Source organism: Mustela putorius, unplaced genomic scaffold (assembly GCF_011764305.1).
Source record: "Mustela putorius furo isolate JIRA1106 unplaced genomic scaffold, ASM1176430v1.1 tig00003869_pilon_pilon_pilon, whole genome shotgun sequence".
NCBI classification, from domain to species: Eukaryota; Metazoa; Chordata; class Mammalia; order Carnivora; family Mustelidae; genus Mustela; species Mustela putorius.
Genome location: NW_025422021.1, coordinates 10,741,618 through 10,813,706, shown reverse-complemented (window position 1 = coordinate 10,813,706; position 72,089 = coordinate 10,741,618). Strand labels below are relative to the sequence as shown.

The following is a 72,089-nucleotide window of genomic DNA, read 5'->3' as shown; positions in this document are numbered from 1 at the left end:
GCTTTATGACACAACCATTTTATTTAATGGTCTCCAAAAGCACCCCATAAAATGCTTCATGAGTCCTTTCTTGGGGCCATTGTAGCAAGATCTACTAGACTTTCAAAATTACCATGGCCAAAGTCTCCTGTACTTCTGGTGGACTCCAGGTGGGAAATACTGCCTGTAGAAACTCCATGAGCTGAGTGGATGAAATGACAGACTGATAAGGATGGGTAGAAAGTCCAAGTAGACCCACAGGGATACTGCCCCGCTGTCCCTCTCTCAGGAAACTTCCTTCCTCACACTTTTCCAGACTTAGGCCGCTGACAGCTGGATCAGTTCTAGTCCACCATCTGCCTGGCCTCAGTTGTTGGTGCAGAAGTAGATCTGTGATCCCCAGAGGACTCTCTAGAGTCTTTCTATGATGGCTAGAACTTGTTGAACTAGCAAGCCCTGAGGTTGCCAGGGACCCTCTTCCCATGGCCTGACAAAGCCTACGGGCAACCTGAGGACCGAGAGGTCCTATAGAACAGAATGGGAGAGAGGGCTGCCTGGGTGGCTCAGTGGGTTAAGCCTCTGCCTACAGCTCAGGTCATGATCTCAGTGTCCTGGGATCAAGCCTCTGCTCAGCAGGGAGCCTGCTTCCCGCCTGCCCCCGCACCCCCCCCCCACTTTTCACCCCCCCCCCCACCTACCTCTCTGTCAACTCATGATCTCTGTCAAATAAATAAATAAAATCTTAAAAAAAAAAAAAAAAAAGAACAGAGTCGGGGAGAAAGAGAAAGTACCTTGATAATATAGTTTGGCCTCCTGGATGTAACTGTGCCCAAAGAAGCCAATACATGTCTTTTTTTTTTTTTTTTTTTCCCTTAAACTAATTTGAGTGTGTTTCCTTTCACATGCCATTACCAGAATTCGAGCCAACAATCCCATTCATTTTAACAGAGGAGGAGTCCAAGAGGTTAACTGACTTACCCAAGTCCACTCATCTAGTTAGTAATGTGGCTAGTTGGAAAGCAGACTTTAAAAGACTGTGACATGAACCATCTCTTCTTGTTGGGTCAGAGAAGAATGCCCTGTTGAAAGCTATTTGGATGCTGATTCTGTCATCAGCTCTTCCAGTTGCATGCCAACCAGCTCTCCTATGTCATCTGAAAATTTGATAAGTAGCCAGGAAATGTCTAAGCCACTATTAATATTCTTAAAACAATATCCCAACTGCAGAAACCTTTCTCCAGAATGACACTCGCCCATTGATGAATCTTTTTTTTTTTTAGACATTTATTTGAGAGAAAGAGAGAGAACACAAGAGGGTACAAACAGGGGGTAGGAGCAGAGGGAGAGAAACCCAAGTGGATTCTGCACTGAGTGGGGAGCCCAACACGGGGGCTTGATCCCACAACCCTGAGACTGTGACCTGGGCTGAAACCAAGAGTTGGATGGATGCTCAACCGACTGAGCCACGCAGGTGCCCCAATCTTCTTTTCATATAGTTGTTCAGTTGCTTACTCGTGCACCTCACTACTGTTATGCAGTCTACACTCTTGCTACTCAAAGTGCGGCATGGGGGCTAGTGCAACACTGGGGAGCTCATTGAAAGGCAGATTCTCAGGCCCCACTCCAGATCTACAGAAACCAGAATCTGCATTTTAACAAGACGCTCAGGGGAATCACTGCATAATAATATTTGAGAAGTATAGATCTTGGCTCTGTACCTTAACACAGACACACACAAACACACACACAGTTTTGCCACATATAGTAGTCCCCACTTACCTGAGAATTGGCTTTTTGTAGTTTCAGTTACTGGCAGTCAACTATGGTCCAGAAGCAGAGGACCCTCCTAATGACATATTGTCAGGTCAACAACAACCTAACGCTACATCACAAAGCCTACATCATTCATTCACTTCACTTCATCTCATCACACAGGCATTTTGTCAGCTCTCATCATCACAAGGGTGAGTACCGTACAGGAAGATATTTTGAGAAGGAGAGAGCCCCACATGCACATAACTTGTATTATGGTATATTGTTATAATTGTTCTATTTAATTATTAGATATGTTAACCTTCTATTGCACCTATTTATAAATTACTTTTTATCATAGGTGTGGATGTATAGGAAAAAACATAGCATATATAGGATTTAGGACTATCCACAGTATTGGGTGTCCCTGGGAGCCTTGGAACATTGCCCTGTGGATAAGGAGGACTACTGTACCTTTCTTTAATGAATTTATTCATTACCTGTCCCTTATTTAGAAGTTAGGTACTGCTGTTGAAATAAGGAATACAGTTAGTTTGATGTGTCTCTTGTTGAACCTGTGCAAGCTCATATGGATTGCTATTCATAAACTGTATTTTAATTAAAAGAAATATTGCCTGGGCTTAATGCCAAGTTGTCAGAAACACAGATGAGAGCACTTTTTGGGGGGCAGGGGACTTTTTTGAAAATTGGAATCCTATTTGCCCATCTCAAGTCTTTCCAAAACCACCCCAAATATTCTTCCAACATCTTCTTCACAGTTCCTTAAAGATGATGGAAGGAGTTCAGCGATTTCATTTGCAAGTGTTTTTAGCACTCTGGAGCTCATCAGGGTTAGGTCACTTGAACTAATTTAGAGCATCTGGGTCACTGGATTTCAACCCTAGCTGCACCTTAGAGTCACCTGAATCATCAGAAGCACGGGCTCAACACTAGCAGAGCATGGGTCCCTTCACAGGCGGACCCAATCAGCATCTCGGGGGAGGAGCATGGCAGGGTGTTGCTTCAGGTGATTGTAGTGTGCCTGCAGACTCAAGAGCCATCAAATTCCCAGGGCCCACAGAATCAGAATCTCTGTGGTTCTGGGATCAGAGAGTTGGATCAGGGATCAAGAGTTGGAAGGCCCTGAGATGATACTCAGATGCAGCCGGCACACAGAACCACTGAGCTCGGTAAACCCATAAACTCTTCTCCCCTCTTTGAGCTCATTTCCTCGTGTCAGAACTTGTCCCATCCTTCTTTTCCCTGACTGAAGGGAATTCTCCCTGACAAAGAAATTCAGAAAAAAAAGAAGTTCCTGAGGCCTTTCACGGAGTTTTACAGTTTTGTCTTGGCTTTTCTTTCTTTCCCCCTCACTACAGTTTGAAATCTTTTTTTTTTTTTTAAAGATTTATTTATGAGAGAGTGTGTGCGTGTGTGTGTGCACCTGCACCAGTTGGGGGAGAAGCAGAAGGAGGGAATCTCAAGCAGACCCCCTGCTGAGCTCAGAGCTGACTAAGGGACTTGATCCCACAACCCTGAGATCATGACCTGAGGGGAAACCAAGATTCGAAAGCTCAACCAACTGAGCCACCCAGGTGCCCAACAACAGAAATCTTGACTGACCAGCTTGTCCCTTAAAAAAAAAAAAAAATTGTCCAGTCCTCATGAAGCCTACTAGTTTTCAAATCTAGAAACATTGATGGAGTAAGCACTTTACAGTCCACCATCTTAGTGCAATATCCTTTCCAGACTTTCCTCCACCCAGTGCTCTGCCCCCTCCCACCACCGCCCCGGCCTGCAGGACAGGTGTGGTTGACACCATTAGGCAGATGAAGAAACCGAGGCTCAGAAAAACTAAGTGACTTATTCAGAACTATATAGCCATGACAGAACTGTGATTTGAATCCAGGTCTCTTTGGCTCCATAGATCATACTCTTTTTAATATGGCATAGTTCCTCTCAAGTTTTTTTCTGAAAATTTTGAGAATTTTATTTTTAATTAAAATCTTGAATTTACAAAGAGTTGCTTTGTTTGGCATGTTTTCCGGTATACTAAATTCTTACCACAAATCAACAACACCAGGCATGGGATATCTGTCACGGATTCCTAGATGAGCTATATTAGCATGACTTGTAGAAAGGGATTAGTCTAACCCTTTATAGTCACAATATTGGATCTTGATATCTTCAAATGTGTGCATTGAGTTTTTGAGCCTTGGAGGTATAGTGCTTATAGACCACTGTTTTTCCAAAATATTTTCTAGCTTGTTAAATAGTATTTTTTAAAATGCTACAGTTCCTGGGGTTCCTGAGTGGCTCATTTGGTTTAGAGTCTGCCTTCTGCTCAGGTCATGATCTCTTGAGTCCTGCAATCCAGTCCAGTATCGGGCTCCCTGCTGGCAGAAGTCTGCTTCTCTCTCTCACTCTCCCTCTGTGAGCTCTCTCTCTCTCTCTCTCTCTCAAATAAAATCTTTTTTAAAAATGCTATAATTCCTTGCCATCCTCTCCCCCAAAATAGAAATCTAAATAAATCCACCATATCTTACCTGTTAACTAAAGTCTTCTCTTCTTTCCAAGATTCAGTTATAATACACACCATAGAAATGATCCCTGAAAGTATAGTCTTAGATTTAGGCATAATACAGCTAATTGGTCTCCATTTCCAAAGAAGATAAAACATAGAATGGGTTTGAGTTATATTTGAGGCACTTAGATTAAATATAAGGGAGTTGTTTATAATGTGAAGTATGGGGGAAAGGCAGTTACCTGTCCATCTCTAAGAGTCTTGATCAGTAAAGTCAGGACCTGGAAGTGGAGAGAGGAGGAATCACATGCTGCTTCTTCAGACATTTAATTTGCTCTGGCAGGTCGGGGCTGTTTGAGATGCATTAGGATAAGTTGGAGGAATCCTGGCCTGGAATCTAGAGAGAGGCCAAGGGAGATCATTCAGTCTAAGATAATCCTGGTTATAATAGTTTAGGACTACATTAAGGTGCCAGACATGGGAACTGAGGGAAATGTCTGCCCTTTAAAAGTTAAAATGCTGGGGCGCCTGGGTGGCTTAGTGGGTTAAAGCCTCTGCCTTCAGCTCAGGTCATGATCTCAGGGTCCTGGAATCGAGCCCCATGTCGGGCTCTCTGCTCAGCGGGAAGCCTGCTTCCCTTCCTCTCTCTCCCTCTGCCTACTTGTGATCTCTGTCAAATAAATAAAATCTTAAAAAAAAAAAAAAAGTTAAAATGCCAGAGAAATGCATTCTGGATCAGAGCACGTGGGATCACAGTCACCTCAAGCAGACAGTGCCTCCCAGTGTGGTGAGGCTCGTTAGAACCTGTTGTCATGTCACTTCTGCTGTTCACCCTTTCGCTTCCTGGAATGGGTCGAAATGGCTGGAACCTTCAGTTATATTGAATCATGAGAGATGGCTTTGAGAATAGAAGCCGCTTTGGTGAATATACCAAATAAAAAATAGCAGGCTGAGTCTCTGAGGACACAGAAAGCGGCTCTAACACCACACCTAGGGGGTCCACTTCCAGACCAGAAACTTCTCCAGGTTAGCCTGATGTTCCACATCCTTCTGTGGTATAGAGCCCAACCTAATCCAAGCTAATGGAAGTGGGGTTTGCATTTTGATAAGCTCTTGAGCCGTCCTAGCCCAGGACCCCCTGGAAAACAAAGAGAAATGACCAATTCAAGGAAAAGGTACCTAAGACCAGTTTAGGAAAAATATATAGCTGCTTGAGGGTGTTACCAAACAGAAAACACTCTGCTAACCAACTCAAAGGTGATAATATGGCCTTGGCCTGACAGGAAGAGAATGATTTTAAGTCTTACTGGATTTTGGTCCAAGTCGCTTGAGGAAGCCTAAGGGAGGCTGGGCGAAGGGACCAGGGGAGCAAGCACTGTCAAAGAACTCCATTGCACGCAGGCTAACTGCCTCCTCAGACGTAAAGATGTGGGAATTAATCCAGAGTGTTAGCCAGATCCCAAAACTGAGGAGGTGAGGCCTCTCAGTGTCACCTCAAGAACTAACCCTGTGGCAAGGGCAGCACACACGAGTAAGAATCTCTAATTACTTTTTTTTTTTAATTGATCTCAGCTGGTCTGGTCATACGGTACAACCTACCCTGAATGGAGACCCTGTGTTAGTCTTTCTCTGGCTGTGGGGCTTGCTTTATTATTCCCACCATGCAGCTGATCACCTCAGAGCCTTCCTCATGAAAGATGTCATTCACACCTTGAGAAACAAGCTCTTTACCGTGTAGCACTTTCTGGAGAGGATTACACCAACCAAATGGGAAATTACAGCTTGTCAGGCAGATGGGTGGAACATTTTTCATGCTCTGAAAGTTTTCTTTCAGCTGTTCAGCCGGCCGTGCTCTGGGCCATTTTCAAGTTCTACTGAGCGCCAGTGACTGGCTGTGCCCACAGACTGGGCTGCCATTCACCTCAAGTCCCCTTCAGAAGGACCTTGTTGCTTTAGGAAGCACAATGAACTGCCGTTCTGGGTTCTGATTCTGACTCTGTCCCTCACTCAGAAGTGGCCTGGGGGGATACCTTTGGGCAAGTCAGTTAATCTCCCAGGGCTTCAGTCCACTTATTGGTAAAATAAGGGGTTAAAGTATTTTTTAAGAACGCTTTCAGCTTTAAATGTTGAAATTTTTTTTAACAGATTTGATTATTCATTTGAGAGAGAGCAGGAGCAGGGGGAAAAGGCAGAGGGAGAAGCAGATTTCCCATTGAGCTGGGAGCCTGACATGGGGCTTGATTCCAGGACCTGGAGATCATGACCTGAGCCGAAGGCAGATGCTCAACCATCTGAGCCTCCCAGGTGCCCCAAAATGTTATAACTTTTGTGGGTTTTCTTACTGGGAATAGAAAAATGAAAACCTCCCTTTTGTTTTTTGACTGCACATGAACAATTACTTTTTATTGCTGAAATAACACACTTACTTTGCCAAAAAGCACAAATGCATATAGGAAGAAAGGTTAAAATGTAAATTGTCTATATTCTCACTGCTGTTACTATCTTGTACATATCCCTACAGACTTAAAGCATAAGCATGATAGAAATATTTTTGCAAAAAATATCACATCCAATCAACTGTCCTGTGGTCTGCTTTTTCACTGAACACCATATTCAAACCTTCCTGTGTCAAACACACACACACACACCTACACACACATCATGTTAATGATCACACACAATGGAGTTCAATTTCTTTCATCAAGCTCCTGCATTGCTATTATAATTAGTGCTATATTGAACATCCCTGTATATACAGTTGACCCTGACCAATGTAGGAGTTAGGGGCACCAATTCCTTGTTCAATCAAAAATCCACATATATCATTTTTGGCTCCCCCCAAAGCTAATTACTAATAGTCTCCTGTTGACTGGAAATCTTATTGATAATGTAAATAGTTAACATTTATATTATGTGCATTAGACACTGTATTCTTACAGTAAGCTAGAGGGAAGGAAATATTATTGGGAAAATCATTAGGAAGAGAAAGTACATTTACAGCATTGTATTGTGTTTATAAAAAAAAATACACATGTAAGTGGATCCATGCGTTTCAACCCGGTGTTATTCAAGGGTCAACTGTACATCTTGTCTAATTTCATTTTCCTTTGGAAAATTCCTAGAAGTGAAATTCCTGAGTTTGACACTATCCTTCTTTTAAGAGTTTTATACATACTGCAAATCGTCCTCCAGTGAGTTGAATGAATTTATTTTCCCCCAACAATAAGAATGCCTTTCCCCATCCTCTCTCTCATTCCTTTGACTTTTTGTCTTTCCAACAGGTATATATGAATCTTTTTAATTTCACATTCTTTGGCAACAAGTGGGATTTGTTCTTTTTGTTTCTTTTTCCTAGAGCTCTGTGTATTTTCCCTAGAAAGCTGTCCGTCTATGTCCCGTGTCCATTTTCTCTGTTGGGACTGTCCCTGGGCTCTCTTGTATAGGCATAGTTGCTGCCATCTTCATATAACAGATGGGTGACAGGTGAAGGGGCAAAGAGAGAGGGAGTCCCCAAGGAAGTCCTCTCGGAGTTCCTGAAGCTGGCGGACAAGCCCATGTGCTCCCACATGCCCACCCTGCACCCCCAGCCCCTAGGTAACATGCTGCAGACACAGAGAGGAGGGAATTCTAGAAATTGTACCCCTAAGAATGAGGGGGGAATTGAGGCAGCCCTCAGGTGACTACTTGCACCTTGCTTGTCGCAGTAGGGCCAGGACACAGGGAGATCTGGAACAGTCCAGGAGCCAAGACGTAGAAAAAGCAACTGGAAGACAGTAAGTGATAGCATGAAGTGGGAGAGATACACAAAACATCCAGCTGCATTCAGTATCCCCCACATATTTATGCTTTAGTTATTTGACATATATTTATTATTTACTATGAGCCAGAAACGGTGCTTGCCAAAATAAATAAATATACTACAATAATATTGCTACTTCTATCATGATTTGGTTTTTGCTTCTTCAAAAGGACTCCATTTTTCAACATTCAGCAGACTAGGAGGTATTTTTTTTTTCTTTTTTTGAAGACTTTATTTATTTACTTTATTTATTTGACAGAGACTCAGCGAGAGGGAACACAAGTAGGGGAAGTGAGAGAGCAAGAAGCAGCCTCCCTGCCAAGCAGGGAGGCCCTCACGGCGCTCCATCCCAGGACCCTGGGATCATGACCTGAACCAAAGACAGGCGCCTAACTGACTGAACCACCCAGGTGCCCCGATTAGGGGGTATTTCATTTAAAAGAGCATGCACAGTCAGAACACTAAATGGGATAGGATCTGAAAGGATGAGCTGGAGTACTTCTCCAAATGATATGTTGTTTTTATAGAATCACGTGACTAAACAGGACCTGGCATTGACAAGAGGATTTGCAACAATGCCCTAAATGGTTTCCTTGGCTCTGGAGAGAGTGATAGAACATTATGGCCAGCCAACTCACCACATGGGAATGTGTTTTCGCAAAAGGCAAACAATCAAGAGATTGTTTTGAGTAGTGATAGAAGTAGTAGAACCAGCAGTGGTAGTGGAACATCTATCAGTTTTTACAAAAATGTATATTATAACATTTTAATGTTATATGTTAATATGTGTTATATATATTATATATATAAATGTTATATATATTATATATATTATATACAATACTATATATATAAATGTTATAATAACATTTTAATGTTATATGTTAATATGTGTTATATATTATATATATAAATGTTATATATATTATATATAATACTATATATATAAAATGTTATAATATACATTTTTGTAAAAACTGATAGATGTTCATATATATATATATGAATATACACACACACACACACACATATGTTCTATAACATCTGTATAACATATATATGAATGTGAATGTGAAAATCTCCAGACTTATTGACATGGGAGAAGTGAAAGTTTCCTAGTAAGCTGGACCCCGTGCCAGCCAGCCATTCACTACAGCTGACTCAGAGAAGATTTCAGACTCAGTAGAATTCAGTTGCTGTTCCTTGCCCATCCCCAAATATTGCTTTCTGGGGCCATCAAAAATCAGTAATTCAGTCATGTGGATTATCTCAAAGGTAAGAGATAGCACAATAAATAAGTTGCTCCTCCTTTGTTTTCTGTGTCTTCCTATTTGTGAGGCAATCTTTACTTTTCACCTTGGGCATATCACCTACTTGCCCAATCAGTTTTTCCTTTCTGTGAATTTTGTTCCATAGAACCAGAGGCTAAATACCCCAACTCACAGCTTCCAGGTAAGGGGTTGGGGGTAAGAGGGCAGAGTTTGCAGTATCTCTAGCAATCTTCCAAATAGTAGCCATCCAGGAACATACAGACCTGTGTTTCAGCAGTTCAGGAAAATTCATTCTGAGGAGAGAAAACTCATTTGCTGGTGGCAGTGATTCAAGCTGCTAACTTCACAGAGAATATTGCCAGAGCCAAATTCTTTCCCAGTTATGGAGGTCAGAGGGGAGGCAACTGTGCTTATAGGGCAAAGCTCTTTTATGGATACCCTTGGCTTTCTGCTTTCTTCTTTACAGTTGATTAACACCTAATGGCCATTTCTTTAAAAAAGAAAAATTCAATTCCTTGGCTTAATTAGCTTTCCTAACACAATACTCACCACAGCCTGCCAGTGTCCAGACAATGACAAGACTTCGTAATCCTTGATTTCAATTCAAGGTAATTCATTGTCGTAGCTCACTGAATTCCAAATGTTGTCTCATGGCTTTTGTGGTCAAAATAAGGCCTGAACTTAACCCTTGACCGGCCTGCAGGAGGACTTTCACACTGAGTTCGTGTATCCATTATAGGTGCTCTTTGGAGAGCCTGAAACTTTCTTTGGTTTGACATTTTGCTTCAACTTCATGGTCACAGTCTTAAGGTCAGTCTTCCCTTCCCCTCTTTAGTGCATTTGCTGATCGTTTTGTTACTGTTAATCTTAACATACCATGGAGTACTTCTTTCTGCCTCATTCTTTGAACAATCAATAAACAAGCGTTTCTTGAAAATCCAGAAAGTGTGGTTTACGTCATACATTTTCTATCTGCAAATTTAGTAATCGTATTTGTTTTTATTCTTTTATAACAACTTTTCAGTATTACATGGTAGAGGCGATTAAGTATAATGGTTAAGTGCGTGAATGCTAAGCCAAATTGCCTGAGCTATCTGGTTCTGACATTTCCCAGCTGTGTGATCCTGGGCAAGTTAAGCAATGACGCCATGCCTCAGCTTCCTCCTATGTAATATCAGGAGAATAACGGTATCTACTTTTGGGCTTGTTGAAGAGTGAATTAGTTAAGTAAAGTAAAGCAGTTAAAACAGTGGTTGGGCTGGTAGTAACTCCTCATATTAGAGGCTATCACTACTGAAAGATCAGTATTATTTCACTGAGGAATGAGATTGAGAAGAATCTACAGTTAACTGTCCTATCAACTGTTTTTCACCTGTGACCTGTTTTGTGCAAGGCATGTGGGTAATGAAGCCACAGAGGTGAGTCCTACATAAACTTTACTCTCGACTTGATTGGGAATTTTGCAGACATCACAATCGTGTGAGGATTTGCTGCATGACCAAGTCTTGAAGCATTCCATATTAAAAAAAAAAAAATTATGACTGGTAAGTCTAAAAGAGCACTTTCATTAAACATAAAATAAAATTCTAAGTGGTAAGAAAGCATGGGCCATAGTTCAGTTGGCAGTCTTTTGTTTCTTCATGGTACATAAAACAATGGTTCATTGTATAATTAAAATTTTCTTAGATTTGTTGAAATGTACATCTTAAAGCTCAAGAAGGAAGATCATGAAATAGCTACCTTGGCATTCTCCACAACATTCAAAATGTTCAGTTTTTGGCAAAACCAGTTTCTACCTACATTTATATTTAATTTTTAAACTCCTCTCATTGTTTAAACTTAAATACATTTCTTTTGAAAGATAAAGTATACACTTGTGAAATGAAGGTTTTACAGCGCTCGTTGAATGGCTTAAATATGAATTACAATTAATCTGTAACCACTAAGCTAAAAAAACATGTTTGACCATTTACCATCTAAAATCATCTTACTGAGGCACCTGACTGGCTCAGTTGGTAGAATGTGTGAATCTTGATCTCAGAGTTGTGAATTCAAGCCTCACGGAGGGTGTAAAAATTACTTAAAATCTTGAGAGATGCCTGGGTGGCTCAGTTGTTTAAGCATCTGCCTTCGGCTCATGATCCCAGGGTCCTGGGATTGAGCCCCACATTGGGCTCCCTGCTTGGCAGAGAACCTGCTTCTCTCTCTCCCTCTGCCAGTAGCTCCCCCTGCTTGTGTGTTCTCTCTCTTCTCTCTGTCAAATAAAGAAATAAAAATCTTAAAATAAATAAATAAATAAAATCTTTAAAAATAAAATCATCTTACAATAGAATGCAGACGTGCAGAATTCCGTGGGGAACCCCGCTTTTAGGTGAGGTTCCATCATCTACTGAAATCCATCACTTCTTTCCAGCCACTAAGCCATTGCCACAATTTCCAGACTCCTCATTTGCATTTGCTTTCAAGAAATTCACACTGCGGGGCTCAATGGATTAAGCCTCTGCCTTTGGCTCAGGTCATGATCCCAGAGTCCTGGGATCCAGCCCACATCGGGCTCCCTGGGTGGGAAGACCATTTCTCCCTCTTCCTCTGCTGCTCCCCCTGCTTGTGTTCCCTCTCTCGCTTTGTCTCATTCTCTGTCAAATAAGTAAATAAAGTCCTTAAAAAGAAAAAGAAAGAATGAAGAAAGAAGGAAATTCACACTGAAAAATCCTTCCCAAACTGAAATCAGAGAGCTATCATCAACTTAGAGTTTGACTTCTCAGCACCCATTAATTTCCATGTTTATTTTTGTTACTCAGGGATATAAAGTTTGATGCCCTACTTTGGCCCACCCTCTAAGGTTGTTGGACATTTTGTCATGAGTTCTTACCAACATTTTGATACAATAATTGTGGAGCTTTGGGAGAGGGATCTGCTTTTAGCCTAGGGAAATCATTTTCAAGATCAGTACTTGTCCTTCATTTACTTTCAATGTGTAAACCCAGTCATATGTCTTCTTTGACTCAATAGAGCACCACTTCCACATATGGGCAGGACTCTTGTATCAACAAGATGAGGAAATTCTGTTTATCAGCAAGTGACACTTTACCCCACTTTGCACTTCCCACTAATTATGGTTGTTAAGTTTTCAGGGTCCTATCACAAAGAGCAGTTCATTAACTTTAATTATTTTGGAAATTCATTGGCTCCAATATAGAGTGAAGCTGGCAGATCCCAGAGGGCTAGAGTTGCAGAAATTAATTAACAAAGAGTGGAAGCTCTTATTAGCCGACGCTTTTTGCTATCTTCCTTTCTTTTCTTTTTCATTTAACCACTTCAGAATGGGTCTCAGACCCTTCAGACTAGAGGCAGAGGAAAAGTTAGAGCTGAGTGTTCAAGACACAAGAAATTGAAGTCGTGGGCCTTAGCCAGGAACAGAGTGCTTGGCTTGTTTCACATTATATTTCAGCTACATCATTGTCAGGTCTGGATTTAGAAAACCCACAGATCCACTGGTTCCCAAATCACATCCTACTGGTGTCTATGTTCAGTTGATTCCAGACAGAAGCTGACATTTAGAAACTTGACAGGAATCCCTCTGCATGGTATCCTGTTTAAATTAGACTTCAGGGGCCCATGGAAGTCCTTTGCTCTGCAAAGGTATGGCCCTTTATGGGTAGTCTTTAAACATCAAACCAGTAAGACTCTATTGCTGTAGAGTCTGCTACGAAGTTCATGTCTGTTCCTATTTCTCTTGTAAAAAGTACCCTCCTGATGTGGAAGAGTAGTGCACTCCAGCATTGCTAGAGGCAGTATAAATTGGTACAACCTTTCTTTCTTTAGAGTCTTTCTGGAAAGCAAAATAGCCATAACCATAAGATGTCATCAGATGCACAAATAATTTGACCAAAATTTCCACAACTGTTTTGTTCAAGGTACTATTAAAAAACGTGGGCAAACACTTCTCAACAGAGACGTTCATTGCACCATTAATTATAGTAGTGAAATATTAGAGAAACCTAAGCATCCCAACCGCTTTAATAATATGCAGCTGGCAGAAGTGACATCATCGGGTATATGATGCAGAAAAATGTTTATCTTATATTACAAAGTTAAAGAACCATGTCCCAGAACTATACAGTGTTATTCTAATTTTAATATTTTTATGTAGTTACAGCAGTTTATGAGGGGCAGAATTACAGTGTGCTTTTTATTTTCATCCCTACCTGTTTCTGTGTTTTTCAAATTTTCTACATTGAACCACCACCACTCTTAAAATCAGGGAAGGAACATATAAGCCTTTAAAAAATGAAAGATAGCACCTCCTTGAGGCATTCTGTAATTGTTGAAATTAAAAGTTTATCAAAATCAAGGCCTTACTCTTCCTGAAAGTTCAGGAAAAGGAAACTCTATTTTTCTAAGGGCTTGTCAAGTATTAAGCTGTGCTAGGATCTTTTTACATATATTATTCCACTTAATCATCAGAATAGTCCTATAAGGCATGTGCTATTATCTTTAGCTTTATGGGTGAGGATACAAAGACACAGACTTAAATAGCATAACTTAGCTCAAATAACTACCAAGTGACAGAGTCAGAATTCAGAGTCAGGTCTTATCTATTTGTTTATTCATCAGTTTATTCTATTTATACACACACATAATCATTAGGATGGCTAAATAGTTCTGGAACAGGAAAAATAGAGACTAACATAACAAGCATAGAGAATAACATTAAAAATATCCATATATTCAGCACCCAGCTTAAGAAATTAAAAATTTCCAACACAGAGGATGCTGCCTGTTTACTTATCCCCAGTGCCACTCTATTTTCTTCCATTGAGAAGTAACCATTGTTGGGATGCCTGGGTGGCTCAGTCCAGTAAGCGTCCACCTTCAGCTCAGGTTATAATCCTGGGGTCCTGGGATCGAGTATAGCATTGGGCTCCCTGCTCAGCGGGGTGTCTGGTTCTCTCTCTGCCTGTGGCTCCCCTGCTTGTGCTCTTTCTGACAAATAAATAAAATTTTTAAAAAGAAAGAGAGAGATAACCATAATCTTGAGTATGGAGTTTATCATTCCTATGCAAATTATTGTTCTTTTGCTACATGTGTTGGTATTCATAAACTAGACTGAATCAGTCACTGTCCAGTCTGAAAAAGAGGAGCCACTCTATGTATTACACACAAAGGGAGATTTAATACTGGGAATTATAGAGGTAGCGAAAGGGCTGGAGAAGCAAATGGGATGATGTTTAGTTTCATCCATTTGCCTCCCCAGATCAATTCCCCATCCTTCTTTGTGCTCAAGAAACAGGCCCATACAGACTATCTCACTGTACTCTCTTGGCTTCTGACTTCTGGGTGGTTTTGCCCCATGGGAACTACTGGCAAGAGGTTGAGGGGAGGAGGAGAATGGGATCAGAGGAGCTGTTCCCTTGACATCCTTCTTGTTGGGTTACTAGCACATTGGCACCACGGCTGCTAAAATAGCCACTGATACCACCAAAATGCTCATTTTCAGTCACTTAATACACTTGTTCCTGCTGCTATTACTCAAAGCACAACTGGAACAGACAGGAAAATGGCTTCTCCCTTTCTTCCATTTTCTAATCTCCTGTCAATGCTTTGTTTGCACTGGCAACACCTAACCAGAGCCTGTGACCTGGAGTTCCCTGGTTGTCAAGCCCTTGCCACACAGAAGAGTGCACAAAAAGGCTGGAGTGGGCTTGAGAGCCAACAGCACATAACCCACACGAGGGCACAGTATTGTTTGCATTTTTAAAACTCTGTATAGATAGTGTCATGCTCTATGTCTCCTTGCTTCTTTGTTTAACCTTATCCTTTTGAGGTCTGTCCATGTTGATGCATGTGGCTCTGGTTTATTCATTTTAACTGCAATGTTGTATTCAGTAATGGTATTTCCACAAGGGAACTAGTGGAGATAGAAACATGGACATTACTGGCATTAGAATAAAAGAGATATAAAGATAATATATGGCAAACTACCAACAGGTAAAATTAGATGAAAGGAAAACATTTCTAAAATCTTTTCATTCCTTCATTCAACACAGATGCATTGAGCTTCTACCATGTCCTAGGCATTGTGCTTGACACAAAGGACAGAAAATTGAATATGACCTCGTCCCCTGCTCTCTGGTTGCTGATGCATAGACAATTAAATACAAGATTTTCATAAAGGTAATAAGTACTATGATGGAGTTATGACTATAGTGCTATATGGGCACAGAGCTTGATAAATAGAAAAAAGAAATTAAAGAGAAATTTCAGTTATATAGGTTTAAAATTTCTAAATAAGTAAAATACTGTATTGCAAATGGAATTCCGCAGTATAGTGAAAAAAACAATACCATGACCAAAGGAATGCAATATGCTTCAACATTAAAAAAAAACAACTTAAAATTGGTTAAATGAGAAAAGTCATGGATTAAATGGAAACATGTCAAAAAATCATTTGAAAAAAATTAGGCAGCTTCTCCGAATAAAAACTTGAGGTCAGATTAGCAGGATCCCATCTCAACATAATAAAGATTAGTTAACAAAAACTGAAAACAAACACCATAGTAAGTAAATTGTTGACCACATTTCCCTGTAAAGCAGGAGTAAGATACCATAGCAACCATCTTGTTTTGATGATTTTGATAATTCTAAGGAAGCCTTAGATAATACAACAAATTTATTTTTTAAAAAATTAAAATTAGAAGGGACAACTGGGTGACTCAGTCAGGTAAGTCACTGCCTTTGGCTCAGGTCATGATCCCAGGGTCCTGGGATCCAGTCCCGCTTTGGGCTCCTTGTTCAGCGAGGAACCTGCTTCTCTCTCTGCCTACTTGTGCGTTCTCTCTCTCTCTCTGATAAATAAATAAAATTTTTTTAAAAATTAAATTTAGGTATTGTAACAAGTATCAAATTATAAACTATGATATTGCTATTAAAATAGAAAATTATCCGTTATATATATGTTACATACATATGTATACATATATATATACATGATTTATTTATTTGAGAGAGCACACATGAATGGGGGGAGAGGCAGAAAGAGAGGGAGGAAATCCTCAAGCAGACTCCCCACTGAGTGCAAAGCCCAACACAGGGCTCAGTCCGAGGACACCGAGATCATGACCTGAGCTGAAGTCAAGAGTCAGATACTCAACCAACTGAGCCAGGTGCCCCTGTCCATGGTACATTATTAAATAAAAGGAGAAGGGAAAGCAAATTGAAGAGTCTTGTGTATGTGGTGGTGGGGCGGGGTAGGTGGGAAGAACAGGCACGTGTTTGTATGCAGGTGTGTATCAGTTTGCATTTGGCAAGGGAAAGAAGTGGAACTATACATATCAAACTCCACATTGGTTATCTCAGAGAAGTAGAGTTAGAGAGTAAGAGTTAGTGGACTTTTTATTGTTTTAATTATATATCTTTGTATTATTTTAAAATCAGTCCCTTTTATCATCTAAAACAATTTTTTATATATAATTTTTTATTTTTTATAAACATATATTTTTATCCCCAGGGGTACAGGTCTGTGAATCACCAGGTTTACACACTTCACAGCTCTCACCAAAGCACATACCCTCCCCAATGTCCATAATCCCACCCCCTTCTCCCAAACCCCCTCCCCCCAGCAACCCTAAGTTTGTTTTGTGAGATTAAGAGTCACTTATGGTTTGTCTCCCTCCCAATCCCATTTTCTTTCACTTATTCTTCTTGTACCCACTTAAGCCCCCATGTTGCATCACCACTTCCTCATATCAGGGAGATCATATGATAGTTGTCTTTCTCCGCTTGACTTATTTCGCTAAGCATGATACGCTCTAGTTCCATCCATGTTGTCGCAAATGGCAAGATTTCATTTCTTTTGATGGCTGCATAGTATTCCATTGTGTATATATACCACATCTTCTTGATCCATTCATCTGTTGATGGACATCTAGGTTCTTTCCATAGTTTGGCTATTGTGGACATTGCTGCTATAAACATTCGGGTACACGTGCCCCTTTGGATCACTACGTTTGTATCTTTAGGGTAAATACCCAATAGTGCAATTGCTGGGTCATAGGGCAGTTCTATTTTCAACATTTTGAGGAACCTCCATGCTGTTTTCCAGAGTGGCTGCACCAGCTTGCATTCCCACCAACAGTGTAGGAGGGTTCCCCTTTCTCCGCATCCTCGCCAGCATCTGTCATTTCCTGACTTGTTGATTTTAGCCATTCTGACTGGTGTGAGATGATATCGCATTGTGGTTTTGATTTGTATTTCCCTGATGCCGAGTGATATGGAGCACTTTTTCATGTGTCTGTTGGCCATCTGGATGTCTTCTTTGCAGAAATGTCTGTTCATGTCCTCTGCCCATTTCTTGATTGGATTATTTGTTCTTTGGGTGTTGAGTTTGCTAAGTTCTTTATAGATTCTGGACACTAGTCCTTTATCTGATATGTCGTTTGCAAATATCTTCTCCCATTCTGTCAGTTGTCTTTTGATTTTGTTAACTATTTCCTTTGCTGTGCAAAAGCTTTTGATCTTGATGAAATCCCAATAGTTCATTTTTGCCCTTGCTTCCCTTGCCTTTGGCGTTGTTCCTAGGAAGATGTTGCTGCGGCTGAGGTCGAAGAGGTTGCTGCCTGTGTTCTCCTCAAGGATTTTGATGGATTCTTTTCTCTATGGTCAACTAATCTTCGACAAAGCAGGAAAGAATGTCCAATGGAAAAAAGACAGCCTCTTCAATAAATGGTGCTGGGAAAATTGGACAGCCACATGCAGAAAAATGAAATTGAACCATTTCCTTACACCACACACAAAAATAGACTCAAAATGGATGAAGGACCTCAATGTGCGAAAGGAATTTTTAATTTTTAATCAGATGGTTAAGAATCCTGTAGTAATGCCTGAGCTCAATTTGAAAGATGAGCAGTGTTTACTGAAGACAGAATCAGTAAGAGGGCTCTTCTCAGCAGGGAACAGCGGGAGCAAAGATGGTACATGTGAGTCATCTCTGTCATCACCAGACTCTGACATTAATGGGTTTACATGTGGAGTGGTTGGTCCTAACTAAAAAGCAGTAACCAAATTCAGCAAATTTTTATCTCTTTTAGTGTCATAGCTGGAAGGAAGGCACTAAACGTACCTTCCCAAGGAAGCTGATGGCCTGACAACATTTCTTTATGATCACACATTCTCTTTATGATCAAAGAGAAGCCCTAATCACTTCTACTGAGACTGCAGCTTCCTGATCAGTCTCCAGGAGGAAAGGCCTGGGTCAAGCTGTGTGTGTGTGTGTGTGTGTGTGAGTGTGTGTGTGTGCACCTGCACGCGCATGTGTGTTGGAGTCGGAGGGAGACCCTTTATAGGGTGCTTTACCTGAGGGCTCTCAACTTTTTCCACTCCACCCATATATACGCCCCCATGCCAGTGTTGCTCTCTTTCTCTTCTTTCTCTCCACTCTTCCCCAGTGTTCTAATCCTTCACCTCATTACCCAGAAAAATTTGCCTCTCCCAAGTTCCCCCCACCCCAACCCCCACACCCAAACTCATCCTGATTTCGGAAGTCACAGAGGCATAACACAAACTCTTACAGAGACACATCTGAAATTACATATAGCAATACATTTGGCTTGTTTCAAATCAAACTATGTTCACTTCCTCCATGATTTTTTCCTATCTACTTTGTCTTTTCACCAAAATCTCTGTTGGCCTCTCAATATTTTTTATCCTTTTCAAATCATGTATTTCATGGAAGAATTTTAATTTTCTAATAAAACAATAAGTCTCAGTCAACAAGTCCAACTGATATGTTATAAAGTATCTTCCTGCATGATAAGATTCATATGAGATGGAAATGGATATCCTGTGGCCAAGGGGACCCTTTCTTCAGGAATTATAATCAATTCCCTTCCCTCATTCCCATGCCCCTGCAAGGACTGCTATGTTTTCTTTCCCTATAATTTTGCTTTATCCAGAATGGCCTATAAATAAAATCTGTAGGATGTAGCCTTTTCTGTCTGGCTCCTTTCTCTTGACATAATGTTTTGAGATCCGTCTATGCTGTAGTACTAGTTCTTTTTTATTTCTGAGTAATGTTCCTTTATTTGGAGGCACCCCAGTTTATTCATTCATTAGCTGATGGACGTTGGGTTGTTTCTGGTCTTGGTATTATAAATAAAGTGTTGTAAACATGTATCTGTAGGTTTTTGCATGTTCATTTTCTGTAGAGATCCAAGAGTGAGATCACTGGATGGTGTGGTGTTTGTTTGATTTCATAAGAAACTGCTAATGGTTCTCCAAGGCAGCTGTGCTACTCTGCGTTTCCATCAGCAGCATTTCAGCACTCAAGCAAGTTACTTTGCACCCTAGCTGATGCCTTGTGTTGTCTGCTCTTTTTATTTCAGCTACTGAAATTTCAGATAGTGGTGTCTCACTGTGATTTTAGTTTTCACCTCCTGAAGCTTATGAGGTTAAACATCTTCTCATGTCCTCATGTTTTATCCATATGCTTTTGTGTATGTGGAATGCCTGTTGAATCCTTTTTGTCCATTAAAAAAAAAAATTGAGTTGTTTTGGGGCACCTGGGTGCCTCATTTGGTTAAGCATCTGACTCTTGACTTTGGTTCAGGTCATGATCTCAGTGCTGGAGATTGAGCCCAGGGTTGTGGGACTCCACACAAGGCATGGAGCCTGCTTAGGATTCTCTCTCCCTCTCCCTCTGCCTGTCGCCCCCATTAAAAAAAATTTTTTTAACTGAGTTATTTTCTTATTGTTGAGTTATGAAAGTCCTTTATATTTTGTATATACATTTATTAGATAGGTGTTTTGCAGATATTTTCTTCTAGTGCATGGCTAGCTTTCCTTTTTTCTTAGTACCTGTCTTTTGCAGAGTTAAAATTTATAAAATTAAAATGTTATATGTCACTTTTTCTTTCTATTACAGCCCACATATATTTCTGTGTCCCATATAGAAAAATCTTTTCCTATAATTTCTTCTAGAAGCTTAACTATTTTAAGTTATGCATTTAGGTATATTATCTATTTTGAGTTAATTTTTATATATGATATGGAGTATGAATTGAGTTTTCTTTTCTTCTTATCTTTTCTTTTCTTTTTTTAAATATGTGTGTCCAATTGTTCCAGCACCATTTGGTGAAAAGACTATCCTTTCTCCATTGAATTGCCGGAGTATCTTGACCAAAAATCATTAACCTTATAAGTATCTATACCATTGATCTGTGTGTCTGTACTGTAGCCAATAGCAGTATGACTTGATTACTAAAACTATATAGTAAGTGCCTCATGGGCCCCTCCCATGGTTAAATAATCCCAAGGTTAAATATCGCAGGTTAAGCCTGGTAATGCTATTCCCTTTGTCAGAGTTTGATTTAGGCATGAGCATAGGATACAATCTTGGTGGATAAAGTGTAAGTGTTCTGGGTGGCTTCTGAGGAAATGTTCCTTGGTCTGAAAAAAGATACAAAGCCACAAGTGTATTCTCTTCTCATACACTGTCACATGACAATGTAATGTGTGGAGCTGCTATAACCATCCGGTTTTCATGTGTGAAGAGCTAAGAGAAACAGAGGGAAAGTCACCCTGTACCCAGACCTCATGGAGACCGTGGGTTAACCAATTCTGGAATTTCACTGCTTCCAAGCTTCTTGTTATGTGAAATAATAAAATTACCTCAATGTATAAGCCACTTTTAGTTGGTTTATGTTACTTGCCCTGAATGCTTTCTATTACAGCCCACATTGAAAGCAAGACAAAGGAGAACAGATTTTGTTGAAAACACAATAAGAAACAAGGAGGACAGGATTAAGAAAAGCAAGAAAAATAAAACAGTTGAACAGACATCATCACTAGCCCTCAGGGAGATTCAAATTAAAATACCCCATTGAGATATCACCTTATACCAGTTAGAATGGCCAAAATTAGCAAGACAGGAAACAATATGTGTTGGAGGGGATATGGAGAAAGGGGAACCCTCTTACACTGTTGGTGGGAATGCAAGTTGGTACAGCCTCTTTGGAGAACAGTGTGGAGATTCCTCAAGAAATTAAAAATAGAACTTCCCTATGACCCTGCAATTGCACTACTGGGTATTTACCCCAAAGATACAGATGTAGTGAAAAGAAGGGCCATCTGTACCCCAACGTTTATAGCAGCAATGGCCACGGTCGCCAAACTGTGGAAAGAACCAAGATGCCCTTCAACGGACGAATGGATAAGGAAGATGTGGTCCATATACACTATGGAGTATTATGCCTCATCAGAAAGGATGAATACCCAACTTTTGTAGCAACATGGACGGGACTGGAAGAGATTATGCTGAGTGAAATAAGTCAAGCAGAGAGAGTCAATTATCATATGGTTTCACTTATTTGTGGAGAATAACAAATAGCATGGAGGACATGGGGAGTTAGGAGAAGGGAGTTGGGGGAAACTGGAAGGGGAGGTGAACCATGAGAGACTATGAACTCTGAAAAACAATCTGAGGGTTTTGAAAGAGTGGGGGGTAGGAGGTCGGGGTACCAGGTGGTGGGTATTATAGAGGGCACGGATTGCATGGAGCACTGGGTGTGGTGCAAAAATAATGAATACTGTTATGCTGAAAATAAATAAATAATAAATTTTAAAAAACAGATGAACAGAGATAAAGAGTATTAGAGGAAAAAAATATAGAGAAAGGAAATAGCTAAGGAATATCTAAACATAAAGACATTATCCCTAAAAATGAGAACTAAAATATTGAATCTGAACATACACTTGAAAAAATAGAGGAAAAATTAACTACTAAGGACAGATACCACATAACCATTAACCAAATGGAGAATCATTCCTATTCTAAGATAGAAAGACTCAACATCATAAAGCTGTCAGTTCTCACTAAATAATGAGTTTAACAAGATCCTAATAAAAACACTAAGACCTTTTGTTAACCACACAAATTGATTTGTCTAGTTCAGGGGTCAGTGAACTAGGGCCTATAGGCTAAGTCCAGAGCATCCTGTTTTTTTTGTGAATAAAGTTTTATTAGAACATAGCCAAACCCACTCAATTACTTATTGTTAGTTGCTGCTCTCACTATATACAATGGCAGAGATAAGTAATCACCATGGAGATATAGGGGCTGCAAAGCCTAAAGTATCTGCTATCTGGTCTTTTACAGAAAAAGTTTGCTGATTCTTGATTATATTTTGGAAGCATATGACAGTTTGATTTCACGGGTCCACAGCTAGAATGCAATTTGGTTAAGGATGACTATCTCACCCACATGTTATTTAAGTGTGAGGGGGAAAGAATTTGTCTTCACATGAAACAGCTATCCCCTTGGGGTAATTTCCAGGGGGAATGAGGAATAATGTTTATCAAGCCCTTTGCAAGTTTCTGAAAGCACACTCTGATCTTTGCACAGAGACTGTCAACAATCACCCCTAACATCTGTACACATTTTGCTGGTACATTGTGATCTTTGCACAGAGACTGTCAACAATCACCCCTAACATCTGTACACATTTTGCTTTGACAACATGATTTACATTGTCCCATGATCCAGAGCAGGGGCAAGAAGAAATAAATTACCTGGGATGGCAAGTTTGATTTCTATCACCTAGGACCATGGAAAATTCCACCAACCTCTTCCACATTCCGAGGGAGTAATTTGGAGCAAGTCATGAACTTCCATCTCTCCACAATATCAAGGGAAAAATCCCCATCAGGCAAGGAAAGCAGGTATCAGGAAGTCAATATTGTTCTAACTGCTCTACTAACTGGCCCTACCAGCACCTTTTATCTTCAAAGGGTAAACAGGTGATAATTAACGTAATCACTCATTCCCTAAAGTTAGAGACCCAAAACAGTTGCCGGAAAGACTCAGCGGCTAGGAGACCATTGAAAGAAGTAGACCTGGGAGAGCTATTTAAGCAGGTTCTTTTATCTGAACAAACAAACAAACACCCCATCAAAAAACAGGCTACATTGAAAAATAGAGGTTTTAATTAAAAATACATGCAGTAATAAAGGTGATGGAAGTCTCGAAGAAAAGTAAGAGCATTAGTACATCTTGGGCCTTATTACTGAGTTTGCTTGCTGGGAAGATCACACCCAGCTGTAGAGATTCTCTTTGACAAAGATGCAGAGACAATTCAGTGGAGCGAGGATAGTTGCTTCAACACAAGGTGCTGGGACATTGGGACGTGCATACACACAGAAAAAGTGAGCCTTAGCACATGCTGCATGTAATGCAAAATGGATCAGAGACCTAGATGTAAAATATAAAACTTCTAGAAGAAAACATAGCAGGAAATCTGTGTGACCTTGGATTTGGTGATAATTTTAGATATAATACCAAAAGTGCAATACCTGAAAAAATGATAAATCGGACTTTTTTTATAAAAATTATTGATATTCGTGATTGGTAGTGTTAAGAGAATGAAAAGCCAAACGTGAGTGTAAATCACATATTTGTGAAGGATTCATATCCAGAACATATAAGAACTCTTAAAACTCAACAGTATGAAAAGAAATAATCCAATTTTAAAATGGGCAAAATATATGAACATACACTTTGCCAAGAAAGATATATGGATGGTGTATAAGTATATGAATAGAGGTTCAATAGCATTTGTCATTAGGGAAATGCAAATTAAAACCAGAATGAGATACTACTACATAACTAATAGAATGTTTAAAACCCCAAAATGGATAATACCAGATGCTGGTGAGGATGCAGAGCAGTATGAATGCATGTTCATTGCTGTTGGGAATGCAAAATAGTGCAGACACTTTTTAATACAGTTTAGCAGATGCTTATACAGCTAAACATAAGCCTACCATGCAACCAAGCAAATCCACTCCTAGGTATTTACTCAGGTGAATTAAAACTTTATGTTCAGGCAAAATCTCTATGTGAATGTTTATAGCAACTTTATTGATACTTGTCAAAAACTGGAAGCAACCAAGATGTTCTTTAACAAATAAATGGAAAACAAATCATGATATGTGATTTGTACATCCATACAATGGAATACTGTTCAATAATAAAAAAGGAATGTGTTACAGATGCACACAGCATGCATGAATCTTAAATGCATTTTGCTAAGTGAAAAAAGCCAGACCCAAAGGTCTACATATTATGTAATTCTGTTCATATGACATTCTGGGAAAGGTAAAACTATAAGGTTGGAAAACAGATTAGTGGTTGCCAGGGGTTAAAAGAAAGAGCAATGGTTCATCACAAGGGGGACACACAAGGAAATTTTTCGGGTGTTGGAAATGTTCTGTATGGTTATAGGGTGGTAGTTGCATGCATTTGTAAAAAACCCATAGAATAGTACATCACAAAGAGTGAACAGTAATGTGTGCAAATTAAAAGAAAATCAACCAGGGGCTCATGGGTGGCTCAGTCAGCTAAGTGTCTGCCTTCAGCTCAGGCCATGATCCCAGGGTCCAGGGATCTAGTCCCACACTGGGCTCCCTGCTCAGGGGTGAGCCTGCTTCTTCCTTCCCTCCCTGCTCATGTTCTCTCTCAAATAATTAAATAAAATATTTTTTTAACAAAGAAAAGAAACAAGGAAGGAAGGAAGGAAAGGAGTCAACCAGAATGTCAGGGATCCCTGGGATGGAATGCAGACTGGAACCAATGAATCTAACTGTATTACACAAGTGAAAATTGTATATATCTGACATATATATATTCATATATCGCACTAAAGAGGGTAGGGGGGAAATGGAGTTGACCTAAGTGACTTTGGAAAATGGTGTTTTGACTGAAAACCACAAATCTAAAGATAGAGGGGTGCCTGGGTGTCTCAGTTGGGTAAGCATCTGACTCTTGGTTTTGGCTCAGGTCATGATCTCATGGGCCACAGGATCTAGGCCCCTGTCAGGCTACATGCTCAGTGGGGAATCTGCTTAAAGATTTTCTCCTTCTGCCCCTCCCCCTACACACACACACTCTCTCTCTCTCTCTCTCTCTCAAATAAATAAATAAAGCTAAAGACAGAAAACTATGCAAATATGGTGCTCCAGTTGAGAAATTTGCTTCTTACAGGAGTACATCTTAACAATTTTAAAAGTATTTTGTGTGTAGTATGTAATAGTTAATAATGAGAGCTAAGTTTCTCACTGTCAGAGAAAGAAGTCACAAATGAGCAAAAGGAAAATGCTAAAATGAATTCTGTGGGGCTCAATTAGAGTCAGATGGTGTGAACTCATATTTAGTTTAACATATACACAGATGGATATAGAAATAATTATAGATCTGTGTATATACATTAGATCAATTTATATTCATGTTTCCTAGCTTTGTCTGCTGAGAATGTCTAAAAGCAGTGACATTTCAATAGCAATGAGCACACCCAGAGCCCAGATCTTGGTTTCTAAATGTCGTTTTCCAATTAAAGGAAGCTGGGCTTCTTGGAGAAATGGCTGATTCTAGGGCTGGAACAGAAAAAATTGAAGATGAGCCTGGAGCATGTTGTAGTGCCAGTAAGTAAAGAAATACTCAAGAAAGGAATGGTTGCACAACAGCGTGACTATACTTAGTATCACTGAGCAGTACACTTAGAAATGGTTAATATAGTAGGCTTTATGTTTTATGTATTTTACCACAGACAAAAAAGACAAGAGCCTGCCAAAAGGACACAGAAGCTTAAACTGAGAGTGCTCTCAATGGGGCAAAGCTGGAAGAATTTGAACAACAAAATATGTCATTTTGCATTCCCATCAGCATTGAATAATGTAGTATTAGATTATAACTGAAGTACAAAATGAGTATACATGAGTCCATACTAATATAAATATAATTATTAAATAAATAACTAGGAGCAAAGAGGCAAAATTTCTTATAGAAGAATTCCAAATTCTATCTTTGGGATACTGTCTTCCAGGAGATGGAGCTTGAGGGTGGGCTCCAGTGACTTCGCGACTTCCTTCCAGGAGAAAGGGAAAAATGGTAATTTTACTATTGAGACAGTACCTTAAAAGGGGATCATGGTTAACATCACCAGTAATGGGTCATGTTAGTGGCAGGCACTCTGATATAATGTAATGAAGAGGGCACCTCACCTCTATGGTCTTCCTCCCCAAACCTATAATCCCAGTCTAATCACGAGAGAAACATGAGACACACCCAAATACTGGTATATTCTGCAAAATACCTGACCAGAGCGCTCTTTGAAACTGTCAAGGTCCTAAAAATCAGGAAAGTCTGAGACACTACACAAACCAACGAAGACTAAAGAGTTTACGGAGATAGGACAACTTACTGTGATATAGGATGCTGAATTGAATCCCAGAACAGAAAAATATCAGGGAAATACTGGAGAAATTTAAACAAAGTGTAGAGTTTAGTTAATGCTAGGGTTCAAATGTTGGTTTCTTGGTTTTGACAAATGTATCGTGGCTTGTGAGATGCTAACAGTAGGAGAAAACGGGTAAAGTCATATGGGAACTCTCAGTGCTATCTGCAATCTTTCTGTAAATCTAAAATTCTTCCAAAAATTCCAAAACAAAATTGTGTTTAAAAATAAATAAAAACTTTAGCAATAAAGATGATGGGAATGTCAAAGAAACGTAGCAACATTGGTATAAATTGGGCCTTGGGGCTGTGATTGCTGGAAGGATCCCTTTCAATTCTAGAGATTCTTGTTGGTTATCTGCCCAAAAAACAGCACACACTGAGCATTATTCTAGCACAGCAGTTCTTAGATTGTGTGTGTATCAGAATCCTGGAAATTTAATAAAGACTACTGGGGCCTAGGTTCATTGAAATAAACTAACATTGGACTACTGTATTTTCACAGAGCTACCTGATTCTGATACATACCCAAGCCCAAGAACCACAGCTCTAGCACTTTTCTACTACCAGGACCATCCATCCATCCATTCATTCAATCATTTATTCATTCAATAACTATTTATTGAGCAACTATTCTATGCCAGCCAGTTCTTAGTACCAAGTATACAGTAGTAGGCACCAGGCAAAGACCTTATGGGGTTTATATTCTAATACACATATAAACCTACACTGAGTCTCTTGCATGACCCAGTTCAAGTCCCCAGAGAAAAAATCTGATTGGCCTAGCTAATCATTTACCATCTGCTGTTTGTTTTGGCGGGGAAGGGGCCACAAAGCTTTTCTTAACAGGCTACTTCATGGATTATTAGTGTAGGTGTTGGTTTCCAGTAAGTCGAGGGTTCCCCCTCTACTCCAGTCAGCTATGGCTGTGGTTCCATGCTCTGAAACTTGACCCCTCCTGAGGTTTGCTTCTTCAGCAAAACTAACTAGGTCAGGAAGGTTAGGGAGACCCTGGTGTGTGACCATGAAGGATGGTTGTTATCCAAATGAAGTGGGAGCCAAACTTTCCCAGGGAAGTCTGGAGGCAAAAATATTTAGGCTGCACTGATCAATATGATATAGGGATCCTTCCATCACAAACTATTTATGGGTTTTCACTTTTCTACTCCTTGTAATATTTCAGAGTACCGGCTTGCCTCCAGCAGAGTCCTACCTCAGCTGAAACTGTCTTAGACAATAATCTCCCATGCATTCCCCCTCCATCATGTTATATTTATTTATATTCACTTTGGCCATATACTTAGGATTTTATTCATTGCCCTCTGAGCATATTCTGTAACTACAAGAGGGAAACAACTAGCACCAGGAAATATGGAACAATGGTTTGCACATTTTTAGTCCCAAATCTGGTGAGCCTTGCACCTTACCCACTACCAACTGCCACTAAATAATAACACAGATCTTGATAAGGCACAAAGTGGAGCAGCAGAGGGAACTTGTTAACTGATCCTAAAAAAGAAAAGGCTTTGAGGCTATTTCACACGTTCAGTTCAAGTCAACAGACTTTATTACCATGTTTCCAAGACTCAGCCAGGAACAAGGGGTCTGAAAATGAAAAAAACCTGACCCTCACCCTGAATGAATGGACCATAAAGAGTGGAAGACAGGTCTATGACAAAGAGATGTTTCCAGAAATGAAGGAACTAACTATTCTAGGAACTAAAACTGAGGAGAGGCATTCCTTTGAATTTAAGGATCTGTAAGTACTATTCGAGATGGAACTAACTGGATAGTTAGAATTTTTCTAAGTGTAAATTGAAGAAGCAGCACTCCAGATGTATGGATCAGCATGAATAAAGTAAAGAAGGGAAGAAAATAAATGGCCTGTGTGGGGCATAGCAGATAGTCACTCATATGACTGGAGCAAAATATAGCTCTAAGGAAGGGCCAGAATTGCTGATGGACTACCAAAGGTCCATATCCTGGGTTCTGCAAACCGCAGCTAGTGCCAAACGTCTGGGAAACAAAAATCTGACCACTGAACATAACAACAGCTTATCACACCACCATGAGGAAGATTATAATTGTCATGCAAAACAAGAACATCATCAAATCTAGTTCTTATATGTTTTTCTTTACATTAAATTCATTAATGACTTAGCTGCCAGGCACTCTGTTAAGTATTAGGAACATAGAGCTAATTCCACTGCAGTCCCTGCCCTTGAGGAACCTAGTAACTAGAGATTTCATTTGTGTATTTATGTGTTGATTAGGCCTCCTAAAAACCTGCTGTTGGTTTACTGACAGCAAAGAAAGATAAATGACTTTTTATTTTAAAATTTTAAATACTCTTTTTGTTAGAGAAGCAGTCCATGAGCATTAGAAAATAGAGAACCAGCAAAAACAAAAAGTAAAACATCTCTGGCACACCCAGAAATCATCACTGTATTCCTTGGTTCATATCCTTTCACATCTTCATATACGTATGTATGTATTATGTATTTTGCTCACGAAAAGGTTTTCATATTGTTTACAGACATACTGTGTCTTGTCACCTGCTTTTATTCAGTCAATAATTTCCACTTTTCCATATCAGTAAATGCTTCAAATACTCAGCACATATTCAAATTTTCCCACTTGAGCCAAAAATGTCCTTTCCAGTTAATTTCTCCAAATCAGCCTTCCACTCAAGCCCTTACATTGCATCTCCTGATTACATCCTTCCTATCTCTTTTAATCCAGTATAGTCCCTTTCTTATCATTCTGACTTGATGAAAAGAACTAGTGAGCTGTTCTGAGGGACCGTCCACCTCTTTTATTTGTCTGGTTGTTTCCTTGTGATATCATTTTACTTACATCTTCCTCTAACCTCTGTATACAACAGGAAGATCTAGCTAAAGACGTGGTAGACGCATGTTAGACATTTTGGGCTAGAATATTTCATGGGTGGTAATATGTACTTTACATTCCTTCATATCGTCTGAAAACCTGGCTGACAAACCATTAGTGATGATCAAATTGACCCTTGGGCAATGGCCATAATTAGAGACTGTAAGAGGGAAAGGGCAAAAGGAGAAACGGAATAGGAAAAGTGGGACTACAACTTGGCTACCCAAAGGAAGTGGGAAACCCAGCAGCAGCAGCAAACAGGACACCCAGGACATCCAGTTGTGCTTCCCACTCTGATATCGCTCAGAATGTGACCAATCCTCTGATCTTGTTCTTATACTTAGGACGGCAAAAACAGAGACAGAACCTCTTCCTTTATAAAACCGAGTTGAGCTGAGCGGATGCGGGATTCAGCCCACAGAGAAGCACCATCACCCTCTCTACCATCTGGGGCGAGACCCGTAAACATGGAGAACAGAACGCAGCTCGTACCCACCCCTATTCTTTTCAGTAGCAGTCCTTTCACGGTCTCTCGCCACCAGGGGGAGCTACGACAAAGCAATCTTTTCTTCGGGCGAGCGGAAACGCGTCTCGATAAAGCTTGTCCAACCCAAGCATTCGTAACTTGATGCCGGGGCTGGAGGAACTGTTATCTCTGTGGTCTCGCGAGCACGAGTAAGCCCCTCCCCGCCCGTGCGTGTTCAGGCCCCTTCCGGTGATTTGCGGCAGGTGGCGCTGTCTGCGGCGTCGCAGCGGCCGTGGGTACCGCGGCGACGCTCTCCCGGCGGGCAGTGCGGCCCGGCTCTCCGGCGGCAGCGAGTGCCACGTCCCAAGTGCTACGCGGAGGAGCGGAGCGGGCGGTGCGCGGGGGGCGGGGAGCAACGCGGATCCCGTCCCGGCCACACTGATCGCCCGCCGCCATGGGGTCCTCGCAGAGCGTCGAGATCCCTGGCGGGGGCACGGAAGGCTACCACGTCCTTCGGGTAAGGGCTCCGACGACGGCTGGGGAAGGGCGGGCTGGAGGCGGGGCCCGGCGGCGGGGAGGCAGAGGCCCCGACGGGCCCCTTCCCGGGACAGCCAGGCCCGACCGCGAAGAAGAGCGGCGACTGCGGGCTCTGCCTTAGCCGAGGCCGGTTCAGGAGGCCGCTCGCATCCCCTTCCCCGGAGCGCTCCAGGCCTGGGGTCTGCCGCTCCGGCAGGATCGGGTGGAGCCAGGGCGGCAGCTGGCCCTTTGATCGGGGGGCGGCCCAGCCAGGGGGGCAGAAGGGGTAATCTTTTTCTCCTCGGTCTTCTCTGTCCCCTGTCTCTAAATTCTTAGAAGGCTTGGGGCAAAGTCTGCAGAAGAGGTGATGGTGAAGCCAGCATTTGAGTTTTCTGAGAAAACGAAGTCTGGAACTCGCAGGCTAGAGGCGGGGGATGCGACGGGCCGGTGTTAATTCACCTCGGAGCTTGTTTAGATGTCTGGAAAAGCCAATTAGGCAAACAAGATAAAATGGCCCAGAAGTAGGTTTGAGGGACTTAAATTTCCTTGATATTGCAGGAGTTTTTCCTCTCCTGGTTCGCTCCTGACCTTTCCAACCCTCCTTTTCCACATTTCCTGGTAGGGGGGAGCTTCTGTTGTTCTAAGACTGCTCAGGGTGTGGTGGAGATTAAGGTTTAGATCCACAGTGGTAAAAAGGTAATGGAGAGGAACGTTTAAAAATAAATAAATAAATAAATAAATAAATAAATAATTTTGAAAGAACTCTAGGTAAACAAAGGAAGGCAGCTTCTGGCACCAGGATGGAGGAACATTAGTATCTCAAAAAGCATTAGGTAAGCCCCTGCTTATGAGCAGCCTAAGCTGTTGTAAAGCATGTGGTTCTTGTAGAACTGGAAGTCTTTAAAAGTAGTATTGACGGTTATGTGCCGTGACACCTGCGTGAGTGGTAACATGATGGATTGTCAGCAAGGTGGCCCCAATCTGCAGCACCATTTCCGGACGTAATAGAGGGTCACTAAATGTTAGCTGCTCACGGGCAAGAACATTTTAACTGAAAGTGAGAAAGTATATTTTCTGGTGCTTATAGTCATTTTATGCCTTAGATCCCATGTTTTAGGTGAGACGACATTCTTAAAGTGAATTAGCCAGCTGTGGGTGATAGCACTGTGATTGATCACCTTTCTGATCTTTGGGATTATGGTGTCTTGTTGCCTCTCCACTCTACTAAAAATCTCTTGAAGCCACGCTGTTGGTAGGAAAGGATGATTTTCCCAGAAAATAAAGCATATTTCCTTCAGCTAAGCCAATCCCAAGAGCCACCCCAGTGGGAGAAATTGAAGGAGAAATGCCAGATCTGAATGTAAAGTGAAATTTAGTGGCAGTACTTTTCTATTATCTGGTTTGATTTTGAGTATTCTACCCCGGGGCATGATATCCGGTATCACCAGCTGATTCTCACAGTGGCTGATTGTAGCTGTGAATCTTTGGGGATTCGTGATATTTTAATGATACATGCACTCAGTAAAATAGCTTAATTGAGTTTTAAAAGTCTTCAGAAAGATGTGCACATCAAAAGGATAGCAATTAAATGATTCTGCTAATGACTGTTTCACGTGAAATAAGTTGAAGTATATTTTCTTTACATTGGTGCACCTCTGTAAATCACTCCTGTATATTCATTAGTGTAGTTAGTTGTGTTATAAATGTATAAATCTGATTTTCAGAAGCACTAGGGACACCCTTAGTTTCCAGTTTGCATCTGGAGCATAAATGTTGCAAAAGATTAAATCTTACTCAGGTTTTATTAGAGGGAGCTTTAAAATAGTAATGACCATCTAACTTAGGAGAATTTTTTAAATGTGTTTGAGTTCCTAACCCACTCTGTCCTTGATTCGGTAATTGGTTTTCAGTTATCTTTTAGAAGGGAAAGTACTATGTTAAATCTGAACATACAGAAAAAAGTCTTTCGTTTATTATGGCCTAAATATGCAGTGATACATTCCACCACTGGATTACTGAGCTTGTAAACTAGAATAAATACTGTAAGATAGTGTTTGAATAAAGTCACTCATGTTAACAAGTTCTAGAATGATTTCATTAGAAGTTTTTTTTTCTTTAATAATCAGTTCCCTGGCCATTTCCTTGTTAGTAATAAAAACTTGTTAGGGTTTTGAAATAATAATTATGGGGACACCCACATCCACTGCTGTTTTACTATTGTTATTTCCAAGTCCTTACATTCTCATAGATTGAACTTTACATTTTTTTTCTATTTTTCATATCCATTGGTATATTCTGCTTTTAAAATTTTTAGGGGACAACCTTGAATTAGTTTCAGAGTCTCTGCTGTGAGCAGTGTACTTTCCTTTTTATGTATTATGCATTTATGTATCAGTGAACATTCTCAGGTAGTGATCATACTGTATATCCAATTCCCCATTCCTACCCTAGAAGTAACTACTGTAGTTTCTTAAGTATCTTTTCAAAAATGTTTTATACATGTAAAAGAATTCTGCTCCCCTTCACTCTTTCTGTTTCCTTTTGTATCTGTTGGAATCATAAAATACATACTGTTACTCCCCTCCTGTCTGACTTGATAATCATCTTGGCAGTCTTTTCCATAGCAGCACATAGAGATCTGCCTCTTGGTTTCACTTAGCTCTGTAGTAGTTTGTTGTACCATAGTTAAACAGCACCTCCTGGTGATGATCATTTAGTTTTTCTAGTCTTTGCTGTCACCAGTACATGTTCACCTTAAACCCTACCTTTGTTTTCACTTAAAATGTACATTTTCCCAACTTACTGAATTTTAATGTTGTCTATTTATACAAACATTGATCTTCATTTTAGTAGGTTACTACATTGTTTTCTGATAATCAACATGTGATCATTACAGATTTTTCAGATAAGTTAAAAAAGTGTAACAAAGAATCTAAATTATCTATAATTCTATCCTCTTACGGTAAATACTGCAGAAGTATTTCTCCTGTGCCTAACCATGCCCCTTAGCCATCTTTCACAAAGATTGTGAATGATAGACATACTCCAGTACAGTATGAGCTGAAGTTACCCTAAGATGTTAGTCACTGGTAGATAAATCAGGCCCTAACCACAGATTGGAATGCTATACATTAATGAAAATGGTGTTTCAAAACTCTGTGGCCATAGGTATTCCTCTCTGTGTAGGTGCATGTACAGTCAAGTGCCCAGGAAAATCAAATGGAAAGGTACTAAGCCGGGATATTAAAAAGGATTATTGGTTAATGGTGACATTTTTATATTCCTTTTAAACTTCAGTATATTTTCTAAAATTTCCACAGTGGTCATGAAACATTTGTATATTCACAAGAAATAATTGAAAGATATTTTTAAAGGTGAACTATTGGAAGTTTTTTAATTTGTTTAGAAGCCTTTTTTTTTTTAAATTATTGATTTATTTACTTGAAAGAGATTGAAAGAGAGCGTGAGCAGGGGGATCGGCAGAGGGAGAGGGAGAGGGAGAAGCAGGCTCCCCACTGAGCAGGGAACCTGATGTAGGGCTCAATCCCAGGACCCTGAGAACATGACCTGAGCCAAAGGCAGATGCTTAACCATCTGAACCACACAGATGCCCTCTTTTAAAAATAGCATTATATTTCAGATTCACTTATGCAGTAAGTCCAATTCCATGTTCATCATGAGTACCACTTTTATTCCCACTCTCCAATCTTAACATCAGGCAGGAAAAATGTTAGCCAGGCCTTCTTAGGTTTGTTAGAAGTTATTGTAAGTTACTATAGTTGAAGTATGTTGAATACAGAATTCTTGCCTAGGTTCTCTTTTAATGACCAAGTAAACCACACAAGGCCTTTTTTTTTTTTTTTAAAGATTTTATTCATTTATTTGACAGAGAGAGAGAGATCACAAGCAGGCAGAGAGAGAGGAGGAAGCAGGCTCCCCGCCAAGCAGAGAGCCGGATGTGGGGCTGGATCCCAGGACCTGAGATCATGACGGAAGCTGAAGGCAGAGGCTTTAACCCACTGAGCCACCCAGGCGCCCCCACAAGGCCATTTTTAAAATTACATTTTGGAGTCGCCTCATGATGCCATTACAAGATTTGTTTCTAAATTTAAATATTCAAATTAATTGCATTCTATACCTAATACTCTTTGAGATAGGGGTTATCTGAGGACATTCTGAAACCAATGTTCACACCACTATGGGGACATGGAAGATGTCATGTTCACTATTCCTTGTCATTTCCTTCAAGAGAGATTCTGAGGTGATGCATGTTTTGAAGGAAAGGCCATTGAGATGAAGTATGTTTCCAGTATAATAATAGGCCTTTATCTCCAGAGCTATTTGCTGCGGACTAGGCAGCATTAAATATTCTTCTTAGAGGAGAAAGTGACAGTAGAATTATTTCCGTAGAAAAAAGAGGGTGCCTGGGTAGCTCTTTCAGTTTGGTGTCTCATTTTGGGTCAGGTCATGATTCCATTGTCCTTGAATGACTCCCATGTTAGGCTCCCTGCTTAGCAGGGATTCAGCTTCTCTCTCTCTCCTTCTCTGTCCCTCCCCGCTCCTTATGCTCTCGCTCTCAAATAAATAAAATATTTTTTAAAAAGAAAATGGAGTATATAGACATAGTTACTATTACATGGATCCATCCTTTTTTTAATGGTATCTCACTCATCTAGATGAAATCCTACAGGATTTCAACTTGGTACTTATTTTGAGAAAGGGAATTCCTAATATTTGATAGTCATAATTTTTTCCACTAACACAGTGTTTCTCAAACTTTTTAAATTTATGCCCCTTTCAAATGTGAAAAACAAAAATCTCACTACTCCCCTCTTTTCTCCTCACTCACTCTGAAAACAGAGTGAGTATAAAAGGAAAACTGTTGGGTTATTTGATGTTTCTCAGATATAAAGTTATAATCGAAGAAGCTTTATAAACACCCACCTAAAGTAAGATGACTTTTTTTTTTCCTCCAAACAGTATGCAGAACCAAAAGTGATCACTCCTATTAAAAGACTATGAATACAGGTGCCCAGCTGGCTCAGTCTACAGCACGTGGCTCTTGATGTCAGAGTTATGAGTTCAAGCTCGCCATAGGGCATTTGGGGTACCTGGCTGGCTTAGTTGGTAGAGCATGTAACTCTTGATTCTGGGTTGTGGGTTTGAGCCACATTGGGTGTATAGAGATTACTTAAAAATAAAATCTTAAAGAAAGACTATGAAGTTTAATAAACATTCTTTGAAATTCCTTTCAAGTGTGGGAATTATATTATTTCAGTTCATAGATACCATGGAATACAATGTATGTGAACCTTACACCTTTTTAAGACTTACAATTATCATTGAACATAAATTTTTCCTAATATTACTGGACTTCTAACAAATCAGTGTTACACTCTGTACACTTTCATATTTTGTGATGAAGTGTGTTTCGGTGTATGGGCTGTTGTCCTCAAGATCTTTATTTGGGGAAACCCACAGGTAGTGTGTAATTACAGTTTCTGTTCTGGTCAGTAAGTAGTAGAGTGTACAGCACTACCTGTAGTGTTCTCTGGATCACATACTGACAGGGCTTTTTAAAATGATACTGCTGACTTTTCATAAGAACAGAATTTAGGGGGAAAAAAGAATTGACCATAGAATAACCATTAATTTCAGTACATTTATTTTGCTAGCTTTCATACGATGCTGAAAGGATTATGTTATTTTGATTGATTCACTAATACTAGTTAATCTAGAAAATATTTATCTGTAAAGGTTTGATACATACTTCAGTATGTATCTGAAGAATGTAGATTTAACTGTAGCTTGCCATCAGAGGTGTGATTAAGTAAGATGACTTTTTTTTTCCTCCAAACAGTATGCAGAACCAAAATAGTTACTCTGAGAGACTGTACATTGTCCCTCTTGGCATTGCAAATAAATTTACTGCAGCATAAGCAGAATGATGCTAAAGATTGTTTTTGTTCTAAGCACCCATGAGAGAGCGTTCCAGCACATGATCCGCAATAAGGAACCTTGTCATCTGGTAGACATGAATATATTGAGAGACTTCGGAGTAGACCACCCGAGACCACTCTTGGTAATCACTGGATCCTAGTGTCAGCTCCATCATTGTGTTTTTTTGGACAAGCCTTTTAACTTTTTTTGAGCTCTATTATTTCTATCTGAAAAGTAAGGATAATAGTAGTACATCTTATACCTTTTGTACTAAAAACCATAGTACATATTGTATATGATATATTTTGGAAAGAATTGAGCACGTTAACTTTTTTTTTCTGGCCAACTGCCACCATACGGAAGACCTTGCCCTTAAACTTCTTTATTAAAATAGTGTTGTCACTGGGTATTATGTAAGACGAATCACAAACCTGTACCTCCGAAACCAATAAAACATTATATGTTAATTTAAAAAATAAATAAAAGTTAAATTAAAAGTAAACAAATAATAAAAAACAATTTGAAACTTAAAATCGGAAAATGGGAAAAAATAAATAAAACAGTGCTGTCTACCTCATTGGTTATCCCAAGGGTTAAATGAGATATTCCATAATAAAGCCATTTGCCTTAGCATAGGGTCTGGAATATGATAAAGACTCAGTAAATGTTAGCAGATGCCTTTATTATTAGCATCTGTGTTATTGTATCACCCAGTGAGAACCACTATTGTAGTGGCAGTACTAGTTAAAATAGACCTCTAAGCATATTAGGTAACATTTACATTTATTTGATCATTTAGTGGCTACTTCTCGTCCATTACCTAACCCTATACTTTACTGCTTAAGTTTTGGGGCACCTGGCTGGCTCATTTGGAAAAGCATGTGACTCCTGATCTTGGGTCATAAGTTGGAGCCCCATGTGGGGTGTAGATATTACTTAAATTTAAGGGGAAAAAAAAAAAACCTAATGTACAAGTTTGGGATCATATCTGACCCATTAGTTTTACTTATGTGCCTGCTAATTTTTAAGGATCCTCTTTTTTTTTGTTTTTAAAGATTTTATTTATTTGTTTGACAGACAGATCACAAGTAGGCAGAGAGAGCTGGCTTCCCCCCAGCAGAGAGGCTCCATCCCAGGACCCTGGGATCATGACCTGAGCTGAAGACAGAGGCTTTAACCCACTGAGCCACCCAGGGCACCCCAAGGATCCTCATTTTTAAGGAAATTTTGTCTTTAAAAGGTAGATGGTACCCCTGTCCTTTTCACTGCTTAGCATCACAGTGATACTAGGCACGTTAATTAAAATGCCAAAGAGAATCTCTGTAATTAAAATACTGTTGTTGGGTTTGATCTACACTGTAGAAGCTATAGATAGCTTGGCGACAGTTAGACTTATTTCATGGTGAGTCATTCAGTTTTAGAAACTATCTTGTCACCTCCTCACTTTGCAGCTAAAGAGAAGGAGCACGGAAGGATTATTGCCTAAGGTCATGCAGCAGGTTTTCTTTCTCTAAGAAACAAATACCTAAGTTGGTATTTGGTGTAAAATTTGGTGACAGGTTGTCAGAATTTTTGCTTCTTTTGGAGCAGACTTCACTTTCTTTCAACATCATTTTCCTGATATACAACTTTCTCTGAGAAGGTACTGTATACTGATAGGTTTTAATTTCGTTTTAGTTACCATTAGAATTTTATTTCAGATTGCTTCATATGTTATAAATTACACCATAGGGTCAGTCAGAAAAACATAACTCTGAGTTATTTTGGTAGAACATGTGAGAATGTTTTAGCAAGTAAAGCTTGAACTCTTCTAGTCAAAATAATTTCCACATACTTGTGTCAAGTCCCAAAGAGGAAAACTGACCCTTTTCAGACATAGAAGAGCTCTCCCCCAACTCCAAAAGTACCTTTTTTAAATTTTTTAATAACTGAAGGATTTAGGGTTTATTTTTATTATATCACATTCCTATGTCTTACCCCATCATTTTGATCTCCCAAGCATATACATACAAATGAGGCTTTATGTGTATGGTTGGAATGAGTCATCATTAATACTCAGATTGAACTTAATTTTTAGCCTTATTTAACATCCCTGCTCTTTTTAAAAATAACACAAAAGTGAGAATGTTAACATATGAGAGGAGATAATGGTGTAGACAGAAAGTCATTCAGAGGGACTTAACTTTCATGTGTGAAGGAATTGGTGGTGCAGTAATAAAGAGACAGTTACACATTCCACTGAGCCCATTTTATGGAACCATCTCCATGGTTAGAAAACTTAAGAGAAATAATTCACATACTAGTCAGAAATGTGGGTAATGTATATCACCTTATAAAATGCCTACTTTGATGATATCCTGTGTTCCAAAAGTAGCTTTGCAGTGTCCTTTCTGTGTTACATTAAGGTGGCAGTTCTGTGGCATTTCCTCAGCTGGAAATCCATAAATGACTGGTGGAATTAGGAGAATGCCTTCCCTTGAGTCCACCCAAACTTTTCTTCCTTCTACTCTGCTGTCCCTGTCCTCAAGCCACGATTTAAAACGGAGAGTGGTTCATGTGAAATGACCCAAACCTAGTATAAAGTACTATTGCACTTTTACTCTCAGAAGGGAATGATGCGTCACTGGAAAGCAACCAGTATAGAAAAAACAGTAAGGTCTGTACACAAAGAAAAATTCATGATAAATCTGGGAAAACTTTCTAATGATCTAGGATCAGAAGGTAAGAGAAAAGCCAAAAGTTTAATTGCATTTAGTTGTTTGAACAAAACAGTTAATGGTATCTCTTAGGGCTGTCTTTCAAACTTTATTCTTAATATAGTAAGAAATTTATTCTCCATTGCAACTGGTGTGTCCTACTACATTTCATGAAAAATAATGATCATTATTAAGTCCTGAGTTTTTTATATTTTATCTATTCTGATATTTTATTTTGGCATTTGTTCATTAATGACCCACTAAATTAATTTCAGAACCCACTGAAACTCCCTATAGTAACTGAATGACACCACTTTAAGAAGAATTTAAATATAGTTGGTGATTCCAAATCCAGCTCCTAATCATGGATGCTAATTTCTTTTTATGGATACCCCTTCACTGTGCAGTTTCTGTCATAAGGTTCTCATTTTTTGCTTCTTGAGTAAAAAAAAGTCTCACAAGTTTTGTTTTGGCTTATTGTAGCTATTTTTTCTAGAGTGTTTATGAAGGAAGTATTTTTCTGATGTGATTTTTATTTTTGTAAGATAACCTCCAAGTGTAAAAGTTCAACTTCTGTAAGTGCCAGTAATTGTGTTCATAATATATTCTACCTGTCCATGTTTTGGTAACATTTATTTTTATCATTCATTTTTAAGTATAACTACTCTTTACTATTTTCAGCTGCTGCATTGTATTTCTTAATTGTTCAAAGTAAACTATGAGGCCTGAGAAGAATTGGATAAAGTGGAACTTCAGCGTACTTGTTAGAACTCTCAGGGAATGAATTTGTATGGAGTCAATTTCTTATTTAAAATGGATTATTTACTGCTTTCAGTATCAAGAATATATTATATGCGAATCTATTTTTAAAATGTATTTCATGCTTCCCAGCATCACTCACAGATGATAAATATATTTTAGCCTTTTTATACCTTAATTGTTGTGATGGTATCCATATATTCTATTATATTTGTATTTGAATACAAATCATGTACTTAATCACCTAGGCTTTCAGTGCACAGTGGTAGCCTCTAGCCACATATGGCTGTTTAAACTTAGATATAAATTATTCATGTTAAATGAAGTTAAAAATTGAGTTCCACAGTCACACAAGCCACATTTTCACCTGTGGCTAGTGGCTACTGTATTTGGACAGCACATGTGCAGATCTTTGTAATTGTAAAAACTTCTAAAAAACGGCTTAATGGCAGAGACCATTCTTTTTAATCATTGCATTCCCTACAACTAGACACAGTCACAACTTTTTTTTAAAGATTTATTTTATGAGAGAGAGAGAGAGAGAGAGAGAGAGAACCCATGGGATGGTATTGGGAGAGGGAGAGAATCTCAAGCAGATTCCCCACAGGGCATGGAGCCAGACACAGGGCTCAATCTCACAACCCTGAGATTATGAACTGAGCTGAAATCAAGAGTCAAACACTTAACTGACTTAGCCACCCAGGCACCCCACTATTACAGCTTTCTCATAAATGCTTAGTACCTACTTCTAGAATTTGGTAAGTGGCTTAACACCACTTTTTATTTTTGAAATTTTTATTCTCATTTTCTGCCAGCTATCATTTTTTTTTTTTTTTGCTGTAATCAAGTGGCAGTAGCATCTCTTTCAGTTCTTTTGGCTATTCTCTGTCTATTGGTGGAGTGGAAATCAGTAGCCCAACCATGTAACTATAAATAGATTATAAGAGTGGTCCTAAGACTAAAGAGGATCCTACTAAAGAATGAATGGATCAACCAGGAGATTAAAAGAATAATTTTTTTTTAAAGATTTTATTTATTTATTTGACAGAGAGAAATCACAAGTAGTCGGAGAGGCAGGCAGAGAGAGAGAGGGAAGCAGGCTCCCTACTGAGCAGAGAGCCCGATGCGGGACTCGATCCCAGGACCCTGAGATCATGACCTGAGCCGAAGGCAGTGGCTTAACCCACTGAGCCACCCAGGCGCCCTAAAAGAATAATTTTAAAAATTTGTGGAAACAAATGAAAATGAAAACACAATTGTTCAAAACCTTTGGGTTGCAGCAAAGACAGTCCTAAGAAGGAAATATATAGCAACACGAGCTTTTCTCAAGAAACAGGAAAGGTCTCAAATATACAACCTAACCTTTTACCTAAAGGAGCTGAAAGAACATCTGAAGAATTTGCTGGAGAAAGAACAGTAAATAAAGCCTAAACCCACCAAGAGAAGAGAATTGATAAAGATGAGAGCAGAAATCAAGGAAATAGAAACCAAAAGAACAGTAGAACAGACCAGTGAAACTAGGAGCTGGTTCTTTGAAAGAATGAGATTGATAAACCACTGGCCAGACTTACCAAAAAAAGAGTGAAAGGACCCAAGTAAATAAAAATCATGAATGAAAGAGGAGAGATCACAACCAACACCAAAGAAATAGTTATAAGAACATTATGAGCAACTATATGCCAACAAATTAGGCAGTCTGGAAGAAATGGAGACATTCCTAGAGAAGTAAACTACCAAAACTAAAACAGGAAGAAATAGGAAACCTGAACAGAACTATAACCAGCAAGGAAATTGAAGCAGTAATCACCCCCCTCCCCAGAAGAATCCAGGGCCAGATGGCTTCCCAGGGGAATTCTGCCAAACATTTAAAGCAGAATTACTACCTATTCTTCTGAAGCTATTTCAAAAAATAGAAATGGAAGGAAAACCTCCAGATTCTTCCTATGAGGGCGGCATTACCTTGATCCCAAAACCAAAGAACCCACCAAAAGGGAGAATCAACAATATCCCTGATGAACATGAATGCAAAAATTCTCATCGGTATACTAGCCAATAGGATCCAGAAGTATATTAAAAGGATTATTCACCACCACCAAGTGGGATTTATTCCTGGGCTGCAAGGATGGTTCAGCATCCACAAATCAATGTGATACACCACATAAGTAAAAGGACAAGAATTACATGATACCCTCAATGGATGCAGAAAAACATTTTACAAAGTACAACATCCTTTTTTTTTTTTAAAGATTTTATTTATTTATTTGACAGAGAGAGATCACAAGTAGGCAGAGAGGCAGGCAGAGAGAGAGAGAGGAGGAAGCAGGCTCCCTGCTGAGCAGAGAGCCCGATGCGGGACTCGATCCCAGGACCCTGAGATCATGACCTGAGCCGAAGGCAGCGGCCTAACCCACTGAGTCACCCACAACATTCTTTTTTGATTAAAACTCTTCACAGTGTAGGGAGAGAGGGAACTTACCTAAATACCATAAAAGCCATATATGAAAGCCCACATTAATATCATTTTCAGTGGGGAAAAACAACTTTTTTTCAGTTTTCAGAAAACTTAAGGTCAGGAACACAGCAGGGATATCCACTCACCACTGCTGTTCAACATAGTACTAGAAGTCCTAGCCTCCGCAATCAGACAACAAAAATTCAAGGCATCTGAATTGGCAAAGAAGTCATCAAACTGCCACTCCTTGCAGATGATATCATACTCTGTGGAAAACCCAAAAGACTCACCCCAAAATTGCTAGAACTCATACAGGAATTCACCAAAGTAGCAGGATATAAAAATCATTGCACAGAAATCAGTTGCATTTCTATATGCTAACAATGAGACAGAAGAAAGAGAAATTAAGGAGTCGATCCCATATACAATTGCACCGAAAACTATAAGATACCTAGGAATAAATCTCACCAAAGAGGCAAAGAATCTGTACTCAGAAAAATACACAACACTCCTGAAAAAAATTGAGGAAGATACAAAGAAATGGAAAAATGTTCCATGCTCATGGAAAGAACAAATATTGTTAAAATGTCTTTGTTACCTAGAACAATCTACACATTCAGTACAATCCCTATCAAAATACCGTCAACTTTTTTCAGCTGGCAAAAGTAATCCTAAAATTTGTATGGAACCAGAAAAGACCCCAAATAACCAAAGGAATGTTTTAAAAAAGAAAACCAAAAATTGTGGCATCACAATTCCAGACTTCAGTCTCTATTACAAAGCTGTAATCATCAAGACATTATGGTATTGGCACACAGACAGACACATGGATTAGTGGAACAGAATAGAGAGTCCAGAAATGGACCCTCCACTCTCTGGTCAGCTAATCTTTGACAAAGCAGGAAAGAATATCCAGTGGAATAAAGTCTCCTCAACAAATGGTGTTGGGAAAATTGGACGAGCACATACAGAAGAATGAAAATGGACCATTCTCTTACATCATACACAGAAATAGACTCAAAATAGACATAAGGTCTAAATGTGAGAGAGGAATCCATGAAATCCTAGAGGAGAACACAGGCAGCAACCTCTTCGTCCTCAGCTGCAGCACCATATTGCTAGACAGGTCTCCAAAGGCAAGGGAAACAAAGGCAAAAATGAACTATTGGGACATCATCAAAATAAAAAGCTTTTGCACGGCAAAGGAAACAGCAAAAAACAAAAGACAACCAACAGAATGGGAGATAGTATTTCTAAATGTCTTATCAGATAAAGGGCTAGTGTCCAAAATTTATAAAGAACTTAATCAAACTCCACACCCAGTGAACAAATAATCCAATCAATAAGTGGATAGAAGACATGAGCAGATATTTCTCCAAAGAAGACATCCAAATGGCTTACAGAGACATGAAAAAGTGCTCCACATCCTCTGCATCAGGGAAATACAGATCAAAACCACAATGTGATACCACCTCACTCGGACAGAATGACTAAAATTAACAAGTCAGGAAATTTCAGATGTTGACAAGGATATGGAGAAAGGGGAACCCTCCTACACTGTTGGTGAGAATGCAATCTGGTACAGCCACACTGGAAAACAGTATGGAGGTTCGTCCAAAAGTTGAAAATAGAGCTACCCTACAACCCAGCAATTGCACTACTGGGTATTTACCCCAAAGATACAAATGTAGTGATCCAAAGGAGTAGCTGCACCCCAGTGTTTATAGCAGCAGTGTCCACGGTGCTAAAGTATGAAAAGAGCTCAGGTGTCCATAGACAGGACGGATAAAGAAGATGGAATATTAGTCAGCCATCAAGGAAAAAAATGAAATCTTGTCATTTGTAGTGATGTGAATGGAACTAGAGGGTATTTTGCTAAGCAAAATAAGTCAATCAGAGAAAGACAATTATCATATAATCTCACTGATAATGTGGACTCTAAGAAACAAAACAGAGGATCATAGGGGAAGAGAGGAAAAAATAAAAAAAGACAAAACCAGAGAGGGAGACAAACTCATAAGAGACTCTTAAGCATAGGAAACAAAAAGAGGGTTGCTGGAGGGGATTTGGGGGGCGGGAGTAACTGGGTGATGGCCATTAAGGAGGGCATGTGGTGTAATGAGCATTAGGTATTATATAAGACTGACAAATCCCTGGACTTTATATGTGAAACTAATAATATGATATAGGTTAATTAAATTTAAATTTTAAGGGGCGTCTGGGTGGCTCAGTGGGTTAAAGCCTCTGCCTTCGGCTTAGGTCATGATCCCAGGGTTCTGGGATCGAGCCCCGTGTTGGGCTCTCTGCTCTGCAGGGAGCCTGCTTCCTCCCTTTTCTCTCTCTGCCTGCCTCTCTGCCTACTTGTGATCTCTCTCTCTCTGTCAAATAAATAAAATCTTAAAAAAATTTTTTTTTAATTTTAAGAAAGTGACCTGAAATATTCTGAAGAAGAATGAGCGTTAGAGTAAGTTACTTTTTGGTCTTTGCACTAACTACTGGAGTTCTTTTAGATTCAATTGCTAGCTTTCAAACTGCATTCTTTTTAAGTGAAATATTGGGTATGTTCTCAGGCTGTAATAATTTCATTTTTGCTTTTGAATAGAGGAAATACATGTCAAAGCTTTCTAAAGCGCATGTAAGTGTATAGCCTGATGAATTTTCGCAAACAGCATTCTCCTGTAACCAACATCCATCCCTTTCCAGGCATACTGACTACCCACCAGCCCCCCAGAGTGTGTACTGTCCTGATTTCTAACAGCGTAGATTAATTTGACCTGTTCTTAGATTTATATAAGTGGAATCATTTGTACTCATTTGTGTCTGGCCTCTTTTGTTCAAATGCTGTTTGTGAAATGTGTATTGTTGTAGGTCTCTTATTTTATTAATATATTTCATGCCATTGAGAGAATATACCAGGATTTGTTTATGTATTCTGCTGTTCGTGGGCATTGTGTAGTTTTTAGTTCAAGACTAGTACAGCTAGTGCTGTTGTGAACATTAACTGTGTTGGGAGAACATATGTGTACCCATGTTTCTTGGGTATACTAAATTTATATCTACAATATTCAGTACAATATACAGTATTTGGTCCAGTATTTCAGTATTAACAGATACTGCCAAATGGTTTGCTCCTTATATTTTCACCAGCAGAAATTGAGATTTCCAATTGTTCTGTATCAATATTTTCCATCTTTTTCATTTTTGCTGTTCTGGTAGGTGTATAGTGGTATCATGTTGTGGTTTTAATTTGCATTTTCTTGACGACTGTTGAAGTTGAGCATATTTTCTTATTTATTGGTCACATCAGTACCCTTTTTTCTTAGGGTCAACTAAAATCTTTCCCCATTTCCCCTTTATGTTATATATTGGGGTTTTTTTTAGTAGCTTCATTGAGATATATTTTACCTACCATTAAATTCAGTCTTTAGTAGCTTCATTGAGATATATTTTACCTACCATTAAATTCAGTCTTTTAAGGTATATCATGCACTGGGTTGTTGTTGTTGTTGTTGTTGTTGTTGTTTAGTATATTCACAGTTAGGCCATCATCACCAATAGCTAATTCCAGAACCTTTTTATTACCCCCAGAAAGAAGCTCTGTACTCATTAGCAACTACTTCACATTCCTCCTACCCCTAACCCCTGGCAGCCACTAATCTACTCTCTGTGGATTTGCCTTCTTTGAACATTTCATATAAATGGAATCATATAATCTGTGGTCTTCATGATTTAGCATAATGTCTTCAAGGTTCATTCATGTTGTAACATGAATACTTCATTCCTTTTTGTTGCTAAATAATATTTCATTTTATGTGTGTGCCACATTTTGTTTGTTCATTCATCAGTTAAAAGACATTTGGGTTGTTTCCACTTTCTGGCTGCTGTGAATAATGTAACTATGAAATTTGTGTACAGATTTTTATATGTACATGCTTTCATTTCTCTTGTTTATATATCTAGGAGTAGAATTGCTGGGTCATACGATAACTCATTAACATCTGAGAATCTGCCAAACTGTTTCCACAGTGACAGCACCATTTTACATTCCTATCATTAATGTTGAGGGTTTGTTTCCAGCCTTTGTTATTGTCTTTATTTTAGCCAACTTGTGAATGTGAAGTCCTATCTCATTGTGGTTTTACTGTCTCTTAATGATTTGTGTAGTTCTAAATCTGTTCTGAATACAGTTCCTTTGTTGGATGTGTGTTATATCTTTCCAGTGTCTTAATTGTCTTGATGAGCAGAAGTTTGTAATTTTAGTATAGTTTAGTTTATAAATTTTTTTAGTTTATGGACAGTGCTTTTTGTATCCAGTTTAAGAAGTCTTTTCATATTTGAAAATCTCAAAAGATATTCTCTTAGTATTTCTCTAAAGGCTCTATCATTTTACCTTTATGGTTTTATTGTTTTATTCTTTTTATTCTTTTATTATTTGATCTTCTGTTGTCTGTTGTCCATCTGGACTCTGTTGTCCATCTGGAATTGATTTTTGAGAGACACATTTTTTTTTTTAAAGATTTTATTTATTTATTTGACAGAGAGAAATCACAAGTAGATGGAGAGGCAGGCAGAGAGAGAGAGAGGGAAGCAGGCTCTCCGCTGAGCAGAGAGCCCGATGCGGGGCTCGATCCCAGGACTCCGAGATCATGACCTGAGCCGAAGGCAGCGGCTTAACCCACTGAGCCACCCAGGCGCCCGAGAGACACATTTTGAAAGATGATTTCTTTTAACATCTTAGGTCTTTTTCTTTCCTCCAAAGGGATGAGAGACGTTAATATCTGGTTAGAAAAATAATGTAGTGTCCAGGAATTTGTTGGTTATAAAAATTTGCCCTCAGGTAGTGATTGCAGAGTTAGGAAGCAAAGTTTAAGATTTGTAGGACTTCTGGGGTGCCTGGCTGGTTCAGTCAAAAGAGCATGCTACCCTTGGTCTTCGGGTCATGTATTCCAGCCCCATGTTGGTGTAAAAATTACTTAAATAAATAAACTTTAAAAAAAAAAAAAAAAGATTTCTTCCAAGCATCAAACATGCCAGTACATATTTAAAAAAAAAAAAATTTTGTAAAACTCCTATCATATGTCAGCCTTAGCTCAGTGTTTCATAATCTCATTCACTCTCTACAGTATTCTTGTAAAGTAGATGACATTATCGTTTACTTGCAAATGAAAAAACTGAGGCCCAGAAAGAAAAATACACTTTCCCAAGCTCACACAGCTAATAAATAGGTAAAATCATGCCTCAAAACCACATCAGTCTTGAATTCTAGAATTCAAGAAATTCTAGAATTCTGTCTTTTCGTTGTACATTTTTTTCAAAATCTTGTAAAATCTTAACTATTATGCTTAACCAGTTTAACCTATTCATCTTAAATTGCTGTAGTATCTGTCCCAATAATAAATGCTGATGACCTATAGAACCAGGTAGGCAGGTAGATAGATGGGCTTTTGTTTCGTTTTGTTTTTTAATTTAACGTGGTTTGAAGGAAGCTGGCAGTGAATCAGCAATTGAAAGGTATTAGAGTAGACAGAAAGAATTGAAGTAATAACATGATGCTTGAAAAATTAGGTGCCTAAGAGATTCTTGTCAGTGGATAATATTGCCAGAGAAACTTACTCTGTGGATGTTTAATTTCCTATGTTCTAGATCGTATTTTCCATGCTATGAAATGTAGGAAATTTAAGTATATTAGAGTCAAAGAGCATTTTCTAGGGCTCCCTCTGCTGGCTCTCTATTAGTAATTAAGATACCTAGTTGCCAGAATGATGCTGGTACTAATGATGGAAGTAATTTAGGAAAGAAATTAATTTCAAGGTCTGTTAGAGGAGATCGATGTTTGTAGCAAATCCAAATAGAAAAATAGAGAACTCTAAGCTTATTTATTTTAGAATTCTTACTTGGCTATTGAATCTCTTGAGTTATGGGGCAGAACACCTCTAATGGCATTGGAAACTTTCCATTTCAAACAAATAGTGGTAAAACTTTAGACTCGAAGGGTGGCATGATAGGCATCAGTGTGTGGGATCAACTTTCTTAGGTGGTGATAATATTACAAAAGTACTGTCTTTGGTCCTTGTTAACTAAAAGGTGAACTTTTGGCAGCCTTAGTGGAGAATTCTGAAACTGCTCAATAAACTGGTTGGTTTCTAGAAAAAGGTCATTTAGAAATATTCAGAGAATTAGGTGATTAGATAAGGACCTTACTAAATGAGAAACTCCACGGTGAGGGGGTTCCATGGATCCAGCTAAACCATACCTCTGACTAAAAGAGGTAATTATCCTTTTTTCAAACCCAAGGCATTTCACACCTGATTTCTAGGCACCTAATAGGCATTTCACACTTAGTAGATGATGACTCTTTCCCAGCTAGCAGTGACTTGACCTCACTTTTCTTCTCATAATAGCTCCAGACAGCTACTGTTTCCCTTTCAGAGTTGCCTTTTGAGGAGAAATCTGCCTGCTACTTTGAGTTCTAGACATTTTGCTTGGTAATACGTAGAATATAAAATATCCCCCATTTAAGAAAAGTGCTTATAAAGAAACTAAACAAGTATGTGCTGATTATTTTCATTAGAGCTAATACTTGTAAATAATAAATCCCTTTGATATTTAACTTGTTTAACTTACAAAAGTGATGTAGTCCCAAATTTGCAGGAAAATTTATGTAAAGCAAGATGAAACAGTTTAAATAAGTTAAGCATTGAACCATCTTTATAATGGACAACTGTTTCTTACTGTGACAGATGAAGAAGACCTAGTTTTACTTCTTCAGAAGTAATGATAGTGTAATTTGGTTTTAAATAAATAAAAGGTAGCATCAGTTCAGGAACTAATGAATGTATTATTAATCCAAGATTAAGTATCATTATTCCAAGAAGCTTGGTATTAGAGGAACAGATTCTGGAAACAATCTGAGTTCCATTTTGAAAGCATTAAAATGATTTGTTACTGTGCAGATAGCTACAGATTTATGTATGGATGAATGTGTATCGTTTGGATAACTTAATAAGGAATTCACTGTTAGAATTGTTAGGACTATTACAGCCTGCAAATATCAAAGCAAACCTTGCTTCCATAGGATAGTATTGACAGTATAAAATAACGTCAATCGGAACAAAAAGTCCTTAGAACATGAAAATATTTTAGAGGAAATGCAAAGTGTATTGTTTAAATTTTTTGTTGTTCTGTCATATTACTACTCTTAATAGCACCTAATATTTTTATTACTGTAAATTCAGAAAATTTAATAGTTAAATTTTAGTCTATTTCAAAATTGGGATGCTAAATATTTGAGTGGTTGAGAATCTAAGTAATCTTAGTCTTCCATTTAAAGTCCCCTCTAGGGTTGCCTGGGTGGCTCAGTCGGTTAAGTGGCTTTCTTTAGCCCAGGGTCCTGGGATCGAGCCCTACATGGGGCTCCCTGCTCAGTAGAGAGCCTGCTTCTCCCTCTCTTTCTGCCTGCCTCTCTGCCTACTTGTGCTTTCTCTCTGTCTCTGTCAAATAAATAAATAAATCTTACAAAAAAAAAAAAAGTGCCATATAAGTTTGACTCCATGCTTTCTTTCCAGCCTTCATACTGGACTAATAGTTGCAAGATAAACTTCTGAGTTTAACCTCTACCATGAGCCAGCAGGACCACAGGCAGGTCATGGGATGGTTTCTTTACCTGTAAATAAAGGAACTACACAAATTCTGTGGTATTTGCACCTTATTTGGAGAAGACATTTGAAAATCTAATGAAAGCTCTGGATCTTTATACCCAGAAAACTGCTGATTCATATAAAATGTTGCATATAACTACAGGAGCTGCCGTGTGCCTGAAGCCATCCACAGACTTCAGCTTAAAGATACCCCTGGATTGTAGATTTTCTGATTTTCAAAATCTGTAATTCTGTATTTCTATCCCACACCATCCTGTTGTCTAGCTGTATTATATTAACTTCATTTTTTCATACTCCTAGATTTTTACTCAATATTTCAACCTTCAGATGTCCTTTTTTATCCCTCTTATCTATCCTCACCTTTTAAACCCTCAGCCTAAAGCACAGCTCAGATATCTCCTTTTTTTTCTGTGAAGCTTCTTCAGTCAGAATTAATTTTCTCCTTAGAACTTTGTAGCTCCATCATAGCTCTTAAACTCGCTGGTCTTGTATTCCAGTTATTAGAGGGCTGTGTGTCCTCTATTTTTCCTTCCTCCTCTTATCTGTTCCTTAACAGATAGTGAATATCTTGACATCAGCAATTATGTTCCTGTTAGTTTTGTAATTGAATGGTGCCTTACCAGTAGTAGTTGTGGAATGAATGCTTGCTGAATTAATTTGAGTTTATCACTTAGTTGTGATGACTGTTATGTGCTATATCCTGGAAAGGTTGACACCCCCCCCCCAAAAGTAGGTGGTGTGAACTAGAACTGTAGAGAAAGAACCTCATATATGGGATGAATTTGAAGAATGGGTAGAATTTAGGGAGGTGCAAGGGCCACATCTGGGAGAGATGACGAGAAATGAGAGAATTCATATGTTTTTACCTGTATTTCCTTATCAGTGAAATTAGTCTATTTTTACTGAAAATAGGTATTAAAATTTAGCTTACAGTTTTTAGTTAAGCTTTGTATTTTACATTTTTGGCACTTTTGTTTTTACAGGTACAAGAAAATTCCCCAGGACATAGAGCTGGACTGGAGCCATTCTTTGATTTTATTGTTTCTATTAATGGTTCGAGATTAGTAAGTTAAGCTTTTTGTAGTTTCAACTATAATGTGTTGTAATCCTTTGAAATGGAATTTTTTCAGATTATCTGTGGTGGTTGTATATTAGTTTTAAACATTATATGGAGTATGATACCAGTTTATAAAACTTATGTAAGGAAATACGAAAATGTCTAATATAGAATACTATACCTTACCCTTCAGTGATTATTGTAGGAGAATAAAATAGCTCCTAATATTTTTATTAGGACACTTTTTTATATGTTGAATATTTAATTTTCTTAAGCAGAAATAAGATGAAAAAGTTTGCTTTTTCAATGATTTCAGACCTTTGTATGCTTGAATTAGTAAAGACACCTTCTCAAATAAATTTGAGAAGCAAAATTTCATGATATATAAATAATATTTTTAGAACCAGATAGAAAAGTATGTTCCAAAAATACAGAATTAAAACCACCTTTTGTAAGTTGCTTTTAGTTTACTTGTAGTAAAGTCTTAAAGGAAAAAAATTATAATTTCACTAAAGGAAATTCTTACAACAATGGCTACTTGTCTTTTTTTTTTCTGTAGCAGTTTTAAGATTTTGTTTATTATTTATCAGCATCTCCTATGTAAGAGCCTTTATTCATTTATGTAATGAAATATTTAACATGCTGCTTCTATTTTTCTTTCCTGCCAGTTCCTAGTAAATAAATAAGGCGTGTATTTGGGAGTGCTGTCCAAAATTAAACCACAACATCAGCAAATGTCTTAGATTTTAAAATCAAAGTCATACCAACTCTGTTAGTAATATGACTTCTTATGGAATATTTTGGGTTTTTTAGCACTAAAACCCTAGATCACTTCAAATAATGTTGGGTTGCAAAATTCATAATCCATAGTCTGCTATTAGAAGAAAGTCTGAAGTTGGTAACATAGGAGTTCTTAATTTTCAACATTCTTTCACCTCAAGGAACATTTGAATGTTAGTGGCAGCTTTACCTGTTGGATGTTTTATTTATGTTGATTATTAATATTACTCTTATAGGGCTTTAGCTTAAGCTAATTAAGTTTTTATTTATTAAGAAAAATGATTTCTTTGTCTTCACAGAATAAAGACAATGACACTCTAAAGGATCTACTGAAAGCAAATGTTGAAAAGCCTGTAAAAATGCTGATCTACAGTAGTAAAACACTGGAGCTGCGAGAGACATCTGTCACCCCCAGCAACATGTGGGGCGGCCAGGGCTTGCTGGGAGTGAGCATTCGTTTCTGCAGCTTTGATGGGGCAAACGAAAATGTTTGGCACGTATTGGTAGGTGTTAGCTCTGAGCTGTTACTTACAGTTTACGAAACGAGGTAGAAGGGCGCTGTCTTCATCTTAGTTGGATTGTAGAGGTGTTATTATTAGGCTATTTTTGGTTTCTGAAAATTAGAATTCATTCCTGTAGGTTAACAGATTTTAATAATTTCGAAAGAGAAACAAATACAGATGCCTAAGAACTATTTTTCTCATGATTCATCCATTAGAAGGACAAATGTCAAAGCAGATAGCTACAGATAGCTGAAATAATAAATATTTTTTAAAAATGAAATAGATTAATAAATATTTTAAATTTTTATTAAATATGTGATTCTTATGCTTGTAATTTAAATGTATTTTTTCCATAACTTCTGATATGTGATATGTCTAACAAGATAGAAATATAAGGGTTTTATGGGGCACCTGGGTGGCTCAGTTAAGTGTCTGCCTTCGGCTCAGGTCATGATTCCAGAGTCTCAAAATCAAGGCCCACATTGGGCTCCTGCTCAGTGGGGAGCCTGCTCCTCTCTCTCTCCCTCCCCTCACTGCTCGAGTCTGCTTCTCAGCCCACTTATGCACTCTTTAAAATAAAAGAAAATCTTAAAAGAAAGAAAAGGAAATATAAGGGGTTTTTAAATAACTAAAGTTAAGGACTATGAAATGCAAATTTGGAAGATAATGTTATATACATTAATTTTGGGGTTTGCTTTTGTGTTATTCTAGGAAGTAGAATCAAATTCTCCTGCGGCACTGGCAGGTCTCAGACCTCACAGCGATTATATCATTGGAGCAGATACAGTCATGAATGAGGTAATTGGTGTGTTTATTAATAATGAAAGTTACATAACGTTTCCTCATTAATGTTTAAGTTCAGAAGTGTATTCACATACTTCACATTTACAGTTGAAATTTAGGTCTTTGCTAATCAAGATAACTTCTGCATCTGTTAAATAGATGTTTAACAGGACAGGGTGTTAAACAGAATGTCTGGGAGGTGTCCTATAAGGTATAGCTGTAGGGAAAAATACATGCCATGTGGCAATTGCACAGATTTTGTTATGATACACAGAAATCTCTGCTAGGAGTTCCTGCTGGCTCAGTCAATTGAGCATCCAACTCTTGATTTTCGCCCAGGTCATGATCTTGGGATCATGGGATGGAGCCCAAGCTCTGCACTCAGTGGGGAGTCTCCTTGACGATTCTCTCCCTCTTCTGATTCTCTCCCTCTTCTGCTCGTCTCACTCTTGTGAGCACACTCTCAAATAAATCTTTAAAAATAAAACAGTCTCTTACATATACCTCAGGACTAAAGCAGATGCCCGTTTGGGTTATTGATTTCATTTTCTCTTCCCCTTATTTTACGGGAACAAATTTGGCTCAGCTATTTTAGATCCCTTTCCTTGTCTGTGAGGTAGTGGAAGTATATATGGCTAAATGAAAAATGAGAGAAAAATAAGAGGCCCAGATAACCAGGTCTTACTAATGAAGAGTAGGGGCACCTGGGTGGCTCAGTCAGTTGAACATCCGAGTCTTAATTTTGGTTCACGTCATGATCTCATAATTTCAGGGTCATGAGATTGAGCCCTGTGTCAGGCTCCCCGGGGAGTCTGCTTGAGATTCTCTCCCTCCCACCCTGTGTGCACGCTCGCTTGTGCTCTCTCTCAAATGAAGAAATAAATGTTTAAAAGAAGATAATGAAGAGTAAAAGCAGAATATATAGAATTTGGTTGTAGAAGAGTTCTACTAAAATTGCTGACCAGGTCTTAAGGAACTGGAGATAAGGCATTGCACATAGGAGATAGGTAAAATATTTGAAATCTTGTTTGGAGTATTGGTTTTAAGGAATGAATTTTATGTCTAGCAGCAGGGCCTATAATCTGTACTTTTTAAAAGTTTTCCAGGTGATTCTGCTATTAGCCAGGTTTGAGACCCACTGTTTTGAAGTTGAGTAACATAAATATGTTTTCCTCCTGTGATGCTTCTATAGTCTGAAGATCTGTTCAGCCTTATTGAAACACATGAAGCAAAACCACTGAAACTTTATGTGTATAATACAGACACTGATAACTGTCGAGAAGTGATTATTACACCGAATTCTGCATGGGGTGGTGAAGGCAGGTAAGGCCATTTTTCAGACAAAGTTATGATTTCTTAAACTTACCAGTAGATATTATAAAATCATTGCTTTTATTTTGAAACACGTTATTAGTTTATTTTACGATTTCTCTTGAGAAAAGGAAAGAGCTAATTTAGAATCCTGAAACTGGTAATCAACTAGTAATCCATTTTTCTAAAGCATATATTTAGGTAGTGTGGTATGTGTATATACTATGCTCCTTTCTTTACTGATTTAAGATCGAACAGCCTTGTTTCATTTCCTTATTTTAATAAAATAGTTTTCAGTTTTATTTTCCTAGTTCCCTTCCCCAACAATGGGGTAACACAGGTGTAACTTTCTCTAGCTGTTGGGGAAATTTCTTAGCCATTTGTGGAAACTGTTGGCTTTCAAAAATGACTGATTTCAAGCAAAAGTTAGACAGAATTGCAACAACAAAAAGCAACTTAGAGGGATGCCTGGGTGGCTCAGTTGGTTAAGCATTTGCCTCCATCTCAAGTCATGATCCTGGGGTCCTGGAATCGAGCCACACATTCAGGCTCCTTGCTCAGCGGGTAGCCTGCTTCTCCCTCTGCCTACCACTCCCCCTGCTTGTGTGCTCTCTCTCTGACAAATAAATAAAATATTAAAAGAGAAGAAAAGTAGCTTAAAAAAATTATCAAGCCAAGCAGAGAAGCAAATTGTAGAAAATCAGTTTTCCAGGACCATTCATCAAGTCCTTTTCCCTAATTTCAAAAAGCCAAAGCAAAGCAAGCATGAGGACTTGACTTCGCTTCTTCAGGTCTTTTAGCTGTTGTTTAAATTGTACAAGTTTTTCATTATTCTGTAGCTGACTGTATGTTGCAACCAGAATGCTAGCTTGTTGCAATTTGAGAAAATAGATAGAGGTATCACCTTAAGAATCTGGACTGTCTGGGGCAGTTCTTGATCAAGTTATTTTCCATTGTCCAGGTTTGTAAACACACAGAAATATGATCTCAGGGCATTCAAAATCGACTCATTTCAGAGGGACTGCCTCATATTTAAACTAAATTTGTAGAGAAGCTGCTGTGTTTAATATTAGTATAGCAAATACTTAGTTTATAATAGAAATATTTCCCCTTTCCAGTTAGAAAAACACTCAGGTCAGATTAGTATCACAAGAGTACTTGGTAAACAGAATCAAAAGTGCAAGGAAGAGATTCTGAAGATGGTGAAGTCCAGATGCAAAGAACATCACTAATTCTAAGAACCTTGTTTTTATTTATTTGTTTATTTTTTTAAAGATTTTATTTATTCATTTGACAGAGATCACAAGTAGGTGGAAAGGCAGGCAGAGAGAGAGAGAGGAGGAGGAGGAGGAAGCAGACTCCCTGCTGAGCAGAGAGCCCAATGTGGGGCTCAATCCCGGGACCCCGGGATCATGATCTGAGCTGAAGGCAGAGGCTTTAGCCCACTGAGCCACCCAGGCGCCCCAGAACCTTGTTTTTAAATGCCTCCCTCTGAAAGGCTATCATTGATCAGTTTAAATTATTTATTCTTACTTTCTTCCTCTTTAGTTCAGTGAGAATTGCAGATTTGATGGTAGAAAGGATGAAAAGGGAGCCAGGAAATAAGTAATTTTGTAATATGAAACATCATTGTAAAATTAGATTTGGACTAGGAAGAGCTGGAGTTGGCCACTACGTGCTCTCCCAGCTTTTGGTGGTGGTAGTATCCACAGAAATAATAAATGCCTTGGCAGGAGAGAGGCACAAAGATAACCATGTGTAGCCCTCTCAGGAAGTATCAAGTAGTTTGGGAGATAAAGGCAATCTTGATAGAAACCCAAGATGGAATCTGATTGTGAAGAGCTTACCATGGACAGAAATTTGGATAGACCCCGGGCAGTGGGACTCTGAATCACTGTACCCGTGAAGGGTACCCGTGGAGGCGGGCGTTGGTTCCAAACGGAAGAAACCAACTGTTGTTGTCCTAAGCAAACATGAGTTTACTGCTCTGGAGTTGCTTGTATAATCAGAGAAACAGCAAAAGTATCAGACATGGGAATGACAGAACTCAGCACCACTAGGGAGTTACAGAGGAAGGAAATGAGCAGTTTTCATTAGTATTCTACTGATGTGATGAAGCCATTTCTGTTTTTCTGTCACTCCCAAGTTTTGCAGCCATGGGCAGGAGAGGTAGATTGGCCTGCTTTGGGTTGTGAATGTTATTCCTTGGTTTGGATAAGGCCCCCTGATGGACAGTCCCACCAGCACTACACAGAGCACAGAGAAGTAATTCTCCAAAACAAAGAAGGAAAACAGAATCTTGGGAGGCCAACAGACTGTGAAAAGAAGCAGTGTGATTATGTCTTATTAAAAAGATGCCTCTGGTGGCAGTGGGAGGATGAAGTAGAAGGAATCTGGATTAATTTGGATTGATTTGTGTCAGGTTCTGAAATAGAACTTCGGGCTGTGTAAGTGACATCATCGTACAGAAGTGCTTGGAGCTCTTGAGTGGAAAGGCTATATGTCATTCATTGGGCAAATAATTACTGTCTGCCATGTGCCAGGAACTGTTACGGCAGTAAACAAAATGAGGTCTCTGCCCTGAAGGACCTTAACATTTTATTGGGGGAGACAAAAAATAAATAAATGGTGCAGTGTGTTAGACGAGGATAAATGCTTGAAGAAAAATAAAGAAAATAAGGGTAATGTCTGGTGGAGGGAAGGATGCTGTTTTATAAAGGGTGGTCAGGAAAGACCTCTGATAGGATGACGTTATTTAAAAGAATGGAAATCGGTTTTGTATTTCAAAATCTCAGAGAAATGCAAGCTATGATAACAATAACTTTAAGAAAAAAAAAATATTTTCGTAGCCTAGGATGCGGCATTGGATACGGTTATTTGCATCGAATACCAACACGCCCGTTTGAAGAAGGGAAGAAAATTTCTCTTCCTGGACAGATGACTGGTACACCTATTACTCCTCTTAAAGATGGGTTTACAGAGGTAAGATACCTTCACTACTGGTGACATCACACAATTTCCAGTAAAACAAATCATCAGGTGTCTGTGGGGGGGTGAGGGGGAAAGCCCTGATGGTGATAGGGCAGGTGAGGAGGTAAATGCTGACCATGGTGAACATGAAGTTCCTGTATGATAGCCAGATGGCTAGCCTGTGGATCTGGATTTCAGGAACAAGGATAAGACTAGAGATACAGATTTGGGAATCCTCAGCAGAGGGAGGGTAATTTAGCCTAATGTGAACGGTGATCAAAATTGTCAGGGGATTGGGCATGGATGGGTCAGAGGACTGAGTCTGGAATCTTGAACATTCCTAATATTTAAATGAATGGGCAGAAAGAGGATTCAGCAAAGGGAGCTCAGTAGAAATCCTAAGGAAGGACAGAGCTTCAAGAAAGAAGGCATGTCGACTCTGAGGTACTAAGAGAAGTCAGGTGAGAGGACTGAAAAACACATGTCCTGGGTGAGAGCATTTCAGAGACCGGCGGGGTGCAGCTACCAGACCACGGGGACAGAAGGCAAACATGGGTGATAAGGTGATGATGAGAGCTGGTGCTTAGTGTTTCAAGAAACTAAACTGAGAAAGCAGAGCAAGATGCTGTCCGGGAACTATTACAGGATCAAAGTGAGGCTTTTTAAGGAATAAGATATTTGCACAGGCTTATAGGCTTTTAAAATGTTTTCTATGCAAGTCTCACAGGACATTAACTTTCTCGTCTACATGAATAAGTAAGAACCGAACATCCGGAAGGGAGTGCTACCATTGTAAAGACAGGGCTGCCACCACTCTCATTTTTTGGTACACGATTTGGCCATCCCCAGTTCTAGAAAAAGTGAAGAGGAGCTAGAGAAGTGGAACCTTTCCTCACTCTCCACCCCTGCCCTTGGCCGATGGCCAGAGCCCATGTCATTCCATGCTTAGATTCCTACCACCGTGTCTGCTGCTCCTCATTCAGTGGTTTCTGCCCCAGTTTTAAGCTTGTGGGCAGTCTGAGAAGACCATAGGGTGAAATGGCAGCTAGAGAAAAGGGCCAGAATGCAAGTTGTGTTGGAATGTGCCAGGGGGCACTGGAGTTGGCAGAAGTTGAAGAATCCAGAGGTGAAACCACCCATCCATAGAAACCACGTAGACTTACTTATCCCTCCCACGCCCCGGAAGGTAGAGGTCTGGCTGCCACATTCATTCACTGGTGAGAGAAGATAAGATGGACTCACGAGGTTAGAGTCTTGAGAAACTTCCAAGGACTCTATCATGGTATTAAGACTTCTGAGCTGATTTCTTCCATGAACAGTGAAAGTTAAAAACTGGCTGAGAACTCAAGAGTAGAGGAAAGGTGGAGTAAAGTGATTTGGGGACAGCTATGAAGGGGAGGAAAGAGGAGAATCTCCTTCTAGAGGAGTGTGTGTGACGGGGGAGATGCCACGTTATCAAGAGACTGGAAGTGACACGACAGAGAGATTGGGCTTTGACAGGTAACAGCAATAGGAAGGAGTGTCTGAAGGCAGAAGTCCCAGGTAAAACTTCTGACAGCTAGTTTAATCAAAAAAGGTATCTGTTAAGAAATAAAACAAATGAGCAAACAAAAAAGAGAAAAAGGCAATCTGAGAAACAGATGCTTAACTGTAGCAAACAAACAGATGGTTACCAGAGGGGCAGGTGGAGGTTGGGTGACACAGGTGATGGGGATTGAGGAAAGCACTCGTGATGTGCACCGGGTGATGTATGGAAGTGTTAAATCACTTTTCTTCAACTGAAACTAATACTACACTATGTGTTAACTGGGATTTAAATTAAAACTTTTGTTTAAAAAAGGTATCTGTAGGAACAATAAGAGACAATATCTGTATGTCCTTTCAAGTAAACTTGAGTAATTTTTTTCTTTCCTTCTTTTTTTGGTAGGTCCAGCTGTCCTCAGTTAATCCCCCATCTTTGTCACCACCGGGAACTACAGAAATTGAACAGGGTCTGTCTGGACTTTCTATTAGCTCAACTCCACCAGCTGTCAGTAATGTTCTCAGTACAGGTGTGCAGAAAAATCTATTCTCTTTTCAACCCACTTTGTTTTACATGATACTCTTAACCGTCTCTGGTTAAAGAATTTTAAAACTTAATGCCGATGTACTTTGAAAACTGTAAATACGCTCTGCATTTAAACCTCTTCTCATGTATTTTAGAGTCGGGACTTCTCTTAGCTTGGGCAAGTTATAGAGTCGGACTGTACCTTTCAGTTCTGTTTAATTGTCTCTCTACTCAACAGATGTTTGCATTATCCCATCCCCCGGGTAGTAAACACTGGAGATACACACGGGAGCAAGACACCGTTCTCCCTGGGGGTTCAGTCTTGTGCAGGGGACACAGGCATGTCTTCCTCCCTTTTTTTAATTTCTTATTCTACCCATACAGTCCTTTATTGTTTTAGTTTTTTTCCAACAGCTTTATTGATACACAGTTCACATAGCATACAAGTCACCCATTTAAAATACATAGTGCAGTGGGATTTATTTCTCTGTATTTGCGAAGTTGTGCACCCATCACGTCAGTCAATTTCAGAACGTCTCATTAGCCCAAAAGAAACCCTGTGCACTGTCAGTCCCTCACTGTTTTTCCCCAACCCCTCAGGCCTAGACATTCCTAATATCCTTTCTCGTTCTGTATTTTTGCCTAATCTAGACATTTCATGCAATTTGCATGGTTTCTGCGACTGACTTCTTCCACTTAGAATAATGTTTCCAAGGTTCATTCACGTGGTAGCATGTAGTATTACTTCCTTTCTGCAGCTAATGTTCCATCATGTGAACATGCCATGTTGTTATTTATCCATCAGTTGTGGGACATTTAGGTTGTTTCTGCTTCTTGGCTGTTAGGAATAATGTTGCTACGAACGTTTGTGTACAAGTTTTTGCATGAACCTATGTCTTCATTTTTTTGGTTATATTCCTTGGCCTGGGATTGCTTGGTCACATGATAATAGATCTTAACTTGGTATGTTGGTTGAGTTTATTTATCTGTTGCCTTTTTAAAAATCACCTGTTTTGATTTTGTTTCTTCATAAAACCAAGAGTATATTACTACTCAATAAATGCTAAGTGAAAGAAATACATAGTTCAGTTTTATCTCATTAATACACATTTATTCTTGAGCTCCTTTTAATATTTTTGTTCACGATTTGTTCACGTTTCCCTTTGTCCTTTGTCCTGGAACGGACTTAAAAGAGATGGAGTCACCAAGATGCAGTTAAGGTCAATGGTATGATTTTTACACTTGGTCCCCTAGATTCAAGTTCCAGCCCTTTTCAGTGTTCATTTTCATTCCCAAAGATGTGTTTTTCTAGATAAAACGTAAAATTTCAATTTTCAGAATTAAAAATTTCAGACATTGCCTAGGGTAGGTGGCATGGTATTATGAACCACGCCCCCCTCCCACCACCACCACCCAGCCTCACCAGTCTGCACTATGGTGACCTGCTTTTCTACCCCCTACCCTTTGCTGTTTTCTTCCCAGCTTTTTTGAAATGTAACTAACTACCATAAAATTAGGTCACTATATGTATGCAGCTCCATGATTTGTAGTAAATTTATGGAGTTGTGAGGTCAGGCCCACAATCCAGGTGTTCAGAACATTTCCTAGATGAAATGAAATACTAATGTCGCCAATATAAGTCATTGATACAGTTGGGAGGGAATTTAAAGTTTATTTCAATTGAGGGGTGTTGGAATCCTTTTTCATATTGTGATTTCTTTTTCTTAGATTCCATCAGATGGTCTTCTAGTTTATTCCTGAATAGACTTAGTACAGGTGGGCTGGTGTAATGCCCACAGCAGCAGACCGCTCTGTGTCTGAATAACTCTTTTCTCTTTTAGAGTAAGTGTTCCAGTGCCATATCAGAGCTCTTCTGACATCTCTCCTCAAATCACAGTTTCTTTTTGACATTTTAAATCTTCCCTCATTACATTATAGTTATTGTCTTAGAAGCACAGGCACTGAGATCCCTAGCCTTGTTACACTGTAGAGAAATGGCTTCTTAAATATTAAAAGACAGAAATGTCAGTTTCTCAGAAGAGACCAAAATCAACATTTTCACTTAGAGAAAATTGGTTTAAAAATTGAATATTATAGCAACATATAACATGTGAGAACCTGCTTTTTTTTTTTTTTTTGTTACTTATCTGTCTTTATTTTTAATTAAATTGCTGCAAAGTAGCCCAGTCAGTAACTGTAGAGACGTTAAAAAGTATCTTAAAAATATATATGTATATATGGATTTGGAAATTTGGGGATTATAAAATTTTAGAAAATGAATATATCCTTTGGAAAGGACATTAATCAGTATGACCATTTTTATACACTCTCTTATGCTTCCTGTCCTGTCCCCTGCTTGCTATTTCTGCAGAGAACTCACACCATTTTACAGGCTGTGTATTTTACTTGCTCAATATCAGACTCCGTTTTCCTTCCCCTCATTAGAATTTATCCTGCAGGTCGTGATTTGTCATTTTGTTATGCTGTACAGTGCATCAGGGCCTACAACAGTGTCCAGCTTATAGTAGGTGCCCCCCAAAACCTTGAATGGATGAACATATCAGCTACTGATATGTTCAGTAACTTTTTACCTCCATTTTCCTCCAACTTTTTACCTCCATTTCTACAGAAAATTAAATACATAATAAATAACTATCTGAAAAGGGTTCCTTCATGCTTTTTAGGCACAATTCATTCCTGCTTACCATATTTAAGCAGATTTTTATAAGACACTCTGGAATCCATGTACATTGTTACTGTTGTTTGGACAGCAAAACCTCTCACATGAGTAGGTGGTAAACATTAATAGATAACCTTTATTATGTAGTATCCTAAGACTTACTTGCATTTGAAGAACATAACTTCCTCAAGCTAGCATTAGTAAAAAGACTTCAGAGGAGGGTCACAGAACCCATCCATTTCCTATCAAAAGGAAATGGAAATTCGGGAAGCCAGGTCATTCTGTCCATCTCTGGAGGCCCTCATACTCTTGTCTCTTTGAGGCCATCCTCATGACTCCCTTTTCACAGACTGGCATCCATTCTCTCACAGGGCACATGCCCCTGCTGCCCCTAGCAGCCCTGGGTTTATGTGACATTTGGTTCAGGAGCCCAGTAGAGATTGACTGGAATCTTGGAATCCCATTTCTGAATTTTTTTTTTTTTAAGATTTTTAAGATTTTATTTATTTGACACACACAGAAATCACAAGTAGGCAGAGAGGGAGGCAGAGAGAAAGGGAAGCAGGCTCTCCGCTGACCAATGTGGGACTCAATCCCAGGACCCTGAGATCATGACCTAAGCTGAAGGCAGAGGCTTGACCCCCTGAGCCACCCAGGCACCCCCATTTCTGAATTTCTTAAACAATTTTCTAATCTAGCCCTGCTTAGGTCAGATGTAAAACTCTTGTCCAGAGGACTTAGCTGGGGTGGGTTTGCAGAGCCTCCTACACCAGTTAGGCCAGACTTTGCTAATAGTCTTCACTAAAGGCCATAGGCAGAGTATGTAGATCAGCTAAGACAGGGAAGCAGCCAGAAACCAGGACTGAATGAAGGCCTTACCATGGTGGGGAAGGAAGGGCGCTGAAGACTCCTAATAAAGTCTGTCCATTCTTTGTCAACTGAATTCGTTAGAAATTTTTTTAAAGATCGTGTTTTCGTTTCAGGTGTCCCAACAGTACCATTATTGCCACCACAAGTAAACCAGTCCCTTACTTCTGTGCCACCAATGAACCCAGCTACTACATTACCAGGTAAGCAGCCGGAGACGAGAGGTGCATGTATTAATAATAGCATGACTAATACTGTGCATCTTTAAAAAAAAAAGGAACAAAAAATCTTACACCTTTGTGGTGACTTTTCAAAAGTCTTTAAATCAATAAAATAATTAATTTTTAAAAAAGAAGTCTTTAAATCTCTTTTTACCTTTGCTGCAACTCTGTGATAAATGAGAGCAGATGTCACTGAGCTGTCCATTACCAGGGGTTGGCAGCTGAGCCTCAGGCTCCTTATCCTCCGCCTGCTACCCCACCAGTACAGTGTGAGGCAGGAAGAAGCAGCATTTAAAAGTCTGTCCTTCCGGGCTTCCTTAGGGCTTTCAGATAGTCATCTCTGTGAATAAATGTTGTGTCCTGAGAGAGAGCATTCACGTTCTTCAGAAGCTCTTAACATAAGCTAGATTTTTTGTTTATTTCTCTTACGGTTCCTAGTGACGACCAAGTGTCTTTATTCATCAGGTGGCAGTCAAATACTCTTTGATGGCTCAAATATACTTGCATTGTGAGAACCTTTAATTGTATGACTAAAGAGGTCATTACATACACATATGAAGCCATGAACTAAATGTGTAAACACACACACACACACACACACACACACTGGTGAAGAAGTGTGGTAAAATGTTGACATGTGGGAAACTCGAGGGAAAGGTATATAGGGGGTTTCTGTATAAACTTCTGCAACTGTAAGTCTGAAGTTATTTCAGGAAAAAAATTGCAAAGTGGGAGGCACTGTAAACCTCCACCGTCAAAGAGAAGCTAAGTTGCCTTTACTCCTGCCCTTGCTGAGCCACATCAGCCCTTTCTCCACTGCACTCAGGCCATCTTCATTCTGGCTCTCAGGTCTGGAAGTATGTGGATGGGTTTTAACCCTTACTTAGCCACCTAATCACAGAGCTACAGAAAGACAGTTTGCTGAAGTGAGCTGTTTGGCTCTGGTTACTGTTAATGTTAGGACACAGAGCTGCCAGCCAGCAAGTGGACTTCTACTGTTCTCGCTTTGAAGTGGGTAGTACTTGTTTCAGAACACAAGGATGAAACGTTTTCCCCAGAGGGAGTGGTTTACCTTTTGTTCTCCTCCTCCTCTCTAGGTCTGATGCCTTTACCCACAGGACTGCCTAACCTGCCTGCCCTCCCCAACCTCAACCTCCCCACACCGCACGTCATGCCAGGCGTCAGCTTACCGGAACTCGTGAACCCGGGTATGTTGCCCATCCTGCCTTCCTAGGACTCTGGCCAATAAAAAGCTTTTACCCAGGAAAGCAAATCCTCTATTGCACTTTTTTCCAGAAAGGGTAGATCAGTTTAACAAATTTCAGCTGCTTCAAATTAATCGTTTTTACTTAAAAAAGAAGAAGAAGAAGAATGTTTTTGTGATTGTCCTCTATGTGGCTGCCTCTCCTCCATTTTCCTCTCCTTGTACCCAACATAAGGGCCATCTGCAGAAAGAGAACAGTGTTGTTGTGCTGCTGCTGTTACTGACAGATGGAAGGGGTTCAGTCCCCCCTGGAGGTGAATGAACTCCCTGCTATTCTCCTGTCGTGGGCGGCTGCCCCCAGTGGTGCTTTGGAGCACTCCGTCCCAGGACCTTGGGCTGTGAAACCCTCACCCTGGCTCAGCTGGCTGCATTTGTTATTTGATAGATATTCTCTCTTATTAACAGATGTTTTTATAACAAAAACTGTTGAGATTTTAGCTACAAATAGTTAAGCTAGCCAATATCAAGCGCTTCGGCTCTGATTTTATGCACTGATGGGAATGAAGCGGCAGAGTGTCCCACAGATCTGCTCTTGGAGTTAACGATTACCCACATTACCTTTAACTTGGAGGTGGCTGCGGGTCAGGGATATTCATTTCTAATTTAGGTAGGCACGTGAGTGATGTCAGTGAGCGTACGCTGTCGTGTTTCTGTCTGGGTCACAGTGGCCCAGAGGTACCGCCCCCTCTCTGGGTGTACTCATTACCTGCCCTCATTAACCCGTTTGCTTTTCAGGACGGTGGTTTAAAAAGCAAATGAAGACTGTAAAGTCTAACGTTTACCTCTCTTAGCGCTCCCTTTGTTTGCTCTTTTATGCCCCGTATTCTTGGCTGCTTCCACCCTTTTCCCAAATGAACAGACTCCAAGAGCATCGAGGGTTTCGCCAGCCCAGTAATTGCTCTGAACATGTTGTACGTTCTATCTTTCCTTGTTTCTTAAAGAAGTAATGCTCTTTCTTCATTCTGCACTTTGAAATCATCAGAGTAAACCCACCAAGTGTAATGGTTACCAGTCACAGGGCTTGAAGAGAGACTGGGTATTTCCGGTGAGGCTAATGGGGAGTAGGGGCTACATGACAAGCCCCTCCAGACCGAGACCCTTCCTCGGTCTCCCCTCAGGGCTTGCTCCCTGTCCTCCTCCTGTTGTCTGTTGAGAGGGCAGCTCTGACCCAACAGTAGGCCGGGGGACTGGGAGTCCCCGCATCCAACGCTAGTGTAGCAGCATTGCCTGCTGGGCAGGCTTCTGTCTGTCCTAACTGGGAGAATCATTTCTTCTCGGAACTGGCCGAGTCACATGGGGGTTTTAGAGTCTAGAAGCCTGGAACTTTGCCTCCAGGCCAGCTGGTCTGGCTGTGGATATTTAGGTCTGGAGTGGCCTCCAGCTGAGGACAAGCAGGGATTGTGATACATGTTGCCCTTCCTCAGCTTCGGTTCTCTGGTGAAATGCAAATACACTCGTGTGATGATGACTGCTGCCTTTTTAGTGCTGGTAGGATGTGTGATCTCTGCCATTTCTGTCCTAGGTTTGCCACCTCTTCCTTCCTTGCCTCCCCGAAACTTACCTGGCATTGCACCTCTCCCCATGCCATCCGAGTTCCTCCCGTCATTCCCTTTGGTTCCAGAGGTGTCTTCTGCAGCAAGCTCAGGGGAGCTGCTCTCCTCCCTCCCACCCACCGGCAGCCCACCCTCCGACCCTGTCACGACCACTGCAAGGGCAGACGCTGCCTCCTCACCCGCTGTGGATGTGACGCCCCCCGCCCCCAAGGCCCCCAGCACTGTTGAGGACAGAGGCTGCGAACCCACCCCAGCCAGCGAGAAGCCTGTCTCTGCGGTTACGGATGCGAGTGCCTCCGAGTCACCCTAGCTTTGAAGCGGCCTTCGGAGTCAGCGTGGTGGGCTTATTTAACCACGGGAGCGTGTCTGGAAATGCAAACTATCATTAATTTCATCCTAGTTTGTACCGTACCTGTAGGCATCCTGTAAATAATTCTAAGGGGAAAACTGAGGAAGAGGACGTGGGCTTGTATCCTGCCAGGCCGGGGTGGTACTCACAGGCTGGGGAGGGATATGTCAGAGAGTGCTTGTATTTTAAAACAACCAAAAAGAATTGTGAGAGTGGCTTGCTGCCAGGTTTCCACTGCCATTCTTGGGGGTATACATCTTTGGGAAAGGTGGTGACAGGGCATCCACTAGGCTCCCTGTCCCCCTGCTGCTCCTTCTGTAAGAAAATGGAATATTTTATGCCTAGTACTCACACGCAACATTTCTCGTATTTTGTAAATCGTTTTTGAGAATGCAGACCACCTCACTAAATCGTGAAAGGAGAAGCTATTTTACTTTTGGTCTCTGTGAGTCACATCTCTCTAAAGGTTTACATGAAAATTCCAACTAAAGATGTTTGTTAAAGTTAAACAGTGTGCACTATGAATCGAACATCTTTTTATTCAGCCTGTACACAGATCTTTGTTTAGAGCTCTCAGAATTACTCAGACAACATTTTGTAACTGCTGCTGTTGCTTTATACGTCCACCATAAAATGGCATTTAAAAAGAAATAAAGGAGATGTTGCACAGTTTTAAACCAGAAGGTGGCACTTTGTGGCTACTTATTATAGCTCTACTGGAACAGCATAGATACAGCAATAAATTACAGTAATTTTATTTTTCTTCTTGTGGTGCATTTAACTGAGAACGAATTACCATGTATGCACTTGTTCCTTTCTGGTATGTCACAGATCTTTAATGTAATTTTTCATGTCTTATGTTTGCTTTTTCCTAAGTTTTCTAAGAGATGGTAAGTTAAGTGGAATTGATTTATTGAATGAAATTAAATGCATATTATATCTGTTTTTTAACTAAGATGAAAGAGGTTCATTGGTTACTAGCCTGATAGTAGCATGAATGTTGCTAAGGGAGCAGCACATGTGCTTGACCTTCATCTCAGCCAGAAACTAGACCTAGCAGCACCGACCAGTGCCCCTAATAGAGGCCTCCATACCAGCCGTTGTTTAGGTCATATCCGTTGCTGGAGCCACATTTATACAGAAAGCTAAATGGGAAAAGAAGACTTCAGCTCTGAGTATAGCTTCTTCTGTTTGCATTGTAAATCTTTCTAGAATATTCCTCTAAATTAACAATCCGGTTTTTGGAGAAGAGCTTCTAACAGGTAGGAAAAATATTCACAAGCATGTTTAAATGTTACATTTTTTTACTTTCTAGGATAGGAGGCTGTTGAGCAAGTTGTTATTGCATTCTAAAAGATAACTCATATTTTTTAAAAAATGTTGAAGAGATACCTTAGTGGAAGGCAAGTAAATACATTTTAAGGATTGAAAGTGATTAAAAAAAAAAAAAAAAAAAAAAAACAACAAACCAGCAGTTCTTCCAATAATCACTTAACTCATGTGAGGTCACAGTTCTCATTTGAGAATCATGACAGTCCTGGGCCATCTTCCCAGGAAAGATGGGAAGTGTTTATCTAAAACACTAAGCTCCGGGGCAGGAGGGATTCTTAGCACTTGTTTGGAAGATGGGCACAGGTGTGGCCTGTGTGGGCTCACTGGGTCTTCCTGAGGGCCAAAACACTTATTTTAGATATCCTTTGCTTCCTTCAACAAAACTAGTTTCAGTGTTAAATAGGAGCAGATCCTGCACTGGAACCAGAAACGGATGTAAAGGATAGTGTCCCTGGCAGGACGTCACTTACTGTGGCCGTGTGAGGGAACTTGGGGGGTATCAGGCCTCAGGGGCCCCCCAGAATAAGTGTTATAACCATGGCAAGGCACTCTCTGGCCAGCCTTTGCGGGGAGGATCACGTGCAGTCAGAATGACCTTTGAACCCCCTCTATCACCCTGTGTCCCTAAGTGCACACAAGAGGACCATGAGGCAGTGATAGGGGAGGACATTAGTTTGGAATAAACTCCATTATCACAAATATTTTCAAAATCATGGTGACTTGAAGTTCATTTCTCCTGTGTTCAGACGGCCCATTGGAGGTAGTCTGGCCAAGCAAGGCAGGACCTGTCTGTGGCAGTGTCCGAGACCAGCTCCTATCTGGAGTTCTACAGGGTCCATTTCCATTTCTGTGGTCATTCCACGGACCCAGGTGGCAGCTGTAGTCCCAACCAGGCCATCAGGTGCCAGCAAGAAGAAGAGAAAGGTACATTCCCCTTTCTTTGGGGGACAGTTCAGAGCAGTTTCATGTCACACTCAGTATTGTGGCATACATTCTTGTGGCCAGTGTGGAGCTATATGGCCACTTCTAGCTAAAGCGAGGCAGAGAAGGGAACTCTATCTGGCCTCGTGCTCCGCCCTTACTGAGGAGGAGGAAGAGGAACTCATGAGGCCCAGGGAGCAGGCCTGCTGCACCCTAGGGAGCAGGACTGAGCCAGAAGAGGCAGTGTGGTGTGGGTGCTGGGGAGTTGGACAGGAAGGTTTCTGAGAGACAATATTGGACATGAATTAGGTGAAGGGGGAGAGGGGCAGAGACCTTCTAGGTTAGGAAGTGTTTGAAGAGTAGAGTACACGGCCCTGAGGGCCAGGCAGGGGAGTGGTGGCTTTGTCTCTGAAAATGGGAGTCATTGAAGGAACTCCGTGGGGGACAGGCTCAGATCAGCATGTGAGAAAGTCTGTCTAGCAGCGGGGAGGCAGGAAGGGGCTGCACAGTCCCTCCGGGGGCCACCAACCCAGAAATGAGTGAAAAGAAGGAAGAGCTTCAGGGCAGATGGAAGAAATAGACTTGCAGCTGTCATCCAGAGGTCACTTTTTTTTTTTTTTTTTTTTTTTTTAAGGATCTTCTTAAAGATTGTTTTATTTTAGAGAGAAAGAGCCAGGAGGAATGGGGAAATAGAGGGAGAGAGGGAAGATCTTAAGGCGGCTCTGCTCAGCACAGAGCCCAGTGTGGGGCTCCCATCTCTTGACCCTGTGATCATGACCTGAGCTGAAACCAAGAGTCTAACGCTTGACTGACTGAGCCACCCAGGCGCCCCATCCAGAGGCCCCTTTGACACCTAAGGCAGAGTGTGATATGACTTGTCCCTTCCCCCTTTGGTTTTTGTTCCTGTTTTATCCTTAGCCCATTATTAAGCACACTTACCAAGGACAGCGAAGTTTAGCTCATTTCCTGACAAATGAAAAAGGAAAGGAAATAAAAAAGACCTTCGTTATTTGTGAGACACTAGCTAATGTTCAGGGATGGGCTCTACCTTAGCCCAAAGGTGAGGGCTTTCCCTTTCATTTTCCCACCACCCCAGCTACAACTGGAATCACCTCCATTAGAATATGATTCCTGGGACCTTGAGTCTTAAGAAGCTTCCCAGGGGATGGGAACCACAGAACACTGACATTTCCCTTCCACCCCGGACCTGTCCCCTCCCTGGCTCTCGTTACCAGTACCAACACACACCTCCACCTAGGTAGGTGGTCATTGAATCAGGCTATTCCAGAACTCAGGGAGGTAAGAAGACAACACAGAGGTCCTTGTCTACGAAGGCATTTTACCACTTAGTAAATTACACATGTTAAGAGACTATTGCTTGTATTTATTTTATTGCTGATATTTTTTCCATGAGGTTTAGGAAGAACATCTTCCCATATTGCTGACCAACGCGTTCCTTTATAGGCTTCTTGCATATGAGCCAGTTAGATTAAACAGAAGAATGGGGGGAGTAACACCAAGGCCAGTTATTTAAGCAGCAGAACCACAGGCCAGTGGAAGAGTAGGTAGGCCCACTCTCAGGCTGGTGGCATCCTGGGCACTGGAAACCATCCACTGGTGGAGGTGGGTCCCAGGGGTGTTCTCAGAGTTGAGGTTGCACAGTGTTTTCTGGCAATAGATAAAAACAGGCCCCTCTTCCACAAAGGCCACTGGGACTCAAGATAATAACAATCCGTGCTCACTGCTGGAGGGTAAAGAAGCAAAGAGGGTGCTTGGCTGGTAGTTGGTAGAGCATGCAACTCGATCCTGGGTCTTGAGATCGAATTCCACACTGGGTGTAGAGATTACTTAAAAAAATAAATGAACTCTTGGTTTTCTTGAAAAAACAACTGGAACGCCTGGGTGGCTCAGTTTGTGGGGCATCTGCCTTCAGCTCAGGTCGTGATCCTGGGGTCCTGGGATCGAGCCCCACATCAAACACCCTGCTCAGTGGGGAGCCTGCTTCTCCCTCTCCCTCTGCCTGCTGCTCTGCCTGCTTGTGCTTTCTCTCAGTCAAATAAATAAAATCTTCTTAAAAATTAAAATTTAAATGTAAAACAGGAAGCAAGTTGCTGAGCCAGCCAGGACAATCTGTCAGGTGAACAAGAGGTAGCAAACTGGCTACTCTCCCAGACATGGTTCCTTCCATCCAGCCTATATATTAAAATGTGAATTAATTGCCAACATTAAAAATAAGAACACCTCACATAAATCCAGATTTCTGGTTTCTCAAAAAGTCCGAAGATTTGGCAACACTGAGTAAAAGTCCCACAAGGAAACAAGGGTCCCCATGAGCCTAAGCCCTTCATTTGGCCATGGTCCTCACCTGGCCCACTGGTTTCTGCCACCTGCCTGGCCCACTGGCATCTGAATTTTGCAGTGTCTCAAGTATTATCTTGACAGGGATGGGTAAAAAACTGGAGGCTTCAAAATGTTACATGGTCCAGAGCCCAGGGGATCCAGGATCAGAAAACAAGATGCTTCTGGGACACCTCGGTGGCTGAGTTGGCTGAGCCTCTGACTCGATTTTGGCTCAGGTCATGATCTCAGGTTTGTGAGATCAAGTCCCATGTCAGGCTAACGCTGGCATGGAATCTGCTTGAGATTCCCTTCCTCTGCCCCTTCCTCCTCTCTCTCTTTCCCTTACTCTCAAGAAAATAAAACAGGATTCTTTATGGACTTCATTATTTTGGATCCATGAGTCCCAGTGGAATGGGCACTAAGGTTTACGGAATTTGAAGCAGTCCTGTAAACTATAATAAAGTTGAGGGAGTGATGGCCCTGGACAGTGATGGGGACAGTGACACAGACTTGAGTTTCACCAGCCTCTTCCTGAAGCCAGTTTTGGAACCCCAAACTCTATTTGCCTTAACCAACTCTTGGATCTCATGATCGGTATTTTTTTTTTTTTTAAGATTTTATTTATTTATTTGAGACAGAACAAGAGTGAGCAAGCAGGCGCAAGAGGGAGAGCACAAGCAGTGGGGAGGGGAAAAGGGAGAAGCAGGCTCTCCGCTGAGCTGGGAGCCCACTGTAGGACTTGACTTGACCCCAGAACCCTGGGATCATGTCCCAAGCAGAAGGCAGACACTCAACCAACTGAGCCACCCAGCCACCCCTCAGTTCTCTCTTTTAATGCGTTCTAAGAGGTCCTGAGTTCCTGAATGGCTTTCTTGCCCTCTACTCTCTATGGCCTCAAATCCTGATGCAAGAAAAGTGGGTCACATCTGGCCAGCTCTGACCAGGCTGGCCTGGCTTGAGACTGGAACTAGTAAGTCCATCTGAGGTTGTGGGGAAAGCATTTTTGAGAAGCATTTGAACTGGAGTGTCTGGTGGTAGTGTTATGGGAACTGTTCATTTCTTCTCTTACACATGAGTATTGCCAGAATCTTTAAAAACATGTTTGAATTACTTTTTAATCAACAAA

The 72,089-nt window shown here is 40.0% G+C and overlaps 1 protein-coding gene across 1 annotated transcript; it reads left to right on the top strand.

The window, feature by feature from the left end:
• Nucleotides 1-30,248: 30,248 nt before the first annotated feature.
• On the top strand, nt 30,249-67,127 carry GORASP2 (golgi reassembly stacking protein 2). The gene is made up of 10 exons (XM_004744057.3): nt 30,249-30,481; nt 50,969-51,049; nt 52,122-52,325; nt 53,037-53,123; nt 54,301-54,431; nt 57,269-57,401; nt 59,317-59,440; nt 63,100-63,186; nt 64,302-64,412; nt 65,991-67,127. Exons 1-10 carry the CDS (start codon nt 30,419-30,421, stop codon nt 66,329-66,331), a joined length of 1,362 nt encoding a protein of 453 aa, XP_004744114.1. The 5' UTR covers nt 30,249-30,418; the 3' UTR covers nt 66,332-67,127.
• The last annotated feature ends 4,962 nt before the right edge of the window (nt 67,128-72,089 follow it).

What these genes read in the sequence shown, in the direction of transcription:
- GORASP2 (XM_004744057.3), top strand. Translation starts at nt 30,419, where the DNA reads ATGGGGTCCTCGCAGAGCGTCGAGATCCCTGGCGGGGGCACGGAAGGC. An exon ending in CCCAGCTACTACATTACCAG is followed by an intron (nt 63,187 to 64,301) that starts GTAAGCAGCCGG and finishes CCTCCTCTCTAG; the next exon opens with GTCTGATGCCTTTACCCACA. An exon ending in ACCGGAACTCGTGAACCCGG is followed by an intron (nt 64,413 to 65,990) that starts GTATGTTGCCCA and finishes TTTCTGTCCTAG; the next exon opens with GTTTGCCACCTCTTCCTTCC.